The sequence below is a fragment of the Rhinolophus ferrumequinum genome, chromosome 12 (genome assembly GCF_004115265.2).
Source record: "Rhinolophus ferrumequinum isolate MPI-CBG mRhiFer1 chromosome 12, mRhiFer1_v1.p, whole genome shotgun sequence".
In the NCBI taxonomy this organism is placed as follows: Eukaryota; Metazoa; Chordata; class Mammalia; order Chiroptera; family Rhinolophidae; genus Rhinolophus; species Rhinolophus ferrumequinum.
The window spans coordinates 896,551-965,660 of NC_046295.1; the positions used below are offsets into that span (position 1 = coordinate 896,551).

Here is a 69,110-nt window from a genome sequence, read left to right on the forward strand (position 1 = left end):
TGCTGGTTTTCATTCATGCTCCTGGGGAGACACAGCAGAGACTCCAAGTAGGCAACCTCAGACCCCGCCCTGAACCAGAGCAGTGGGGTGTTCACATGGTGGGGTACCCCGCAGACTCTGCTCATCTGGCTTTTCCGGGAGTGGCAAGGGAGGCCCTTCAGCCACCTGCCTGAAGGCTCAGCTGTGGGGGCCAGCAGGGGTGGACAGCCACCCTGCTGTCTTGATCCTGTAGAGGGTGACGGGGGGATGTCACCCTATAGCTCTCGGAAACCATTTGGCTCCTTACAGGGCTCAGCAACTCCACCAAGGAGCAACACTAATGAGAAAAGTCTCTGAGTTCCCCTCATCCTCAGCGCAAGTGAGCCCCACCTGGCCCTCTCCACGCGCTAGCCCTCGTTGGGAGGAGGTGGTGGGAGGCTGGGGGAGAAGAAGCCTGCCATGAGGGTTTGGCGGTGCCTGCGAGGGGAGGCAAGTGTTTTGTCCTCAGGTGCCTGACCCTGGCCTGCTGGACCAGAGCACAGGAGGATTGGAGTGGAGTAGCAAAAGGAGGGTGGCCCCATTCTGCTGTAGCTCCCAAGAGCTGAGAGTTGCAGAGATTGGTGTTCAGATGGCCACGAGGGAGCTGCTGGGGCAGGAGGACAGGAGGGAGAGAAAGGATGTGCCCAACTGGAGAGGGTGCAGCCTGGACGGCAGAGCCATTGCCCTGGAGAGCTTGGGGGCAGGAGGCCTTCACAGTGCTGGACCTCTGTGCCACGGCCTCGGGGTCTCAGCTGGGTTGGGAGACAGCCCCACCAAGGAGTGGGGAGGGAGCTGTGTCCTCCCATGGGCATTTCAGAGCAGAGGGTCTTCACCCATCCACAGATGAGAAGGAGGAGGGGGAGCTGGTCCCAAATTCCCCCTAAAACCAATTCCAGCTTGTGCTGGGAAGACAGAAACACCGTTTCTTGTTTTTTGAAACCCAAACCTCATTCTCACCGAGGGGCCTTAGCACCTGCCGTTCCCCCTGCCTGCAGCATTGCTCTTGCAGGACACATGGCTCACTCCACACTTTCCTTGTCAGCTTGAGAAACATGAACTTCTGTTGCTGTTACAGCATTCAGGATCGATGAGGTTATGCTGCTGAAACAAACAGCCACTGTGTCAGTCAGCTGGGGCTGCCATAACAAATACCACAGCCATTTCTGTCTCTCAGTTCTAGAGGCTGGAAGTCCAAGATCAAGGTGCAGGCCCATTCGGTTTCTGTGAAAGCCATCCGACTGGCTTGCAGATAGCCTCCTTCTCCCTTTGTCCTCATGTGTCCTCATGTGGTTCTTGTGTGTAGGGGGAGAGGACGAGACTAGAGAACTCTGGTGTGTCTTCTTATTAGGACCCTAATCCTATGGGTTCAGGGCCCCACCCTTAGGACCTCATCCCCTAATCCCTTCCTTACAGGCCCATCTCCAAACACAGCCACACAGGAGGTAAAGCTTCAATTATATGGATTTTAGGGCGATGCAAACATTCAATCCATCAATCTCCCCAGCCTCAGAATCTCAAACAACCTCATTATTCCTTGCTCACACTACATGCCCAGTGTTACAGGCATGGGCTCTGCACAGTGGAAGCCGCTGGAGCAGTGTGTTCTGACGACACGTGCCTCCGAGATCTCTGGGAGGGAAGGGATGCCCAGGGGCTAGCGCCAGCAACACCACGGTCTGGTCTCGGGACACACCCCACTCGTGTGTGGGATGCATTGACCACACTGACTTCATGGGTCGTGACCGTCACTCTCCCGGGTGTGGGACAGGAGAGGGAACAGCTAGGCACAAGCGACCACTATAACCATGTCATCCTCATTACCCCACATCCTCTGAGGCATCAGCTCTGTCACGTGCTGGTAAGACCCATGGTTTTCAGTGGCTGTGACAACTACCGTGTTTCCCCGAAAATAACACCTAACTGGAAAATAAGCCCTAGCATGATTTTTCAAGGTGACATCCCCTGAACATAAGCCCTAATGCGTCTTTTGGAGCAAACCTTAATATAAGACTCGGTCTTATTTTCGGGGAAACACCAGTCAGCCTTAAATACTGGAGTGGTGTCATTCTTGTCCCTAAAAGAGGCTGAGCTGAATCAGGCTAAGATGTCACAAAGGAAACCTCATTGCCAGGCAGAGCATCCCCCAGGTGGGGACAGTGGTTGGGAAAGATTGTGCCTCAGGAGTCAATTTCTCAACAGTTGGTCACCTGAGTGTCCCAATTATCCACTGCCAGACAGTGAGTCACCTGACTCAGTAGCTGTTGGTCATTCTCTCCTGGTTCTGCCAGTTCTTGCTGACATGTCTCCCCCATGAGTTCAGTCAGCAGAGACCAGGACTGGAATCTTCCAGAGGTGACTCTATTCACACATCTAGAAACACTGCATGTAGCTTGAGCATCCTTCCGGCATAGCGGCAGGGATTCTGGGGTAAGTGTGCCAAGAAACAGGAAGTGGGATTGTTGGTTTGGGCCTAGACCAGGGCCCTCTCGGCTGAGCAGTCAGACATGTGGATTCCTCAGACTTCTGAGCCCCGTGTGCCAGGAAGACCTCAGCATCCTACCTCCCTTCCCCTAGCAAATTTCCCCACAGCTATCAAAAGGTTGCTTTTTTTTTTTTTTTTTTTTTTTTTTTTTTTTTTTATTATTTTTTTAATTTATTGGGGTGACAATTGTTAGTAGAATTACATAGATTTCAGTTGTGCAATTCTGAATCACATCATCCATAGATCACACTGTGTGTTCACCACCCAGAGACAGCTCCCCTTCCATCACCGTACATTTGATCCCCCTCACCCTCATTGTATTTTTTTGTGGTAGAATATAACATAAAATTTACCATCTTAACCATTTTTTTTTAAAAGATTTTATTGGGGAAGGGGAACAGGACTTTATTGGGGAACAGTGTACTTCCAGGACTTTTTTCCAAGTCAAGTTGTTGTCCTTTCAGTCTTAGTTGTGGAGGGCGCAGCTCAGCTCCAGGTCCCGTTGTTAGTGGAGTTGAACCAGCAACCTTGTGGTTGAGAGGACGCGCTCCAACCAACTGAGCCATCCGGGAGCTCAGCGGCAGCTCAGCTCAAGGTGCCGTGTTCAATCTTAGTTGCAGGGGGCACTGCCCACCATCCCTTGCGGGACTCGAGGAGTTGAACAGGCAACCTTGTGGTTGAGAGCCCACTGGCCCATGTGGGAATCGAACCAGCAGCCTTCGGAGTTAGGAGCATGGAGCTCCAACCGCCTGAGCCACCGGGCCGGCCCCCATCTTAACCATTTTTAAGTGTAACTCTTGGTAGCATTCAGTCCATGTTCAGTGCTGTGTGGGCATCCACATCCCCACCATCCATCTGCAGAACACGTTCACTTTCCCAAGAAGAAACTCTGCCCATTAAGCAGTAAGTCCCCCTCCCTGCCCCCAGCTCCTGCACCATCATTCTGTGCTCTGTCTCTGTGATTTGACTACTCTAGGGAATCTCATACACGTATGAGTGGAACTGTACAGTATTTGTCCTTCTGTGACTGTATTATTTTCCTGAGCATAATGTCCTCAGGTTCATCCTTGTAATGTGTCAGAATTTCCTTCCCTTTTAAGGCTGAATAATGTTCCACTGTGTGGATATATACCACAGTTTAGCCATTCACTGTCAATGGGCACTTGGGTTGCCCCACCTTTTGGCTAATCTGAATAGTGCTGCTGTGACCCTGAGTGTGCAAACCTCTCTTTGAGGCCATGCTTTCAATTCCCTTGTGTAGACAGAGGGTTGTTTTAAAAACAGATCAGACCACCATACCCTCCCCTCAGTTTACAAGGTCTGACAATTAAGTTCGTGAACTTGTTGCAACGATGTTGCTAACCTGTTTTCATATGAGGGATTATTCATTATGAATTTGTACCAACTGGACAAACAGGTAACCAAGTTTACTATTTGGAAGTGCTGAAAAGGCTGCATGAAAAGGTTAGAGAACGTGAACTTTTCACCAACAATTCATGGCTCTTGCATCACTACAATGTACCAGCTCACAGGGCACTGTCTGAAAGGGAGTTTTTAACCAGGAAACAAATGACTGTATTGGAACGCCCTCCCTACTCACCTGATCCCTACTCACCCTACTTACCTCCCTACTCACCTAATGACTTTTCTTTACCCAAAGATAAAGGAAATGTAGAAAGGAAGACATTTTGATGACATTCAGGACATCAAGGGTAATAAGATGACAGCTCTGATGGCCATTCCAGAAAAAGAGTTCCAAAATTGTTTTGGCATTGGTGCATAGCTTCCCAAGGGGACTACTTCGAAGGTGACCGTAGTGATATTCAGCAGTGAGGTATGGAGCACTTTTTCTAGGATGAGTTCGCGAACTTAATTGTCAGACCTCATATATTCCCAGATTGCGGGCTCCTGGCTGCCTGGCTGTGTGACGCTGCATGATCTGCCCATGACCTCCTGACCTCATCCCCCTGCTCATTCCACTCCAGCCACTCCAGGGGCTGTTCCTCAAGCACAGAAAGGTCATCCAGGTCATCCATGCCTAGGGCTCCCGCATGCACTGTTTCCTCTTCAGTACTTTCCCCAATTCTTATGTAGCTTGTTCCTTCACTTCAGCCGGGCCTCTGCTGAGACATCGAGTGCATTAGTTATGTACTGCCATGTAACCAGCTGCCCCAAATGTAGTAGCTCAAGAACAATAATCATCATTTATTGTTTTTCACAATTTGGGGTGAGGCTTGGCAGGGTGGCTGTGGCTCGGGGTATCTCTTGAGGCTGCGGTCAGACATCAGCTGGGTCTCATCTGATGGCCCAACTGGGGCTGGGGTCCACTTCCATGTGACTCACTCCCTCACAGCTGGTGCCGGCTGTGGGCTCAGGGCCTCAGCTGCTCCGCTTCTCTCCTCTGCGCTGCTTGGGCGTCCTCATGACACGGCAGCTGGCTTCCAGGGCCGGTGACCCAGGAGAGAAGGGCAGAAGCCACAATGTGCTATATGACCTGGCCTCAGAAGTGGCACGCCATCACCTCTGCCACATTTCACCAGTCACAGAGCAGCCTGATGAGCCATGCAGAAGCATGTGATCCAGGATGTGAGGATCATGGGTCCATCCTGGAGGTCGATGTGGCCCCTGTCCTGGGAGCTGACATACTAATGGGGAGAGGGGCAGCAGGAAGTGCCCGGGATGGAATTGGGAGCCTGGGGAGGCACCCCGTGGCAGGGTATTCCCCAGGGCCAGGACCACAGAGGGTCTGATTAGGCCTTTGGATTTGTGACAGATTGATCCATGAAACATGAAATTCTTATTATAAATAGAATCGAGCAGCTTGGTATGGCGTGTTTCCTCTTTCTCTGAACACAGGACTGTTGACCTCTTTCTGATCTATAGGAGCTCTAGTCATTAGGGAGATGAGCTGCTGACATTTCCCTGGGTTTCTTGTTTGCTGCCTGACTTTGCTGACCTGTTGGAGGGGAGGCTGAGAAAATATCTGAATAAGTAAGGAGACCCTGAGAAAATCAGGAATAGCAAGTGCAGACACCATACTGCACGAGCTTTCCCTGAGGATTTAAAATTGTATTTACCAGATAAGCATGCCTTGGTTACAAAATTCTAAAGAAGTGAGAGAAGGGGATGGAAGCTGTCAGACTGGGGCTGGGGCTCAGGGCTGGTGCATCAGGGACAGCTGGTGAGCAACCTCAGTTCCCGTGGCACATAGGGTGATCAGGTTCCCACTGCGTGTGAGAACTACAGTACTCAGTACAGCAAGTGCGGGTCCCCAGGATACCTGCCCTGTGAATGGCTGGGCCTCCAGGCCTAAGTGCTCACTTATGTGTTGGCCTGGGAGAGCAGGGACGGGAGGAACTCTGCCCCTTCCCCCCCAGAGAGCGGAGTGCCCGGGAGCTGCTCTCTGATCCTGGGGGTGTTGTGTCTACCTGCCACCTGGGGAAGGGATCCAAGCTGGTAGTCCCCTGCTGGTGCCACAGGCTTCTACTCCCGCTGGCCTACAGTGGATATCCTAGGGGCACTGGGCTCTATCCCAGGCGGGGCCCTGGGAGCAAATCCTGAACCTGGGAAGCTGATCCTGACTGCTAGACCTTGGGCAAAGAATTGTGCTGCTCCAAGCCTTAATTTCCCCTTCCATCCCACGGCAGGAATGGCTGTGAAGTTGGTCACCCAGGAAGTGTTGGGGCTCCCTGGAGGTGAGTGGGCCTGGAAGACCTCACTATCCTATTGTGTCCCCTGTCCATCCAAACTCTGCCTTTACAGCACTGACATTACGTCTAGAGGATGAAATAAACTAACAGGTAAATGCCAGGAGCCATGACACAGGGTGAAAGATGTGGAGTAATGGGGTTCAGGCTGGGTTCTACTAAGCTCAAGAGGCCCTCTCCCAGAGGCCCCTGGGCATGCCTGTGTGGGGCTCCACAAGGAGGGAACCCCAGCCTCCCTCCCCAGGCTGGGGGCAGGCTAAGGCTGGGCCTCATGGGGAAGCACTCCCACTGTTTGGGGAGGGTGTGGCTCCCAGGTAGTGACCACCATGACTCAGCCCAAGGGTTTTGGGGTTTCCAGGAGACAACTGCACCCATTCTCTGGATGCCCCAACTGCATACAATCTTGATGGTCGGTCCTAACCCTGTATTACAGGAGACAGCTGAGGCATAGACTTGGAGGGCACATGGGCTTTGGGAGCAGAGCATCCCTGTGCTAAGAAGAGAATACTGTGCTTGGGCCCCCACTCCAGGTCCAGCCCCTGCAAATTAGAGCATGTAAAGGAGGAACAGCTGGCACAGGCAAAGAAGGACCAGAAAAAACCAAAACCATATCTGCAATGGCTTCTGGGAAGGCCCTGCTTTCCCTTCCCAACACAGCACTCCACTGTGCGGAGGGAGCCTTGCGCATTCACATAGGCACTCGCATATCTAAGGGCTGGGGGCTTCCTGGGTGGGTGCATTATAGAAAGGCCAGGCCTGTAGCAGAAGGGGGAGTGGGCTCCCGGAAAAAAGAGATTTGCCCAAGGTCAGCCATTTTACAGACTAGAAAACTGAGACTCAGGCAAGCTAAACGACCTCCTAGTCAGGGGCACACTAACAGGCTGATGTGCCCTTTTGCAAACGGAGGCCAGAGAGGGGAGTGCCCTACCCAAGTCACACCGTTGAGTCCGACTTCTCCCCTGGATTGGGGAGGGTCACTGTGCAGGTACTGCCCTCTTTAGCTGATCCTTCTACGGTAACTGGAGCCCACCGGCCTTTTGCTCCAGGCCTGGCCCTGTACCCCGCACGACCTGACCTTCTGCGTGACCTTGGGTAACTCTCTTTCTCTCTCAGCGCCTCAGTTTCCTCTTTCAGGGCGTGGGGCAGCGGACTGTGCGCAGTAGCGCAGGCGACCTGGACACCAGCCCTGCCTCAGGGCGGTGTGGGGCCGGGGGCGGGGCCCAAACGCCAGCGGAGCCCGGAAGAGGCGGGGCCATGGAGGCGCGTCGGAGGTAGGGGCGGGCCTCGAGTGAAGAGCGGCGCTAAGGGCTTCTGAGGACATTGTACCCTCTGCTGGCGGGAGCGAGGCTCTGGGGACCTGCAGGCCCCGTAGGAGGCGAGGGCGGGGCTCAGTGAAAGGCGCGGTACAGGCTTGTGGCAACTACGTAGCCCACGTCGGTGAGGGTGGCACTCAATGAGGGTGTGTTTCAGGGCTCGGGTAGTCACGTCGCCGACGCTGGGGGCGGGGGCGGGGCTCAGTGGGAAGGGCGGGGCCAGGGCTGGGCGGGGTTAGGGCTGTGACAGCGACGTTGCCAACGCTGGGGCGGGGCCTTCCGGGAAGGGGCAGACCAAGCCGGACGGGTGGGCTGCGGTCACCCCTCGTCCGCTGGAGGCGGCCGACTGACGGGTGGACGGCGGTAGGGGGATAGGCCGGTGCCGGCCGGGTGCATGCCGTGCCGCCGCCATGACAGGTGAGCGCGGGCCTGGCCCGGGTCGTGCCTCTGCCCCCTGGACGGGTACGCGATCCGGGTGGTCCGCAGGGCCCTGCCCCGATGTCGCCCGCGGGAGAAGCTCCTCACTGCGTTGTTTCAGTGATCTTGTTCGTGACAGCGTGCCCGTGACAACCTCCGCAGTCGGCGGGACTATAGTGGACCGGGGGCGTGGTCACCCCCTGCAGGGTTCTGGTGTGTGTGGGGGGCATGGTCAGGCCCTGGAAGGTTCTTGGGGGCGTACCCAGATCAAGCCCTGGAAAGTTTTGGGGAACGGGACCATGGTCAGGCCCTGTAGGATTCTGGGGGGCAGTGGCCATGGTCAGACCCTGGAAAGTTCTAAGGGACAAAGGCCAATGTGCATCTGTGGGTAGGGAGGTGCTGGGGTGAGGGAGGACGCTGCCTGACAGAGTGGGAGGTGAAAGTGAAAACGGTGCTGGTAATGCTCTGTGGTCCTACTGGTAGGAGATACACTCCAAACTCAGAGCCACCTGACAGAGAGGCCCGACTGGCACTGCATTCTTGGGCAGTGTGTGGTACCCCGGGAACTCTCTGGTCCCTCCACGGCTGTATCTCTGTCAAGGACAGGCCTATGGGAATCGGGGACACAGACTGAGCCCCCCAAGACTTTGTGCTCCACGCTGTGTGGCCACAGCCCCTCCAACTTCTTTTTCCAGGATGGAATCTGCAGCCCAGCCACCCCCAAGGACCTCTCTGAACTGGGGCCCTCAGCTCTCTCCTGACCCCAGCCAAGTGGCATCACACTGCTCTGTGCACCTTCTTACCTTGTTGGCGAAGCCCTTAGGATGATAGGCCTGTTGTGGACCCATGGCAGAGTGGGCAGGGAATGTGGGGGCTCCCAGAGCCATACTTCATCCCTGTGGGGCCCATTCTTCTGCCTCATGGGGCAAAAGTCACCTAGGGTGGCCCAGGGGCCAGGGAGGCCCCAGAAATCCCTGTCCTTTCACCCCAGAACTCACTGGAGTTCCAGCCTGGATCCTGCACACATGGGCTGGAACCTGGTAACTTCTAGGACATGAGTGTCCCAGACTAGGACAGAAAAGACCCCAGCTGCTACCTGTCATCTCTGTGAACCCTTTTTTGTGTGTGGCTGCCATTCCTAAGCACCTAATGTGTACTTGGCCCTGCAGCGAGGACTTCCCACCCAGTAGTACCATATAGGGACATGTGGAATGTCATGTGTGGATGAGGAAACAAAGACTCAGGTGCCAAGCAGCAGGCCCCTCTGGTGGTCAGTGCCAGAGCCGGGACTAGACCTGTGTCCTTCCCAGGCCCCCTGACCCTCCCTGTCCCTGCCATCGCTGTGTGCTGGGCCTCTAGAGACCCAACCCCTCACCTCTCTTTTGGGGATGGGGAACTGAGCAGAGAGCGTAGGACAAGGAGCATCAAATGGGCAGCCCTGCAAGACTGCAGGCCTGCTGTCCATGGTTCACGCTCCCTGTGCATTGATGGGCCTGCCTCAGCCTGGTTCTGGGGCCTCTGACAGTGACAGGCTGTGGAGTAAGTGTCCAGGACCTACTGTGCCTACACAGGCCATGCACTGGCCAAATGTTATTGCAGCTGTTAACTCTTGCTGTAGAACCAGTCCCGGCCTTGTAGTGTGTTGGAGTGAGCAATCTCAGATCCTCCATGCCCAAAGCCAGGTTGGGCTCTGGGACAGGAGAAGATTCTGGGAGAATCAATTCAGGATGGAGCTTGAGGTCCAAGCATGTGGACTGCAGTGGGGTGGGGGCCAGGGCCTTGGGAGGTGGGGAGGACAGTGAGCTAAGCATCAGTTAGCCAGGTGGAAACCACAGGGATGCGTCTTCTTGACTTGGGGCGGGGGTCCTGGGCAGTATGGTGCAGTTGGTGGCTGCCATGTGGGAAGGCTCAGAGACACGGGGGGCTAGGTGAGAGTAGGTGGGGCCAGCTCCCACATGGCTCTGGTGCCAGCTAGGCAAAAAGGTGGAGGACGTGGGGCTTGGCAAAGGGAGCTGGCAAAGCCCTGGTGGGTGTTGTGCCAGAGTGTTCTTTCTTTATCTTTTGAAAACCCGGGACTGTTTATCAGGACCTGGGACCAAAGTGGTTTCCTTTCTGGTGCCTTTTCGTGCCTTGAGTAGCTGCCTGGGTGTGGTTTGCGTGCAGTTTACAGCGACCACAGGAAGCACAGAGTGAGGCAGAGCCTGGAGCCTCGGCCCCCGGCTGTGCCACTGTGCCAGATGACTCACACCTGGTGACCACAGGGCCCCACCTGCTTATGTGCCCACGGGGCTGCAGGAGCCGCTGCAGGGGCAGGGCTGGCCCCCATCCTCCAACAGCGCTCGTCTGTGGCTCTCAGACCTACATCCATTTATTCCAGAACTCCTAGTGAGCGCCTACTATGTGCTGGCTCTGCACAGCTGCACGCACTGGACAGGACAGCCTCGGGCCTGCCCTACTGGGCCCGGCTAGGAGCAGACGTGATGCAGCTAAGTGCACAGTTAAAGGAGTTCTGCAATGAATGGATGTAGGTCTGAGACCCACAGGGGAGCATTGTAGGGGGGCGGAAAGTCTGGGTTTCAGGAAGTGGCCCCGACACTGTGCCTAGGTCCTCACCTTGTCCCATCACTCCCTGGCTGGCTAAGGCCTTGGTTGGGCAGGTACCTTATCTACTTGCTGTGCCGCAGTTTCCCCATCTGAAAATGGGGGTGGTGGTTGTGCTCATACTAATCTAAGGATGAAGATTGTCTGTATGCACAGAGCCCACAGAATGCCTGGCCATGGGGCACACTCTGAACTCTGGCTGGAATTCTTAACTCTTTAATCAGAATGTCCTGAAGCCGGGTGGCCACGAGGGTCCCACCGACGGGGCTGTGGCCGGTCTCTCGCTGTCCCTGTGTTCTGCTTTATCACCGTGATGAGGCTGCTGACGAGTTTGTCTTCCAGGTAGATTTCCAGAGGCTGGGAGAATTTAGAAGTTAGAAATTTGTAATCGGGCAAAAAGACCAGCCAGGAGGAGTGGACAATAGGAGAGAGAGGAGGGAGACAAATGGTCTATTGAGTTGCTCCACATAGAAAATCGGGGAGGAGACCCATTTTTCCAACGTGATGACCCCATGTTTAAATATTCAACTTCACTGAGACATAATTACAAACAAAGGCACTCATTTTTAGTGAATAATTTGATAAGTTTGGACAAGTGTATACGTCCGTGGAACTAGCAACCCAGGCCCGATCAAGTCAGAACATCTCCATCACTCCAGAGAGTTTCTTTGTGCTCCTTCCCAGGTAACCCCATCCGATCAAGCGATTCGGCTGCTTTCTGTGACGCCCATTGTTTCTTTCAGGTTCAACACTGGAATTTCTAAATAGAATTTTTTTTTAATAATAGATTTTATTTTAGGGCAATTTTACGTTATGGAAAGTTGAGCAGACAGTACAGAATGTCCTTCAGCCTGACCCCCACCTCTGTTTCCCCCATTGACGTCTTGTGTCGCGTGGTACATCTGTTACACTCGATAAACCAATATCAACACATTAGCACTAACTGCAGTTCACATCAAGGTTCACTCCTTGTGTTGTTCATTCTGAGTTTTGAAAAAATGCATAATGTCCTGTGTTTACTATCGCACTGTCATATAGTTTCACGGCCCTAAAAATCGTTTGCCCCACCTACTCAGCCCTCCCTTTTCCCTGATCTAAGCACCCTCTGATCTTTTTAGTTTGGCTCCATAGTTTGGCTTTTCTGTTGGAATCATACAGTATGTAACCTTTTCAGATTAGCTTCTTTTACTTTTAGCAGTATGCATTTACGTTTCTTCTATGTCTTTTTATGACTTCATAGGTCTTTTTATCACTTATATTTCATTGTATAGATAAACCAATTATCCATTCACCTTTTTGTTTGTGTGTCACTGTTTTAGCTATTTCAGTGGCGTTAAATACATTCACAATTCTGTGAAACCATCACTACCCTCCATTTCCAGAACTTTTTTTTATCATCCCAAACAGAAACTCTATATCCCCATTAAACACTAACTCCCCTTTATTCCATGACCCCAGCCCCTGGCAACCACCATTCTGCTTTCCATTCTCTAGAATTGCCCGTGCTAGATATGTCATTTAAGTGGAATCACAGTATTTGTCCGTTTGTGTCTGACTTTTTTAAACTCGCATAATGTTTTCAATGTGTCAGAATTTCAATGTGTCAGAATTTCCTTCCTTTCAAAGGCTGAATAATACTCCGTGGTATGCATATGCCATATTTTGTTTATTCAGTCATGCATCAGTTGCTTCCACCTTTTGGCTCTTGTGAATAGTGCTACTCTGAACACTGGTGTGCAAGTATCTGTTTGAGTCCCTGCTTTCAATTCTTTTTGGTGTATGCCTAGAAGTGGAATTGCTCATTCGTGTGACAATTTATGTTTAGCTTTTTGAGGAACTGCCAAACTGTTTTTCCATGATGGCTGCACCATTTTACATGCCCACCAGCAATGCAGGAGAGTTCCAATTTCTTCACATCCTCATTTTACATATATATATATATAGTCACCCTAATGAGTATGAAGTGATATGTCATGGTTTGGTTTACATTTCCCTGATGACTAATGATATTGAGCTTCTTTTTGTGTGCTTAGTAGCCATTTGTATATCTTCTTTGGAGAAATGCCTATTCAAGTTCTTTGCCCATTTTTTAATTGGGCTGTTTATGGATTTTTTGTTGTTGAGTTGTAGGAGTTCTTTATATATTCTGGGTATTAATCCCTTATCAGATATATGCTTTGCAGATATTCTCTCCTATTCTGTGGGTTGTCTTTTCACTCTCTTTTTTTTTCCTATTCAAAATGCTGTTTATTTCTGGACTCTTTATTCCAGTCCGTTGGTCTATATATCTGACCTTATACCACTACCACACTGTTTTGATTCCTGTAGATTTGTATTAAGTTTTGAAATCAAGAAGTATGAGTCCTCCAACTTGGTTTTTTTTCAGGATTATTTTCGCTATGAAGGTTCTTTGATAAATGAATTTTAGAATGGCTTTTTCTGTTTCTGCAAAGTCATCATTGGGGTTTTGAGAGGGATTGTATTGAATTTGCAGATCACTTTGGGTAGTATTATCTCACAATATTAAGCCTTTCAATCCATAAACATGGGATATCTTTCCATTTATTTGTGTCTTCTTTCATTTCTTTCAGCAATTTGTTGTATAGTTTTCAGTGTACAGGTCTTTCATTTCATTACTTAATTTTATTCCTAAGTATTTTTTCTTTTTGATGCTTCTATAAATGGAATTCTGTTCTTATATTTTTTGGATTGTTCATTGTTAGTGTATAGAAATGGAACTGATTTTTGGTGTTGATTTTGTGTCTCACAACTTTGCTGAATATGTTAGTTCTAACAGTTTTGGGTTTTTTTAAACTTTGGGGTTTTCATAAGATCATATCATCTGCAAACAGAAATAATTTTACTTCTTCCTTTCTAATTGGATGCCTTCTATTTCCTTTTCTTGCGTACTTGCTCTGAATAGGACATCTAGTACTACTGTGTTAACCCCAAAAATAAGACCTAACCAGAAAATAAGCCCTAGCATGATACAACATACCCTGAAAATAAGCCCTAATGCATCTTTTAGATCAAACCTTAATAAAAGACCCAGTCTTATTTTTGGGGAAACACGGTATATTGAAAAGAAGTGGTGAGAGTGAGTATCCTTATTCCTGATCTTAGGGGAGAAGCTTCCATTTTTCACCATTGAGTATGGTGTTTGTTGTAGACTTTTCATATATGATCATATAACTTTTATCATGTTGAGGAAGTTTGCTTCTATTTCTAATTTATTGATTTTAAATCAAAAAAGAGTATTAAATTTTGTCAAATGCTTTTTCTGCATCACTTGAGATGATCATATTTTTTTCTTTCATGTTATTAATGTGATCTATTATATTGATAGATTTTCATATGTTGAACCATCCATGCATTCTGGGAATAAATCCTTTTAATGTGCTGCTGAAGTTTACTAGTATTTTATTGAGGGTTTTTGCATCAGTATTTATAAGCAATATTGGTCTGTAGTTTTCTTGTAGTTTCTTTGACTGGTTTTGGTATCAAGTTAATGATGGCTTCAGAGAGAGTTATAAAGTATTCCTTCCTGTCCAGTTTTTTGGAAGAGTTTTACAAGGATTGGTGTTAGTTCTTTAAATGTTGGTAGAATTCACCAGTGAAACCATCTGGTCCTGAGCTTTTATTTGCTGGGACAATTTTGATTACTGACTTCATCTCATTACTAGTTATACATCTATTCAGATTTTCTATTTCTTCATGATTCAGCATTGGTAAATTGTGTGTTTTTAGGAATTTGTACATTTCATCTAGGATGTCCAGTTTGTTGGCATACAAATGTTCATAGTACTGTCTTATAATTTTTATTTCTATAAAATTGGTAGTAATATCCCCACTGTAATTTCTGAGTCTTTTTTTCTTTTTTTTCTTTGTCAGTCTAGATAAAGGTCTGTCAATTTTTTATCTTTTCAGAGAACCAACTTTTGGTTTTGTTGCTTTTTTCCTACTGTTTCTTCTCTTTTTCATTTACCTTCATTCTAATCTTTATTATGTCCTTCCTTCTGTTGCTTTGGGTTTAGTTTGCTCTTTTTCTAGTTCCTTGAGGTGTGACAGGAGATTATGGATTTAAGGACTTTCTTCTGTTTTATTGTATGCATTTAGAGCTATGAATTTCCTGCTAGGCACTGCTTTCACTGCACTCCTTAAATTGTGATATGCTGTATTTTTATTTTCATTTATCTCAAGGTATTTTCTAATTTCCTTTGTGATTTCTTTTTGACCCATTGGTTGTTTAATTTTAACATACTTATGAATTTTTAGTGTTCCTTCTATTACTGATTTCTAGTTTTATTCCATGTGATTAGGAAATATCCTTTGCATAATTTCAGTCTTTTATAATCTATTAAGACTTGTTTTGTGGCCAAATTTGTTTTGAGGTCTATCCTGGAGAATGTCCCATGTGCACTTGAGAAAAATGTACATTCTGCTATTGATGGGTGGAGTATTGTGTGTGTGTCTGTTAGGTATCATTTGTTTGTGGAGTTGTTCATATCCTCTGTTTCCTTATTGATCATGTGTCTGGTTGTTGTGTCTATTATTGAAAGTGGTGTATTACAGCCTCAAACTATTAGTATAAAGCTGTCTATTTCTCCCTTAAATTCTGCCAATCTTTGCTTCGTATATTTTGGGGCTTTGATATTTGGTGCATACAAGGTCTGACAGTTAAGTTCGCGAATTTGCCACCGGGCACTTGCATTGGCAGCACTGTACAAACATCTCGGTGAGGTTTCATAACCTTGGTATATCAGTGTTTCACAACTGCAACTGTATTCGTGTCCACATGTGGCGGTGTCTTGCTGAGTGGCATTCATTATTGTTGTTGCGTGTTTTCTTGTGCCATTGCTAGAATGTCTGAGCTTGAATTAAAGCAACGAACAAATATTAAATTTCTTGTTAAACTTGACAAGAGTGCAAGTGAAATCAGGGACATGTTAGTCCAAGTTTATGGGGATAATGTCATGAAGAAAACGCAGTGTAAAAATGGATTAAACATTTTTCTGAGGGGATAGAACGCGTCACTGATGAAGAGAGGTTAGGGCAGCCAGTAACAAGCAGAACTGATGAAAACATTGCAAAAATCCATCGAATTGTGTGTCAAAATCGTCAGCTGACTGTGAGAAGCATAGCAGACTAAGTAAACATCAATAGAGAAACAGGAAAATCTGAACTGAAAATCTTGGTATGACAAAGGTGTGTGCAAAAATGGTCCTGAAGGAGCTCACCAATGAATAAAAGCAAAGGAGAGTTGAGGTTTGCCAAGACCTTTTGGAGAGGCAAGACGATGTTTTGGGCTGTGTTATCACTGGTGATGAAACATGGGTGTACCAATACAACCCTGAAACAAAGCCTCAAAGTGCACAACAGAAATCAGCCAATTTTCCATGACCAAAAAAGGTCCGTCCAAATCAAGAGTCAAAACGATGTTGCTAACCTTTTTTGATATCAGAGGGACTATTCATTATGAATTTGTGCCAACTAGACAAACAGTTAATCAAGTTTACTATTCAGAAGTGCTGAAAAGGCTGCATGAAAAAGTTAGATGAACACGACCTGATCTTTTCGCCAACAGTTCATGGCTCTTGCATCACGACAATGCACCAGCTCACACAGCACTCTCTGTGAGGGAGTTTTTAGCCAGTAAACAAATAACTGTATTGGAACACCCTCCCTACTCACCTGATCTGGCCTCCAATGACTTCTTTCTTTACCTGAAGATAAAGGAAATATTGAAAGGGAGACATTTTGATGACATTCAGGACATCAAGGGTAACACGGCAACAGCTCAGATGGCCATTCCAGAAACAGTTCCAAAATTGCTTTGAAGGGTGGACTAGGCACTGGCGTCAGTGCATAGCTTCCCAAGGGGAGTACTTCGAAGGCGACCATAGTGATATTCAGCAATGAGGTATATAGCACTTTTTCTAGGATTAGTTTGCCAACTTAATTGTCAGACTGCATATATATTTGTTATGTCTTCTTGGTGAATATCCCTTTTCTTAATATATAATATACTTCTTTGTCTCATGTAACAATTGTGACTTAAAGTCTTTTTTTTCTCATATTAGTATAGCCACCTAAGCTCTCTTGGTTACTCTTTGCATGGAATATCTTTTTCCATCATTTCATTTTCACCCTATTCGTGTCTTTAGATCTAAAGTGAGAGTCTTTTGAAGATAGCATATAATTGAATTATATATATATATATATATATATATATATATATAATCCTGGGAAAAAAGCACAGTTTCTCCTCTACTACACAAAGCCTCAACTTCTCAACACTTCTGATACCTCTGCTCACCGAATGTGTTTGTTTGCCCCCAAGCACTTATCCAGTTCTCTGGTGGATACTAACTGGGTGTCCTACAGTTTAACTCAGTTCTCACACCATCTGGCTGGAGAGAGCGTCAGATCCCACAGGTTAAGGCCTCGGTCCCACAAGACTACTCCTACGTCAGATGCCAATCACAAATCCAGGGTGTCACCTGGGCTTATGACCAACTGGCTATAAATCAGATTTCCCATCACCCCCTCCTTGAGTTCAGTTATTTGGTAGAGTGGCTCACAGAACTCAGGAAAACACTTTACTTATTCCTGCCAATTTATTACAAAGGATATTTCAAAGTATACAAATGAACAGCCAGATGGAAGAGACGAATAGGGCAAGGCTTGTGGGAAGGAGTGCAGAGCTTCCATGCCCCTGGCAGGTGGGCCACCCTGCCAGCTTCTCAGAAGCTCTCCAAGCCCGTCCTTTGGGCTTCTCACGGAGGCTTTGTTACGCAGGCATGAGATTAAATCAGTGGCCACTGGCGATTGATCCAGTCTCTAGCCCCTCTCCCCTCCCCTGAGGGTGGTGCTGAAAGTTCCCGCCCTCTACTCACTTGGTTCTCCGGGCAGCCAGCTCCCACCCTGTGGTTATTCCGGGCCTTTCCAAAAGTCAAGTCATTAACACAAACTCGGGTGGGGTTGAAAGGGGCTTGTTATGAGTAACAAAAGACTCCCACTTTCATGGCTCATCGATTAAGAAATTTCAGGGTTTTAGGAGCTGTGTGCCAGGAAGCATGATGAAGACCAAATATACGTTTCTTATAAATCACAACATCACAGATCCATTCTGCCAATTTCTGCCTTTTGAATGGAGAGTTTAATTCATTTACATTAAAAGTAATTACTGATAGGAATAACTTGTTCTTGTCTTTTGCTATTGCTTTTCTGTATGTCTTATAGCGGTTTTGTCTTTCATCCATTACTGCCTTCTTTTGTGTTTAGTTGATTTTTTTGTAGTAATACTTTTGATTTCATTTTGTGTGTATTGTGTGGAGATATATATATATATATATATGTATATATATATGTATTTTTTTTGTGGTTACCATGAGGATTACACATAACCTCCTAAGGTTATAACAATTTAATTTGAATTGATACCAACTTAACTCCAGTCACTTTCAGAAACTCTCCTCGTATACAGCTCTGCCCGTCCCCTAGCCCGTGTCCTCCAGCAAATGGGACAAACTGCTACAGGTAGGTAGGTAAGGTGGTACACCTGTTCAGGTAGCCAGTGTCACAGGGACTCAGGACCCTCCCTCAAAGACCCTGTGTACCCCACTTGCCAACCTCTATCCCATCACTCATTGTTAAAGGCTTGTCATTCTAAGGAATATTCTTAATGGGAAGGAAGGTGCAACAATGATGCTTTAGCGATGATTCTGAAAGGAAAGACAAGAGAAAAATCCTTCCTCCGCCCCCTGGGCAGGCACACTGGTCTGCTGTTGGCAGCTTTTCCAGGCCTTGCAGACAGGCTGGATGGTGATCCTGTCCACCTTCTACTCACGGACCTGTTGCCGTGCCAGCACGGGCCACCCTGAGCCCTGTGCTTTTGTCCTATGACAGTGGTGGCTGTGGGCGCCCTTGGGCAGCAGATCCCTCGGCCCTCAGTGCATTTTCATAGAAGAGAAGGGGCAGCTCTGTTCTGCTTTTGAGCATTCTGGACTGTTCTCGCCATACCTGCCCACCCCATCTTCTGGCCAGGGGGTTGACAAAACATGGGGGGCTCTGGGCTATGCGTGAGGCCCACACGGGCTGGGATGTCAGCATGTGTCCAGGTGCTCACAGCCTGCATGCCTCCTGTGGCAATGGGGGCCCTGCTGCGCCGTGGTGGGCGGCCTGCCACCCCCTCCTCGGGCCGTGCCACCTCATGCCCTCCGTGCTCTCCCTGTGTTTCAGAGCAGACCTACTGTGACCGCCTGGTCCAGGACACGCCTTTCCTGATGGGCCCCGGGCGCCTGAGCGAGCAGCAGGTGGACAGGATCATCCTCCAGCTGAACCGCTACTACCCCCAGATCCTCAGCAACAAGGACGCCGAGAAGGTGCTGAGGGGCGCGCCTGCCGGACGCACCTGTCCTATTCCTTCCTCTTTGGGCTGGGAGAGTGGGAGGCTGGAGAGCTCAGAGATGAAAACTGCCTCTTTGGGGTATCCTTGGGCCCAGAACATTAACTCTTTCAGTCCCAGTGTCTTCATGTGTCACTATTCCTGTTGACCCCTTCTATGCTGGAAGTGTCACAGGAGACATGTGACAACATGCAGCAAACCTGGGAGGGGGCAGAGGAGGGAGCAAAGGCTCTAGACAGGCCCACCCATGTGCCACCTGGCTCATCTTCTGCCTCTTCCAAAAGTTCAAAATGAGCAAGCATTTTGGGTGTAACACGGCCCATCCTGTTCATGGGCACAGCCTGAGACTGGGTGACCTTGCCTGTTATACCCACTTCTCTGACTCCCCCGTGGGCCTGAAGGTGGGTGCCAGAGACCAGCCAGGGCTTTGGGGTGGAGACCCCCCTCCCAGCTGGGTGACTGAGTGAGCCCTTCTGGAGCTGCAGCTTCCTGCTTTGGTGCAGATTAATGGTGCCACCTGGGGCAGACCAGAGGGTTGGGCCTCTCCTGGAGACAGGTGGGGTTGATCCCTGACAGAACTGGAATACACATGGACCCACTACTGGCTCAGATACCGTATTTTGCCATGTATAATGCATACTTTTTTGCCCAAATTTGTGAGGGAAAAATAATGATGCGCATTATACAAGGGTAGTACTAATTCCATATCTATATATGGAATTAGTAATTTTAAGTCTTTTATTTATGCTTATGAGTTAAAAGTGTAACTCTAGAAATCCATAATGATATCCTTATGCAGAATAATACCTTGGAATACTATAATCGGTTTTGTTGAACTTATGACGAACTTGAAACAACAAAGAGTTCCTGGCCTTCTCTTTTTTTATGATGCGTAAATATCATAAATTTATTACCGGTACATAAAATTTCTTGTACCTCATATCTGTTCTTGTGTTTTGTAATTTGTTACATAAAATTTCTTGTACCATAATATGTTAAAAAATAAATGGTAAAATTCCTTTATAATAAAAAAAACAAGTAGCTAAATGTAAACAAATAAAAATGTGAATTAGAAAATTAAAATGAAAGATTTTTTCCCCCTGAAAGTTTGGGCCAAAAACATGGGTGTGCATTGTACGTGGCAAAATATGGTACTTCTTAAGTTATGAAAGTAATACAAAAAACTAACAAGTAGGAGTTCAAATTTATGTCTTACTATTGTAGTTAGAAGTTTAATACATGTTCATTTTTAAACATTTCAAAAGCTTGTATGAGAAAAAGGAAACGCCTCCACACATGGACACCTGTGGCTCCAGCTGCTCTTGTCTGCAGCTTCTGCACATATGTGGTTCTGTTCTGCTTCCATGTAGAATAGTATGCTGCCACCAGGGGGTAGCACCAGGCCACAGCCACCAGGTCCTGGCTGTCAGTGCCAAGTGCCCTGTCCACTGACCTTCAGAGCCTCACATTTCTCCATCAGACACATCAAGAGAGCCAATTCTTTCCTCCTCAACCCTCGATTTATTTTTTAAATACTTGAGTCACATTCCTGTAGACTGTAAACTATTAGAAGTGATTACGTCATCACCTCATTGATTCCCTGTAATAACCCTACAGTGCGGGTTTATTTTTCCCTTTTTACAAATGAGCAAAGGGAGTCTTAGGGGGTCAAGCGATTACTGAAGTCACACAGCAGCCACTAAGTTCCCACGCTTGGGATAAAGTCGCCCCTGCCTTTCTTGGTGGCCTCTCTGCGCCCTCACAGAGAACGTGAGAATTAGCAGCCGTGCTGTGACCTTGGCACAGTCTCAGGCCAAGCGGCCGTGCTTCACAGTCACTCCCTCCGCGGGGTGTTTGGAGCACCCAGGCAGAGTCACCCCGCCACAAGGAAGCTGGGGGTGGAGGCGGCTGGGGGCCGACCCTGGAGCCCCGCTGCCCCCATCCGACAGCACAGCTCCCTTTGGCCCAGCCTCTTCCAGCCTCAGGTTCCTTTGTGCTCCTTCTGCCCCCAGTTCCGGAACCCCAAGGCATCCTTGCGCGTGAGGCTCTGTGACCTACTGGGCCACCTGCAGCGGAGCACCGAGCGGGATTGCCAGGAATTCTACCGCGCCCTGTACATCCACGCTCAGCCCCTGCATAGCCGCTTGCCCAGCCGGCACACCCTGCGTAAGTGTCTCACTCCCCAGGCTCCAGCGGCTCCTTGCTCAGCCCCTCGCTAGGGACACCTGTGGCTGTGTCTAGTCTCCTCTGGCCCCAGGGAGTAGAGAGAGTGTTTTCCGCAGCACACGTATCTTTGTCTCCCAGTCTCTCTGTGTCTCTCTCTGTCTACGTGTTTCTCTCTGTCTCTGTCTCTTGTGTCCGTCTTGACACAAAAGGTAGCATCTGCCCCTTCCCTCCATGACCTAGTGCACTGTGGGAATCCTGTCCCTTCTGATCCTAAGGCCTCACAGCTCTGGCCTGTACCAGCCTGAAGTGAGCGGGCCCCCATGGTGGGTACTGAGGCCGCGTCCACCCTTTGCCCAAGTGGGTCCCAGTGTGGGGTTTTCTGCAGAACAGTCTCAAGCCTGATAGCCAGTCCATGCACATGTGTTTTGGTTTCGGGGTCCCACCTGTGGGCCTGGGGGGCATGTGAGAGTCGCTCAGCTGCTGGGACCAGGATGCAGAGGGTGTAGGTGGGGATGGCAGCTCAGTCCTGAGGCCTCTGTGACCCGGTCCCCAGGAGTGGCTGCTGTTCCTCGATTCTTAGGACAGAGGCCAGAGGCTCCCAGAGATGAGGTGGCTCACGCAGGCCAACTGGGGCTGGTGTCTGACCCCAAGGACAGGCTGGCAGGACTGGCTCTGAGCTCCAGCATTGGACAGTCCTGTCACGCCAGCCCTGCTGGCAGTCAAACACCTTCCTGGCTCTGGCTCCCGGCTGCCCTCAGGGCCATCTGGCAGGTGGCTGGTTGGGAGTCCTGGGGAGAGAGCACCCTGCTGACATGGACACCTTCAGGCAGGGTTTGTGCTACATCTGGTGCCTCGTGGCTACCAGGGAACAACGGGCCCCCACCCTATGGCCCTTGAGGTCCTAGAAAGTGGACAGAAGACCCCAAACCGTGCAAGGTTCCCTCCCGGGCACTGGCCCCCTCAAGCACAACACGGTCCAGCACAGCTTGGCCCAGGGCTGGGTGGTCCTGGGGCCGAGGGACCTCGACAGCCCCCTTGGTTTCCTGAGGGCGGGTGAGCACTTTCTTCTCTGGCCCACCCACGACTAACTGCGCCCTGTGATTTTGTTTCCAGAGAACTCAGATTGCACAGAGCTAGACTCAGGCACCGCGAGCCGAGGGCTCAGTGACAGGGGTAACCGTCTCCTGCTTCCCCTCTGCCCCGCCACCCAGGGCTCTATCTCTACCTGGGGGCTTCTCCACTCCAAGTTGGGCTCTGTTCCTGGCTTCCTGTGGACATACCCCCCCACAGTGCTCACTGGGGGTATCCCTGCCCGCTAACCCCAGCCTGGGCCACAAGCCTGTCCCTCTGGGTCTCTGGACCCCTCCCCACCCTCTGAGGTGTGGGCATCCCCTGACGCACATTTCTCCCCCAGGACCCGTGGCCTTCCTGGCCTGTCTTGGCCTGGCTGCGGGGCTGGCCCTCCTCATCTATTGCTGCCCTCCAGGTGGGTGCTGCCTGGCCAGGCCTCCGCCCAGCCCCCACGAGGGCCCAGGACGGGGCTCCCATACTGCCCACTCAGCTCTGAGGAGGGCACCCGCCCCAGCCTCTTGGAAACTCGCTGTCCTCACCTGCAGTGGGACAGTGGCCGGGCTCAGAAGAAACAGGGATTGGGGGGCCCAGTGGTGGGTTCTGATCCCCACGCCCAGCACTCGGTGGCCTACCACCCCCCGGGTCAGAGAGTGATGGCCCCTTGTGGGAGAAGGGGCACAGCCGGGGCTCAGGAGTTACAGAAAGCCCTGTCCCAATTGGAGCCTGGAGCAAGGCACTCCCCACGTCCCGGGTCCCCTCCAGTGTCCCAGCTCTGGTGGATGGACGGGAGGCCCATGGCTGAGGCCCCCTCTCGGCACAGCATGGTGGCCCCACCACCCCTTTTTGGCTATGCTAAGATTTTGAGGTCATGTGGGGTTAGTGCCTGGCAGGCCCACTTGACGTCACTTGGGTGTGAAGCTTGCTGTGTCATAAGGTGGGTTCTGAGACACCCTTGTTTTCCAGACCCCAAGGTGCTGCCGGGGGCCCGGCGTGTCCTGGGCTTCTCCCCACTCATCATAGACAGGCACGTCAGCCGCTTCCTGCTGGCCTTTCTGACAGACGACCTGGGGGGCCTCTGACAGACCAGCCGCTGCCGCCCATCTTGCACCAAAGAGCCCCCGCCTGCCCACCCACCCGGGGCCTTCTTCTTTTCCAAATGCTTCTATTTCACTGTTTATAACGACTGTAAGAAGCACTTTACCTTCTTACAAAGGTGCTCAACCATATTAAATGTACCAGTCTCTTCCCTTCTCTCTGGAGTGTTTTTTAGATGATTCCCACTTGACACTTCACATACCTCTCGCAGGAGCTGACCCCGAGGGCTCTCGGGGAGTCCCTCGTCCAGCCTGGGGCCCAGGTCCTGCTCAGGTATGGTCCCATCACTGCAGGAATGGGCCTCGCCCCTCTACCTGGCTCCCTGCTCCAGCCCCGCTGCCACAGTCTTCCGAGTGTCCCCCCCGGAAATCCCCCACCCCACTGCCCCTGCCAGATGTCCCCCTGCTGCATGTCCTCTCCCCTCCATGGCCTCTTCCCACAGCTCTCCAGAGCTCCCACCTCCCCACACACATCCCTACCCATCACCTCTCCCTCCCCGGCCCCAGGCCCCAGATGGGTAGGAGGGCAGCCACCACCAGGCTGCTCTGTCACCCAAGCCCTGGGCCTTGGGGCCCATCAGCCAATGACCTGTGCTGCCCCAGTGCCTGCCCGTTAACTGGATTCCTCTTGGCCACCCCAGCAGGTGGGGGCTGCTGTTCCATTTTCTCGTTAGGAAACAGGCCAAGGGGGGAGGTCACTCAGCCAAGAAAGGGGGACTCTGCACTTGAGGTGTGAGCTCAGCCACATCTCGTTCCAGTCCTATGATGTGTCCTGGGGAGACGCCTCCTCCTCACCCCTCATCCCCTGCCTGGGCCCCTGCCTGGCCCCACAGACCACCCTTGACAGAGTCCCTGCTCCTCCCACCCACACAAAGGCTATGGCAGGTTCTTAGTAGTTCAGAGCCTAGAAATGAACACAAAATCTTGTCTGGGATTCCAGGAGATTCCAGACTGAAAATAAAACAATCCAAGGAACATTCTAGAAAATTTAGAGATGAAATACAACATTGTGCTCCCCCAGGTCCTGACCTCTGGCTCCATCACATCCTCCACAGGCTGCCTGGGATTGGCCCCACCCGTCCTGCCCCTCATCCTCAGTTCTAGCCCCCCTTCAACCGGGGAGTCTGCGCCCCCGTTCTCCTCAGTGCCGGGGGGCCCCCTCCACCAGGGGAGTCTGCGCTCCAGCCCCATGCTCAGCATCCTGCTGTGACAACGTCACTCATGGACAGAAGAGGGTGAGCATACAAGCCCCGGGGCACCTGGTACTGCCCTTGGTGTCCACTGTCAGGCCCGGGGCCCTGGCCCATGGCCACACTCCCATGCTTGCCCGCGGATGCCTCCCGCCCTCCTGGTGGTGGCAGAGCACCCTTCACCTCTTCTGTGCCTGTCACCACCCTCATTACTGGTGAGGGACCTGAGGTTCTGAACCCAGGACCGCACAGCAACTGAGACTGGGGTTTCCCGTGCCCTCCCTACATGTGCACAGGCACTATACACACGTGCACACATGGACAACACACTCCCATATACTCGCCCATGTGTACACACGTGCACAACCTTCCTGTACACACATGCACATACATGAGCATGCTGCTGGGGCCTCAGCCCCGCCCCCAATGGGTCTCTCTTTTGTTTACCTCCCTCTATGAGCTCCTCCCCCAGCCTCTTTTTGGGGAAACAGAAGCATATTTGTCAACCCGAGAGTCATCATGAGTTTGCAGTTTCCTCAGGGGGTTTCCGGAGGCGCCAGGCAGGTTCTCAGAGCATGGGGAGTGGGAAACTAGATGGGGACAGAGGAATCAGCTCAAGGACACGGTGGCCAGCGGCATGCGGCTAGCTCGGTACTATTTCACTGTGTGCCTGTCAGAGAAGTAAGGGTGAGGGCAGGAGAGCTGTGCTCAGGAGCCCTCCCACCTGCCAACACCAACGACCTGCCTGACCCCCCACTCTGCCACCCCAGGCATCCGTGCAATGGGAGCCTCCTCTGGGAACCTCGCGAGCACAGTCTGGAGTAGCACTGCTCAGTTAAACCTCCATCCCTGCAAAGTGCTCCATGCATTTACCACTTTGCTGGCAGGCTTAGCCAAAGCAGGTTTCTGGTAGAGAGAGCAAGGTTGTGGTCCTGAGCTGGGCAGGCTGAATGGAGCCCAAGGTGGCTGTGCCCCACATGGGAGCCATCTTGGCCTTGCTGGGATCCGGGGTGAGAGATACTGTGAACCCGCCGACTCCCCTCCAGCCCTTCTCTGGGGCCTGTCCAGGGCTGGGAAGATGCACTGCTCTCCAATCCTTTGCAGCCATCGAAGCCCCATGTAAACTATCTCTGTCGTTACAAAGGCTGGGCTGGAGGCTGCTTCTTGGTTGCCAGGCAGATGGGACTAGTGCTTGTGCCTCCTCTAGGCTCTGAACTTGGGGGACAGCAGAGGTTCTCAAGGTCAGCAGACCCCTGTGGCTCAGCCTGGCATGTCCTGTCCAGTCTGCAGTCTCTTTACCTGCCACGAGGGGCAAGATCCTGATTCCTGGGTAAATTTCTTCTGGGCAGAAGCCCTGGGGTGTTCTCTATGTTTGTTCTGCTCTCTGAGAGACAAAGCTGGGAAAAGGTGATAGAAATACAGGGAAATGCGACAGAGATGCCGGTGTAAAGGTGACAGTGACACTTGGGTGAAGGTGACAGATTCCAGATCTGTAGATTCCTTGATCTCATACTTGCAGCCTCCAGACTGAGACATAAATGCCCTTTTTGTTGAAGCTGTCCAGGCTATGGACCCTGTTATACGAGTAGCAGCCTGGACAGACTAAAGCAGTGCTTTGAGGAAATGTCCAACAGACAAGCGGGCCCGTCACCTGACACCTGCGAGGCCATGGCTCTGTAGGGCCCTGAGGAGGGTGCCATTCCGAGTGAGGCATGGTCAGTGCCTATCCCAGGGCCTCAGGACCCCTCTGGTGAGCTGTGATGGTCCAGGGTGCTTGTCCCTTGGCTTGGACTAGGCCAATTCCTGTGACTGCTTTTTACTTCCGTCCATGACCCACCAAGACCCTGCCCTCGAGGTCCAAAGCCAGTCTCTGAGCCCAGGCTGTTCTTGGACCCTTCCCCTACTCTCAGCCTCAATGATATCGCCCCTTCCCTGATAATGCCTAGACTCCCGGTCTGGATCTGAGATCTGTAACGGCCCAGCCTCCTGGCACAACCAACGGGCCAGGCCCCTCTCCCATCTGCCCACCTGCCCTCAGCTGCTCAGAGCCCCCAAAGGCCTTTTCTCTTAGGGTGGGATTTAGGGAGGGAAAACAATAGGACAGCGGTGGGTGTCTAGGCTCAGCACCCCCCACCTCCCTCACCCCCCGCCATGAGGTCCCCACTTTGTCAACCACCTGGTTAGTCAGTATTTGTGACCTGGAATGAATTAAATCCATAGGGGCATGAAAGGCACAACAGGTCAGAACGTCTCCTGTTGGCCCTCCTGCTTCACGGCCCTCACTGTCTGCTTGGACTCCCCATCTCCACACCCCAGCAATGATAACTGCTCACGATCCATGTCTCTGCACCTTTGAACATGCTGTTCCCCTGGCTGGAACACTCCTTACTAATCCCCCATCTACTCACTGTTTAGGTCTTGGGTAAAATGCCACCTCCTCCAGGAAGCCCTTCCTAACATTCCAGTAAGAATACTGTCATGCACCGCATAAAGACATTTCGGTCAACGACGGACCACATATATGACAGTTGTCCCATAAGATTATAACGGAGCTGAAAAATTCCTATTATCTAGTGACATAGCTGTTGTAACATCATAGCATTACTCATATGTTCATGGTGATGCTGGTTGGTGTAAACAAATCTACTGCATTGCAAGTCATATAAAAGTATAGCACACACAATGATGTATGTAATAAGGTAGAATGCTTCTGCTTCCCTCCCTGACTCCACCTTAATTCCAGCCCAGAGTTTCTATAGATATGCTAATTGACTGGAGGGGTTCTGCCTGAGACTTGAGTAACTTCTGGTCTGACCTATTGGGAACAAAGAGATTTGGAGATTCTGACCTCTTGCCCCATCCCTCCTTCCTTCCCTAGATATATAGGATGCTGGAACTTGGGGTGCTCTTAAGACGGATTTGAGAAACGTGGAAAGCTCTCATCTTCTTGTTACAGCATTGTCTTGATAAATAAAACCTTTCATTATTCCAAACTCTTATCTATTGAATATTAAATATTTGATGCCCTGAGCACATGGGCCTTGTGACAGCAACATGTACAGTACATAATACATATAATAAATGACTATGTTACTAGTTAATATATTTACTATACTATACTTTTTATCGTTATTTTAGAGTGAACTCTATCTACTTACAATAAGATTTTGCTATAAAACAGTAGCTGTGTTATGCCGGCAGTAGCATCATACATTTTGTGTTTAACTCGTCTCTTGACTGCGCCATTTTCTCTTGTGCTTGATCTAATCTCATGTCGTTCTGTTCTTCATGGACCCTAAGCATACAAATCCACTGTTAATGTTGCCAGTAGGAGGCTACGTCAAGTGATTGAACTAGAAACAAAATTAAAAGTTATTAAGGGCTGTGAAGGTAGAAAATCACCACTCAGGCATATCCCACTGGACCATAGATCCCTTCGATCTTGAAGAACAAGAACAAAGTGATGGAAGATGTTAATAGATCTGCTTCACTAAAGGCAATGAAACTAACAAAACTTCTAGAAGACCCTGTATCAGACATGGAGAAACTTCTAATGACCTGAAGACCAGGCACAGAAGTGGGTCCCTCTCAGGACCATAACTATCATGGCCAAAGCAATAAGTTTGTTTACAGTGTTGAAAGAAAAGGCTGGACCCAACTATGACAATGAATTTACTGCTAGTTCTGGGTGGTTTAAATAACTCAAGTTTCATTATTCATTACGTAATGTGAAAGTGGGTGGTGAGTCTGAGAGTGCTGATGTGAGGAGCTTTTGGAAACGCTAAATAAGCTGATTGTGGAGGGAAATTACTTGCCAGAGCAAATATTTGACATGGATGAAACCTCCCTATTCTGGAAACAGATGCCTGAAAGAACTTTCACCCATAAGAAGGCCAAGTCGATGCCAGGTTTCAATGCTGTTAAGGGCAGGATAACAGTCTTGCCTGGGGGCAGTGCTGCAGGCTACAAACGGGAGCCCCTCGTGACTGGCACAGTGAGAACCCAGGGCCTTCCGTTGTATCAACAGGCACACAGTGTGGGTGTACTGCAGGAGCGATGAGAAGTCATGGATGACCCAGCTCCTCTCCCAAGATGCCCTCCCGATCACTATGTCAGTGAAATGGAGAAGTACTGTTTGGAGAATAACATACCTTTCCAGATTTAGCTTATTATTGATAATGCTCCCAGATAGCCTCTTTTATTGGTGATCTTCATCCCAGTATCAGAGTGCTGTTCCTTCCTCCAAACATCACCTCTTTGACCCACCCAACGGGTCAAGAAGTTATAGCAGCTTTAAAGGTGTATTATCTGGGGGTAATTTTGCCCAGGCTATTGCTGCAACTGAGGAAGACACTGATGCAATAGGACTGCATCTATGACCTTGCTGGGATTTGGGGTGAAGTCACCAAGGAGTGTATGAATGGCATCTGGAAGAAGACACTCAAGAGGTTCATCCATGACTTCAAAGGATTTGCCAAGGATGAGGAGGTTGCAAAAATCACCAAGACTGTGTGAGATGGCAAACCACTGTATCCTGGGTGTGGGTGAACGTGACATTGAGGAGCTCCTAGAGGGGGTTCATGAGGAACTGACTAATGAGCAGTTGTTGGGACTGGAACAGGAGCGTGTAGCTGATGAAGAGGCAGGAGAAAAGGAAACTGCAGGAGAAGAAAAAGAAGAAGGACCTCTAAGACAATGAATGAAAAATTTAGAAGATCCCACAAGGAAATCCAATAAATGCCTAGAAGAAGCTTTTGTAGAACTCAGCAAGATCTTTAAAAAGTTTGAAAACGAGGACCCCAACAATAAAATACAGAGGGTGCCAAAAAAATGTATACACATTTTAAGAAAGGAACTGTATTAAAATTGTAATACTCAATGTATACCGACAACAAAAGATAAATGCAAGTCATGTTTGACTTCTGCAATTATAAGCGGTGCTCAAAGTGGTTACCGTCAGCATCCAGACACTTCTGATTACGTCGAACTACTGCTTGAGCAACGTTGACCAAAGTGTCCACTTGTATACATTTTTCTGGCACCCCCCATATGTTAATTAATAGAGAGGAATGCTCATGGTGTATTATCTACTTATGAGAAAATCTCTGATGAAAAAAGTAATAAACCAAGCAAAGCACCATGGACATATTTCTGGAAAGAGTGACGCCTCCTCAAGAAGAATCTCAGGCAGGTTCTTCAGTAGGTATCCCAGGGGAAGGCATTGTTGTCATAAGAGATGACAGTTCCGTGCCTGTTACTGCCCCCGAGGACCTCCCAGTGGGACAAGGGTGGAGGTGGAGACAGTGATATTGATGAGCCTGACCCTGTGTAGGCCTAGGCTAATAATACGTTTGTGTCTTAGTTTTTAACAAAAAAGTTTAAAGAGTAAAACAAATTAAAAATTTTTAAATAGAAAAAAGCATATAGAAGAAAAAAATATTTGTATAGCTGTACAATGTATTTATGTTTTAAGCTAAGTGTTATTACAAAAGAGTCAAAAAGTTGAAAAATTAAAAAGTTTATAAAGTAAAAAAGTTACAGAAGCTAAGGTTAATTTATTATTAAAAAAAAACATTTTTATAAATTTAGTTAGTGTAGGCTAAGTGTACAGTTTATAAGGTCTACAGTAGTGGACAGTACGTCCGAGGCCTTCACACTCCTTCCCCACTCACTCACTGACTCACCTGGAGCAACTTCCAGTCCTGTGAGCTCTATTCATGTTAAGTGCCATATACAATACAGGTGGACCATTTTTAATCTTTCATACCGTATTTTTACTGTACTTTCTCTATGTTTAGATATGTTGTGACACACAAATACTTACCATTGTTTCACAGTTGCCTACAGTATGCAGTACAGTTGCCTACAACATGCTGAACAGGTTTATAGTGCAGGAGCAATAGGCTAAACCATATAGCCTATGTGTGCAGTAGGCTGTACCATCTAGATTTGTGTAAATGCACCCTGTGATGCATGCACAACAAGGGAATCACCTAACAAGGCATTTATCAGAACACACTCCTGTCCTTAAGGGATCCATGACTGTAGTTTCTCATCATGGCTACCACAGTGTTGGGGTGCCTTTCCTTCCTCCAGAGCTGTGCAGGGGCTGGAAGGGGTTGTCTGGGGTGGGGAAAGAGCTCCCATTACCAAAGGTGTGTGGGGAGGGAGTGTGTGAGGGATGCTGTGTGAGGGAGGGACAGTGTGTGAAGGAAGATGTGAGGGAATATATGTGAGGGAGGGTGTGAGAGAGGGAGTGAGGGAGGGTGTGAGAGAGGGAGTGTGAGGGAGGGAGTGAGGGAGGGAGTGAGGGAGGGAGTGAGGGAAGGTGTGAGGGAGGGAGTAAGGGAGGGTGTGAGAGAGTGAGTGTGAGGGGAGGTGTGAGAGAGTGAGGGAGGGTGTGAGGGAGGGTGTGAGGGAGGGAGTGAGGGAGGGTGTGAGGGAGGGAGTGAGGGAGGGAGGGAGGGAGTGAGGGAAGGTGTGAGGGAGGGAGTAAGGGAGGGTGTGAGAGAGTGAGTGTGAGGGGAGGTGTGAGAGAGAGTGAGGGAGGGTGTGAGGGAGGGTGTGAGGGAGGGAGTGAGGGAGGGTGTGAGGGAGGGAGTGAGGGAGGGAGTGAGGGAAGGTGTGAGGGAGGGAGTAAGGGAGGGTGTGAGAGAGTGAGTGTGAGGGGAGGTGTGAGAGAGAGTGAGGGAGGGTGTGAGGGATGGTGTGAGGGAGGGAGTGAGGGAGGGAGTGAGGGAGGGTGTGAGAGGGAGTGTGAGGGAAGGTGTGAGGGAGGGAGTGTGAGGGAGGGTGTGAGGGAGGGAGTGAGGGAGGGTGTGAGGGAGGGTGTGAGGGAGGGTGTGAGGGAGGGAGTGAGGGAGGGAGTGAGGGAAGGTGTGAGGGAGGGAGTAAGGGAGGGTGTGAGAGAGTGAGTGTGAGGGGAGGTGTGAGAGAGAGTGAGGGAGGGTGTGAGGGAGGGTGTGAGGGAGGGAGTGAGGGAGGGTGTGAGGGAGGGAGTGAGGGAGGGAGTGAGGGAAGGTGTGAGGGAGGGAGTAAGGGAGGGTGTGAGAGAGTGAGTGTGAGGGGAGGTGTGAGAGAGAGTGAGGGAGGGTGTGAGGGAGGGTGTGAGGGAGGGAGTAAGGGAGGGTGTGAGAGAGTGAGTGTGAGGGGAGGTGTGAGAGAGAGTGAGGGAGGGTGTGAGGGAGGGTGTGAGGGAGGGAGTGAGGGAGGGTGTGAGGGAGGGAGTGAGGGAGGGAGTGAGGGAAGGTGTGAGGGAGGGAGTAAGGGAGGGTGTGAGAGAGTGAGTGTGAGGGGAGGTGTGAGAGAGAGTGAGGGAGGGTGTGAGGGAGGGTGTGAGGGAGGGTGTGAGGGAGGGAGTAAGGGAGGCTGTGAGAGAGTGAGTGTGAGGGGAGGTGTGAGAGAGAGTGAGGGAGGGTGTGAGGGAGGGAGTGAGGGAGGGAGTGAGGGAGGGTGTGAGGGAGGGTGTGAGGGAGAGTGTGAGGGAGGGAGTAAGGGAGGGTGTGAGAGAGTGAGTGTGAGGGGAGGTGTGAGGGAGGGAGTAAGGAAAGGTGTGAGGCAGAGAGTGGGCCAGTGTATGTGGGAGGGTGTTAAGGAGGTGTGAGGGGGGGTGTGATGGAGGGTGGGAGGGAGGGTATGAAGTGTTGGTTAGGTAGGGGCCTGGAGTGGGTGTTGGGACGGTGTACTATGAAGGAGGGCCATGTGTCTGATTAGTGGATGTTCCTGTGAGGGAGGGAGTTTGGGTCTCTGGCTCTTGACCGGGAGGGATATGGTTACAAACCGGGTGTGCCACAGGCTCTTGTTTTCGGAGCCCCAAATGCAGCTGCATCTTGCACAATACAGGGTTCCCCTTTGCAAGAGGGTGGTGTTGACTCTGCAGGCAAAGGGCCAGGTTGGGGGGGGGGCGCTGACACTGCTAGAATTGGGGGTGCTATTTATAGTTCCCACCCAGTCAGCTCTGAGGCAAGGCTGAAAGGGAGCCCTGCCCACTCGGGCCCCTTGTGTCCCCACAAACCTCTCCACAAACCCCAGGCCCTGGGTCAGGCCCCTGCCATGGGACCCCCAGTGTCACAGATGAGTATCTGTGAGGGGTCGGGGTCCAAGGGGGCTCCAGAGATGGAGAGCTGGGTGGGCCTGTTCTGTCCCCAGGCCTGCCCGCTGGAGTTTGGTCAGCTTACCTGTAGGATGAGGGCAAGAACGGGACCCCTTTTAGAGAGTGGGGCCCTCACTCAGCACTGGCCAGGTGGCAGCTGATTTTTATCTTACCTGGAGGTGGGGCAGAACCACATCTCCCAGCTGAGAGGTCCTGGAGGGCAGAGGCCAAGAAGGTCTGGAGAAGGGTCGCTGCCCTGGGGCAGCTTCCCCATGCCACACAGATCCAGCGCTAAGTTAGTTTCCCCATGAAATACATACTTGAGAGAAAGAGAAGAAAAACATTAAAACATTTAGCCCCTTGATTTATAAAAATAATGCCATGAGGAAAGAGGAATTAGTCAATTAAAGGTAGGTGGAAGACCCCTGAGGGTGGGAGGAGGAAAATGGAAGGGGGTGGGTGTGGTGGGTATGGGAGCAAATGGCCATCTCCCAGCCCAGCAGCCCCACCCTGTCTGGTTATCACCTCCTGGGGGTGGGCAGGGTGGTGATGATCATGGCTGATCCTGCCTGTCCTTCCTCCTCCCTCCTTGGCTCAGGTCAAGTGTGGACGGTGGGGATGGAGAGGCAAGGGAGGGAAACCTATAGAGTGAACCAGGCCTGGAGGACACACCCAGTGTTTGAGCCAGGCAGCATAAACTGGTGCCCTGGGATGCAGGCAGGGGACCTGAGCCATGAGGACACACCAGCAAGGTCCTGGGATAGACGGAGGGTCCCTGCCTGGGCTTCCACAGGCACAGAGCTGCTTCCTCACCTGAAGACACTGGCAGGGCAGCCTGGAGACAACCCCTGCCTATCTGTCCATCATATGCTATCATTTATCTGTCCATCTGTCACTTATCTATCACCTACCTGTCTATCATCTATCATTTATTTATCCATTAATCTTTTATCTATCGATCAAGTATTCAATTAATCATACATATCCCTATCACCCATCTATCATCTATCATGTACCATGTTTCCCCAGAAATAAGACCGAGTGTTATATCAATTTTTTGCTCCAAAAGACGCATTAGGGCTTATGTTCAGGGGATGTCATCCTGAAAAATCATGCTAGGACTTATTTTCTGGTTAGGTCTTATTTTTGGGGAAACACGGTACCAATGGATAAATGTATCATCGCTTGTCCATTCATTTTACAATCATCTATCGTTTACAGTAAGAAGGGTAAGCATACAGTCCCCCTCCCCCGTCTCACTCAGCACCCCCCACATGCAGGGTTCATAGTGCCTCAAGGTTCGTCCCTCTGCCAAGCCCCCTTCTCTATGTGTGTCCCTCTGTGGCATCACCCCAACTCTGTGTATGCATCTCCTTGCTCTACACCCTTTGCTCACTCTCGGGGTCTCTGATGTCCCCCGGGGGGACAAAGCTGAGCTCCGGAGTGGGGCAGAGAGGGGAGTTATACAGGAGTGGGTGTGTTAGGGTCCAGAAAGAGCCACTGAAAGTTGTCACACCTGGGGGCTGGGTCCACCTGGGCCTTCTCTCTGGGCTTTGGCACACATGTCTGAGTGAGTGGGTATGCTGTATACATTAACTGAGCACCTACTGTGTGCCGGACATAGTGCCAAGGACACAGGCCGTGGATGGTGGTATCTGGTAGGACAGCCGATCCAGACCAAGTAAGTAAAAGCACAGGCATGAATGGGGCCCGCCCCCCTCATCTCAGGCAGCGCCCCTCTGCCCTTGGGGACACTTCCTTTTTGGGGTGCCGCTCTGGTCTTGGGCCAGTGTGGCAAGGGTGGGTGAAGCTCAGACACTGACCAGGAAGAAACAGTGGTCAGTGAGGCCAGCCCACAGCCCCAAAGGCTAAGTAAACATAAATAGCCCACTGTGACAGCGACAAGTGGAGAGGTCAGAGGCCTGTGGGGAGAAACTCAGGGCTGACCCTGGAAAGCGGCAGTACAAACCAAGGCCTGACACAGGGATGTGTCTGGAGTGAGGCTCAGGGGGCTGGAGTTGCTGTTGAGGTTTGAGCCTGGGAGCTGGTGGAGGGAGAGGTGGGGGCCATCATGTGTGCCTGGTGGGGGCACTTGGGGACAGGGACCATTGGGGTCAAGAAGCACAGCCCTACCTGGGATGGGGCGTTTGGGGGTCCGGGATGCACAGACCCACCCACTGTCATGCCCTGTCCCCAATGCCCCCAGAACCCAGGGAGGCCAGACTGACTTGGTGGCCCGGGATTCAGTCCAGCCATCTGGGGCTGTCCCTCTTCAGCTGTGTTCGGGCAGACTTCCGGTCCTGGCCAAAGGTGGAACCAGTCCATCTGTTGGCCATGTCTGAGGTGCTGCCTCATGAGACCAGAACACAGGGCTGGCATCCCTCCCTCATGGTTGTCAGCCAGCCATACTGCAGGCCACAGGCCACTCCAGGCCATCCCAGGGACTGTGTGGGTGGAGCTGGGCCGGTGGGAGGGGGCCTGGACACTGCCCTAGATACACTAGGATGTCTGGGAGCAGGAGGGCAAGGAGGATGGGACGGGACACATCAGACAGGCTGGCAAGAGGGCCTGTGCAAGGAGAGGGCCTGACCGCCTGCTGCTTCCTACCAAAAGTGAGAGGGGAAAGTAGGTGTGTTCACAGTGACCAGCAGGAGAGAAGGTGTGAGTCCAGGAACCTCCTCACTACCCATCCCAGGGCCTGCCTGCTGCACAGCTCTGCGCCTTCCCCCCTACTACCCCCTGCATCCTGGCTACAAAGATGTGTCCACTCACTGTCCACCTGCTCACTTGCTTCTTGGACCTTGTCCCATGTGGCATCACCTTTAAAAACCCTCTTTATGGAACACTCACCGGAGCAGAGCCACCTGGTAGCCCCACGCTGCAGTCACTAGCACTTTTCCAACCCTGTTTCATCATTTCCCTGTGGAGTAATTTGTAAGCAAAGCTCAGGACTGGATGTCTCACCCACCAGCTTTGTGCAGAGCTGATCTTTTAGCCCCACAGACCGGACTGCGGGGTCACCTGACCATATTAAGGGAACAGATGTTGGAGCCACCACAGGCTCAGGTGGGGATGGGGAAGAGATGTGATGGGGAGAGGAGGAGGGGTGAAGGCCTCAGGCGTTCGCAGGTATCCCAGGCACGCGCAGGGTACCAGGTGAGGGCAGGCCTGCCACCTCAAGGAGGTAAGGGGGTGGGACAGGCAGGGTCATGGTGGAGGCGACAAGGGGCAGAGTAAGGGCTCAGGCCCTGTAGGCCTGGGGGTAGATGGAAGCAGCTGGGGGTTCCAGGCAGGACCGTGGGGACAGGCCAGCCCCCCCGAGATAGCAGCTGGTCCTTTTTGGGGTCTCTGCAAGATTGCAGGTGCCTGGGCCAGCCCTGTTCTCCTTGGCACGCTCGCTAGGCCTGCCGGTAGGGCGGTGTTGGGCACCACCTTAGGGTGGGCCACACCACTGGGTAAGGAGGAAAGACACGTGGCATGAGGCTGCAGGAAGCAGTGAGTGCTGGAACTTTCCATGAGGGGCTGATCAGGAGTCACCAGGCCGAGTGCCCTGAGGACAGTAGGGGGCCGTCTGGAGATGCCAATGGAGGATGCTTCCCCCAAGGGCATCCTGCGTGCCACCCTTCCTCCAACCGCTGTGGAGGAGGGTCTTGGCTTCTGACCCCAAACACCCCCAAAGTTGACATGGGGACCAGCCACTGCTCTGCAGCTCTGACACAGGCACCCCAGGCCAGTCACCTTAAAAATTGCTCCACCTGAACCAGATCTGAGGAAACACCTGGGAGCCCCTCAATCAGAGCAGGGGGCGAGACCTTGGGGTTTTGTTCTGTTCTGCTATAAATGAGCTAGTGGAAAGCCTGGCATTGCATTATAGGTCTGCCATGTGGGCAGCAATATTGTGTCAAGGCTGGTTTTCTGACCTGGTTATCATGTGTGGTCATGTCAGTGAACCCATTTCTGGGAGGTTCACACTTAAGTTTTTGGCAGTCAGTGCAGCATGTGTCACTCACTGGAGCCCCAGCCAGATGGGATGGGCGGGGAGCCACAGGCAGGCTCCTAATAAAACAAACGATGACCTGTGATGACACTCACTGACATGCCGTCTCCTGGGCTCAGGCTACCAGGAGCTCTTTGAACCATTCTTCAGTGCTCTGAAGGAAAAAAGACACTAGGGCATTAGACACCCAAGACCCTACTACCTGCCGAAAAACCTGACCCAACGTGTCAGGACCCAAGGGAGCTGCTCAAGCTCGCAGTTCTGGAGAAGGCACCTGTGTTCGAACCTTGACCCCATGACTGCCCTGAGTAGGAGGGGAGGCCAGTATAGGCTGGGTTTGGGGGTACAGGGCAGGGCCCAGGCCCGGGGGTGGGGGTGGAGGACAGCATAGGCTGGGGTCTGGGGGTACAGGGCAGGGCCCAGGCCCGGGAGTAGGGGTGGAGGACAGCATAGGCTGGGGTCTGGGGGTACAGGGCAGGGCCCAGGCCCGGGAGTAGGGGTGGAGGACAGCATAAGCTGGGGTTCTAGGGGTACAGGGCAGGGCCCAGGCCTGGGGGTGGGGAGGACAGCATAGGCTGGGGTTCTGGGGGTTCAGGGCAGGGCCCAGGCCCGGGGGTGGGGTGGAGGACAGCATAAGCTGGGGTCTGGGGGTACAGGGCAGGGCCTAGGCCTGGGGGTGGGGAGGACAGCATAGACTGGGGTCTGGGGGTATGGGACAGGGCCCTGGCCTGGGGGGCGGGGAGGCTAGCACAAGCTGGGTTCTGGGGGTACAGTGCAGGGCCCAGGCCTGGGGGTGGGGGTGGAGGACAGCACTGGCAGCTACACAGAAGGAGTATCAGGTTTATTGATCATTAGTGCTTAGGAAAGTGGGGCCTCAGGCCCCAGGCCCCTGCCCAGTCACTGCTAGTGGAGGACGTCTGCAGGGACCACAGCCACAGTGGAAGGCCAGCGGAGGAGCTGGACGTCCAGTCTCCTGGGTCAGGAAGTATAGAGGCCATGGGTCCCCCAGGGGGTATGTTGGCTGAGGGGGGCTTCTCCTCGTCCCTCTGGAAACATCCTGAGACTGAGGCCGGCCCTGGCCCCTTGCTGCCCATCCTCAGGCCTCCCACGTGTCCGTGTTGACCACGACCCTTCTTGGGGATCTCCAGTTCTGCCTTCTGGGTCTTGCTGTCCCTGCTTTAGGAGGAGCAGCCGAGGATGGAGTAGTCCCCAGAGTGGCCCAAGTGGCCTCCAGTCCAGTCCTAGGCTCTGGCAGTTTCAGGAAATGCCACGCAGGGAGGTGGGCACCAAGGATGAGGCAGCTTCTGAAGTCCTTGTGGCTATGGCTATGCACAATCTGAGCATCTGCAAAGGAGAGGAGAGGCATGAGGGCCACCCAGGCCAGGGGGCCCTGGTCCTGTCCTCGTGACCCTGCCTCAGTGGCGTGTCCAGCGACCAGTCCATGATCACTGAGGCTGCTCCAAATCTGGAAGGGCTCAATTCTGACCTGGGCGAGCCCTCCTGGGTCACTGCAGGATTTAAAGGCCCAGTCCTGGAACGTTCTGATGGGAAACCCGGAGAGCAGGGGCTGACTCACGCCATGGGGCTGATGCGTGGGGAGGGTCAGGGTTGTGTTTGGGGCATACAGTAGGTGATTAATAAATGGTCTGGTACTCATGCTAGGAATGAGGGAACAAGCTGGCATTCAGAGGGTTCTGGGGGGTTCCCACTGTGCCGTGGGCACCCTGTTCGTGGTGCCTACCTTTCCTCTGGGGCCGATCTAAGGAGTGAGCGCTGGGCTCCAGGTCGCATGGACGTGTGGTGTGCAGCCCTGGCTCGGGTCCCAGACACAGGACACTCATGCCCCAGGCCTCGGTCATCAAGCTCAGCAGAATGTTGAACTATGCTGACCTTCTGCATCTGCCCTCGTGACACTCGCAGGTGCCTGTGTCTGAGCGCCCAGACTGCACAGTCGTGCTGCTGTGTTGAGCATGTTACAAGGTCACCGGCCTCCCTTGGCTCCGGCTCCTTAGCGGGACAATCTTGGCCGGTGCTTGGCTTCTGAGCAAGGACAGGGGCTGAGTGTGGTGGGGGTGTATGTGTCCAGGGGTGCCCACCCTAAGGGGCCCAGTCATGGGGCTCCTGGTGAGAGGCTCCAAGCCCCGAGGTCTGCTCCTGGGTCAGCGGCCCGGGACGCACAGGTCGGCCCTCCCAACTCACCTGAGCCCTACTGCCGGGATGCCACGTCCACCACGGGCTTCTGGACGCCGAAGGCCGTGATGAAGATGTTGACCACCACGATGATGAAGACCAGGCCCGTGGCCAGGTTGTTGAGGAAGTCCAGCTTGGCGTGCTTGGCCGGGTTGTTGAGGTCATACCTGACTGTGGGCAAGAGAGCATGGCTGCATCCCAGGCTGCCTGCACTGGGCCCAGCACTGCGGCCAAGCGGTGCTGTAGGACCCACTTGTCTCCCAGAGAAACATGCCTACTTTAACACACGACCGACCATGGGTCTTAACTGGGAAGCTGGCTGGCTGGAAGCCCAGAAGGGGCCTGGTGCCTATGGTCATAGAATAGGGGAGTGGGAGGCACCACCCCAAGGGCCACCTCACACATACCCAGCACCCTGTCTTTAATGCCCAGGAGGCCAAGTAACCACCTGAGGCCACAGAGCCAGGAGGAGAGGCAGCCCTGGAGCCCTGGTGTACCTGGCCCTGACCCTCACCTTGGGGCACAGGGCTGCTGGGGGGATAGGACCACCATCTAGTCCTGTAGACCACCATTAGGACTAGAGGGCACATGGCAGGTACCCAATAAATGTCAGCTCTAGTATGTTTATAACATTTTCCTGCATCCTCAACTTGGGTGGGTGAAAGGACAGAGCCATGGGGGTCTCTCTGGGGGCCACATCCTGGACTTCATGGCCAGGTGAGGGCCAGCAACCTCCACGCTCAGAGGGTGTCAGGTGGTGAGCATCCCATCCCTGGAAGTATGTAAGGAGAACCAGCTGCCCACGGGGTGGGGCTGCCCCAAGGCCGTCTCACCACCTGGCCCTGCCCAGGCACCTACCCAGGAAGATGAGCAGCACGCCCACACCAATCTGTAGCACAAGGGAAATGGAGATGAGGACCACCAGGGGGACGAAGAAGCCGAAGCCGGGGCCCTGTTCGATGACAGCCTTCAGCTGGGAGGCATTGGCCATCAGCAGCGCGATGTCCAGCATGCTCTCCGCTGCGCTCTTCTTGTTGGCGTAATGGTTCACGTTGATGGGCCGGCTCCTGCCCCAGCGGCGTGGCTGCGGGGAGGGGGCAGTCGTGAGTCTCCCACCCGCAGGGAGCAGGCAGGGGTGCAGGCCTGGGCCCACCCCAGGCCCCACCCAGGTCTCCTCCGGGACTGGTGGGGAAGTGGGGGCTGACTGGCTTGCAGGAGTGGGCCCAGGTGAGGGCTCAAGAGGGAAGGGCATATTAACAGAACAAGAGGCCCAGAGAAGGCAGTGCAGCCCTGCTGCACCCTCCCGAGGGATCGAATCCTGGAAGAGAAAGGAAACACAAACACAAGCGCAGCACACACTCTGGTTTCAGATTGGAAACTGCTCCCAGTGCCTGCCTACCAGGGTGCAGCATCTGGCAGCCTTCCCCGGATGCCCTTTCCTTCAGGGCCGTGCCTCCCCTCCTCCCCAATCTGGGAGGGTGGCTGGTGCCAGGGCGGAAGTGACGTGTGTGCAGGACCGGAGCTGGGTCCCAGCTGTGAAACAAGACTTCCCTGGACCAGTGACCTTGCCCAGGCCACCTCCCAGATGCAGAGGGCACACAGGTGCTCAAGGGTGCCTCGGCTTGCTATGCTGAAGTCGCGCTTAGCTTCTTCCTTCATTTTTATTAAAACAATTTTAAACCACTTTATTGAAGTATGATTGACACAAAACACTGTACATATGTAATGTAAACAACTTGAAGAGTTTGGAGACAAGCATCCATGTGTGACATCACCCCCTCCAGGCCGTCACATATCCATCCCCTCCAAACATCTCCTTCTGCCCCCTTTATTCACCAGGATTTGTGATGAGAAGTCTTGACTGAGGCCACCCTCACAGTGCCAGGCACCGTGGGGCTCCTGCACTTACTCTGCCTTCCTGTTCCTGTTGATAAAACAGGAGTAGAGTTCGGACCCCTCCTCCTTCATCTCTGCCTGAGAACACCCTGGCCTCAGGGCAGGTTCCCTGCCACTCCTGGGCCCCCTCCCCACAATGACTTTGGTCAGCCCACGTCAAGGTGACCTCCAACGGCCCCTGGCCAGGCCCCTCCCCAGCCCCCAAGGACAAGTCTGAGCCCCTGAGCCCTGGCCCATTGTCCACTGGTGCCTGAGCCGCCAAGCTGGGCCTGAGGCCTCCCAGGGGACTGGTCAGCAGGCAGGCCTCCTGGGGCCCAGGATATCCTGTTTCTAGACTCATGAAAGATGCAGGGCTGGGAGGCGGGTGCCAGAGGGGCCACATAGCACCAGGAAAAGCGACATGGTGTTCAGTCCGCCTCCACTTTCTGCAGCTGGAAATTTTACCGGGAAAATATAGACCTACACAGAAGGGTGGGCCTTGCTTTTACAGTGTGTCTTTAGGTTTAAATTTAGTCCAGAATAACAAGCCCAGGAGGAAGGGAGGCTGGGCATGCTGAACACAGGTATCTCTGCTACCTGCCCCACCTTTCCTCAGTAAGTGGCTGTGAAGCAGCAAATCCTCCTGGTTTAAAATGCTAAACCCAAGTACATACAGGAAGGCCTCCTCCACAGACCCAGGCCCCAGCCCTGCTCTCTGGGGTGCTCCACGCACAGTCAAGCCCCGGGTCTCCCCTATAACTCTCCATGTGGGCTTTCTCTTTGCCTCCTCATGCCAGGTCTACAGTTGCACCACAGTTGTGTGGACTGTCCCCAGGCCCCTGCACCCCTGGGCATGGCTGCTCCTCCCCAGGGTTTGGAGCAGACTGCCCACTGCCTGAGAGCCTGTGTCCCCCACAGCATAAGGATGTGCCCTAGCTCCACACCCTGTCACATGTGTGCTCCTCTGGGGGTGCGATGTGGGAGGTGCTGGCCTGAGTTGGTGGTGTGCTCCTATGTTTCACTTTGAACAAAAGTGCAAAGTGCTGTTACTTGAAGCTACCAATGCCCAGTCTCCAAACCCAGAGAAAAAGTCAGGTGCAGACCTTACAGGGGCTCCCCGCTTCTGGGCCTCATCTGTATACACGAGCGTATACACACACACATCTACACACCCCTACATACACACATACATGCACATACCATAAACAAACATACACATACACCATGCATAAGCCACGTATATATACACATGTGAACACACATATACACATACACATACATAAACATACACATGGGCCTGCATACACATGTAACTAGATGTGCACACACACATACACATTATACATACACATATATGCACAACACATACACAAGTATACATGCATACACACACACACACACACACACACACACACACACACGGGTACACGCCCAGGCTAAGTGTGGCGGCCTCTGAGCAGAAGGAAGACTTCCTTTTTATTCTGAGCTCTCCTGAACCATTTCAGTATTTTATGCCATTCAGCCACAGACACATTCAAACACAGAATGACGCTGGCAGTGGCAGCACTCCAACCACAGGGAGCCTGTGCCCCTGCTGTCCTCTGTCCTGGGGGCCCTTATTCACCTTTCAGCTGGGTGCCCTCTTCCTGGGCCTTCACCTGGGGAGGCCCTCTGACCTCATACCCGCTTACTGTGGGTAAACTGAAGCCCCTTGTTTAAAGCCAATAGCAAGTGAGGGCTGCACTGGGATTTGAACCCAGTCCCCGGGGCTCAGAAGCCTTGGTGGCTGACAGACACTGGTCCCATCAGGCCCCATGGAGGGGGCTGGGGTCCAGGGCCAGCCCGTGAGGGCAGAGCACTCAAAGGCTTCCTGCCCAGGCCCAGCTGCATGATCTCAGCACAGCCAGCCCTTTCTGGGCCTCAGTCTCCAGTGGGTATAACAGGGCCACAGAGCAGGCACTGTGGACCTTCGGGGGGTCTGGCCACTGCCTCAGAGCCCTGTCCATACACCTCTCCTGGTGCACGGCGCTTCCTGCCCATGCGGCCATCTGCTTCCTGTTCAACCTGTACAGTTATAGTGGGCTGGGGGTGGAGGGGCGTCAAGCCCTGGCTCACCATAGCCTGGCTATGTGGCCTTGACAATGTGCTCCCCCGCTGCCGGCCTTGGTCTCCCCCTCTGTAATCCCCAGGCTGCACTCTGGGAAGCTCTGCCATCCACTGAGTTCTCCCACTAACCAGGAGAGAAAGTGTGATTCTCCCATTCTATAGAGCTGGAGACTGAGGCTTGGGGGCTGCCAGAGCCACTGTGAGGGAGGGGCAGATCAGCATTCAAACCAAGCCTGTTTGCCCCAAAGTTTAGGGCTGCCCAGGATATGGTGTGACTTCTCGTCCAACTTAGGAAGGGGCCCAGGGCTGATACACTTCCCCCATGCCTGTCCTGATCGCCCCAGGCCTCCTGGGGAGGGGTGAAGGGGGCTCTTAACTCTGGGGGGGATCTCTGGGCCCTGGAGGTGACCACTGTACAGGTGAGCCTCAAGGAGGCCACTGCCCTGGAAGCCACCTCCTGCAGGTCTGGAGCCCTGTGGGTGTGGACCCGCCACCTGCCCACTCAGCTGCCAGGAGCCACCCTGGGTGGAACTCTCCCATGGAGACCTCTGCCATGATCTGGGCACTGCAGAGAACCCTGGTTAACATGTGCCCAGGGCCAACAGGACTTCCCAAACTCTCAACTGCGGTCCCAGGAGCTGGGTGACCTTCCCTAAGCCAGGAGGAGCCTTCTGGGGAGATAGCTGACTCTCTGCAGGGCCACCCACCTTCCGTAGACAGAAGGTTTTGTGGCAGCTCTTCACAGGCAGCTCACAGGGACCCAGGCCACTGACCCCAGGTCACACTGCTGGGCGTGCTCAGCTCATGGGGGGGAGTTAGAACTGGACTTGAGCCCAGCTTTGAGACACCCTGGGCGCCCAGTTCTGGTCCCAGCATAAGGGATGCTCTGGCCCACCCCCGTCTCCTAACCCCTGCCTCCCTGGGAGGCTGGGCCAGGCCAGGGCTGAGGCCCACTGACCCCCTGCAAGACCTGACGGGATTGTTTACTGACTCCCTCCAATCCTGCCTGACCCCCACTCTGCCACCGACCCCAAATCCTGAGTATAGTATGGAACAAGGAGCCCACATGGGAACTCCCTGCCTGTTCTTCCACCCCCCATGGTCACAGCTTCAGAGCAAAAGACCAGGGACCCCACCGAATCTCTGTGGTTCATTGACCAGCCTGTTGGGAGCTGAATGGGGCTGCCACCGGCCCCTACCCTCTCTCATCCCTATACCCCGCCACACCACGGACATAATGCGGGCCTGCCCTGTGCCTCGGTTTCCTCACATCTATAAACCAGGCAGTCAGGGGCTCAGAGGCCTGGGGGCTGGTCAGAACACAGCCGGCTGGGGCAGGGCGGATGGTCCTCCCCGCATAGCCCTCAGGGCTTTGAAAGACTGCCTCCCAAACAAACTGTGCAAGCTAATTAATGAACTCCATCAAACCACTCTGCAACTAGGAAGAAAACGGACAAGCCTGGGAAATAGGGCTGTCCGTGTAAGCCGAGCGGCACTGGCGGGTCCTAGGTGTCCATCTCCAGCTGTTGGCCCGCTGCAGTCCCTCCTGTGCAGGAACCCAACCTCGGGCTCAGTCAGCACCAGAGGAAGTGTGGGATCTGAGAACCAAGTTGGCTCTGGCAGGGCCTGGGTGTCCCTTGTCTGACCCACCAGTGCGTGAGCTGCCATTGTGCCCACCACACAGGCTGTGTGAAGGCACCCGCCTGGGCCACATCAGCCCACACCGTCCCCAAACTGTTGCCACCTAGCCAGCCAAAATGTCTCCAGCTCCATGCAGGAAGTTTGGTTGGGGGGTGGGGGGAGAAGGAGGGAGAAGGGAAGAGAAGGGGGGAGAAGAATTTCCTGTGGCAGCGGGGCCATGGGCTGGGCACACCCACTTCCTGCAGGGTCAGCACTGGTTGTCAGTGACCCTGTGTCCACATCAGGACTTGGGGTGTCCACATTTAGAACTTGGCCAGGACCCTGTCAGCCTCGGGATCTGTCAGGAAAGCAGAAATGAAAGAGCAAAGTTTCCCCAGTAGCTGAGGTTGTGCATGGCCCAGATGCGGCCCCAGGAGCCTTGCCCCACCCTGTCCTACCACCTCCCTGCTCTGTTGTCAGCTTGCCAGGACCCGCATCTGCTGTAGGGTCCAGGATAGCTGCCCCCAAGCCAAGCCACTCTGGGCATGACATAGCCGTGGGCCACTTTCACAATAAAATCGATGTTTACCATTCCTCCTGCTGGCAGCCAAAAGCAAGTTGACTTAACAAAAACATCAGATCACTCCTGCGGGGCCACGGGCTGATGGGCCTATCTGAGGGTTGTGGGGGCTTGGGCACACGGAGGGGTGCATCTGTGGAGCTCCCGACTGCCCTGGCCCTGGTCTGCTCACGGGGTACACACGAACTCCTTCCTAGGCCCGGCCACCCAGGGAGGTGAGCCATTCCGCACCATCACAGAAGAGGAAACTGAGGCTGCAGCAGGTCTGCACTTGCCCAAGGTCACATGGCGAGGCCAGGCCTCCCAGTTTGTCCTCCCACAGGCAGGGGCATGCCGGGGACACAGCAGTCACCTAGCCCACCCACCCTGCCATCTAGGGTTCCCAACCTAGTGGGGATGTGTCTTCAGACCCCCGGGTTTATCCCTCCTTTAGGCAAGATTTTCTTCCTGCCCTCACACAGGTACCTGAGGCTCAGATTCTGGCAGGGCCGCTGGAAGGGCCGGCTGCAGGAGTGCCAGGAGAGGCGCAGGGGGAAGTCCACAAGTGCCTCCTGGGGAAGGTGCCTGCCTGGGCGTCACCCCCGGTCTCATGTGGCAGGCGGAGATGTCAATGACATGGTGTGCCTGGCTGGCTGCGGCACTCCACACACAGCTCATTTAGTCCTCAGGTCGACCTCTGAGAGATGCACTGCTACCACCCATTTCACATATGAGAAGCTGAGGCACAGAGGGACGTGCCCAAGAACACAATGAAGCAAGTCCTGAGGGAGGGAAGGGGAAGGTGGAGTCTGAGGCACCGTGTTGGGTGGCCTTGAGGCTGGCCACCCCTCCCAAGGTCTCCCTGCCTGTGACTGAGGACAGCCAGGCGAAAGCATTCACTCTCACAGGCGCTCCCAGCAAGGCTGACCTCGCATCACTGAACCTCCTCTCTAACTAGCCCCAAAGTGCTCCGTGGCCAGCCTACGGGCCCCTCCCTGTTCCCTCTGCCTGGGATGCCCCTCACACCGTGGGGAACACACCCACAGCCCACGCATCTTCCAGGGCCTAGGACCAATGTCACATTCCTACCGCCACCTCCCTCAGCACTTTGGCCGGGGGCGGGGGGCGCTTCTCTGTCTGCTCTGCTTATGGGGCATAGTGTCACCACCCTTCCTTCCCTCACTCTGGTCCCAGAGACACTGCAGTGCTCCAGAGATGAGGCAAGCAAGGCAGGCGTGGAGTAAAGGGCCCAGCCAAGGCTGGGAGGTGACCAGGATCCCCCCGCTTTTAAACCGACTTCCAACCCATCTGACGTTTGTTACCTGCCATGCTCTCCCTACTTCGCCGAAGGCAGGCAGGGGTCATCTGTTCCCTTTCATACCATGGACAGAAGGCCCAGGGAGGTGAAGCAGCCTCCTCAAGCACACACTGCCCACTGCTCCAAAGTGCTCACATGCCAGGGCAGGGCCAAGTGTGGGCTCCTCTCAGTCTTCAGTTTCCTCATCACTAACCCGTGGACAAACATCCTGTGCCACCCCAGGGCTGTCGGGATTTACTGAAGGGCCAGCAAGGTGGCTGCGTCCTCAGAAACACTTGCCACAGAGAAGGATGGGGAGGATGACCCTGTGGAGCCTCACTTGCCCCACTTGGTCCTACCCCTTCCCTACCCCAACATAGGCTGCCACCAGGGCATCTCCAGGACTGGTCACCCACACCTGGGCATTGTCAGCTGTCTGTCCCAGTCAGGTTCACACAGCTGAGAGGCTGCTGGCCCTGCCCCCATCCCCAGAGGGTAAGAAACAGAAAGAATGTCCAAAGTCAACCAATCCCGGAGTGCTGTGCCCAGGACTGCTTCACAAACAAGCGCTGCGGAAGTGCTCGGCCAGAAGTGGCACGGACCACCGCTTGGGCCTTGCCGACCAAAGGGCAGGAGGGCACTGGCCTTAATGTGGGGGTGGGACAATTGCCAGGGCCTGCCCCGTGCCCACCGCCCTGCCCTCCCAGGTCGGCAGAGCAGACTGCACAGGCTGCCAGAGGGCCTGGGGGTAGAGAGAGGAGCGGGGCCACAGCGGCCCCAAGTTCCCCATCAGGGCACGCACCAGATGGTGCGGTCGCCGCGGACACCGTGGGTGACGTAGCTGTCTGCCTGCTGCTGGCCTAGGGCCCAGAGGCTGGGATCCTCCCCGCCCACCCCGCGCGCGCAGCGAGCGGGAGGAGAAGCGGCAGCAGTAAGTTAGAGTGCGGTGCAGGAGGGGGAAGGCCGGGCCGCTGGGAGGCGTGGGCAGCCTGCCAGCCCTCCCTGCGCCCCTGTTCACCTGCCGGGATAGCGGGAGCCCAGGGACCACCGCTCAGGCCCCCGACGGCGCGGGCGAGGCGCTGGGCGGCGACTCCAGCCAACCCGCAGTACCGACCCAGCGCGCAGCTGGCCGGCGCCGATAGGTACCCTGGCTTCGCGGACGCGGAGTCCAGAGAGGGCGGGCGCCAGCCAATGTCGCACAGCGGTGCGGGGGAAGGGAGCTTACTGAGGAGTCCGGGGAGCCGGGGGAGCCCGGACTCAGGTCGCCGTTGAGCTCGTAGTTCTCGGGACCCGAATCCATGATGCGGCCGCTGGGGCCGCCTCACTCCGGGCCTGAAGGCCTCCCGCGTCTCCGCCGTGGGTCCCAGGCTGCGAGCCCGCCCCGGGAACGCCCCGGCCCGCCCCGCCGCGCGCCTTCGTCCCGGGCTCCGCCCCCAGCCGGGGCGGGCCGGGCCCCAGAGGGCCGGCTCGCGGGACATCAACGACCCCTCCCTCTCCCGGCGAGGACACCGCGCTGCGTCCTGGCTTCCCAGGCCCGGGCCTCGCGTGGTCGTGGGCTAGGCACGTCCACCAATGCGCGCCCGTCGTGGACACTTTGAATTCATAAAATGAAGCCAAGAACCTGGCCACTTCGCAAACTGCCGGGCGCGCCATGAAGGAAGGCCAGTGGGCACTACTGCCGCGGCTGTGTGTGTTGTTGGGTTTCGGGGGCGGTAAACCCTGGGGGCCCACCCCGCACACAGTAACTGCGTCAACGAGTCTGTTTGTGCCCCCTGACACTGGGCCTCCAGCCTCTGAGGCTCGGCTTTCCCGCCTGGGAAATGCGGGCGCGAAGGCCTCCCGCGCTCTAGGGAGGGGGGACGGGTGGGAGGGCAGAGAGCGAGTTACTGCGGGTCGGGCACTGCGGTGCCAGGCAGGAGGCAGGGCCCCGTTGCCCGGGTGGCACCCTGTGCTCTTGTCAGCCGGTCGGGGCCCCTGCAGCCCCTGGCTCAGTTGGCCCTTGTTTCCCAGGACTTGTGTCTGTTCCCAGCGTGTGGGGTGGAAGGGGCCGGGACGTTATCGGGGCTGGTACTCTAAGGCTAGCAGCCACCGCGTTCTCCTGTCCTGACCCGGCCCAGGGCACAGCTGCTTTTGACTCCTCCCCAGTTGGACCTTCGACTTATGCCTTCTCCCACGGTGTCTGCTGATGTCTCCATTGAAGCCCCCTTCCCCCAGGGTGCGGTAAGCAGGGAGGGATGGCCCTTTGATCCTCCCAGCTGCCCAAGGGAGGCACCATAGTGCCTCTCAGGGCCTGGTTGGGCCAGGCTGCCAGATTCTATGACCCTGAACCACTGCCAGTAGCTGTGTGGGCTCAGGCAGGTGGCTTGACCTCTCTGTGCATCAGCTTCCCCATATGTGAGAGGGGAATGTGCTGCTGTTAGCACACGGCCAGGCCGGCATGATCTTTTCCCCTCCCCATAAACTGAAGATCAGAGAGGGTAAGCAGCAGTGCCAAGGTCAGGAAGCAGCAAGTTAGGGCCCCTGAGCACCAGCCCCGCTGCTGCTGGAGGCACATTCCTTCACCCTCTATTCACGGAGCACCTGCTGCGTGCCAGGCCCTGTTCTAGACACTGGGGCTGCAACAAGGCAGCCAGAGCGGGGCTTATGGGAGGTGGCATGGGCACCCCTGCATGGGCCCAGGTGCATTGCTTCTCTTGCAGCTCTGGGAAGCAGGCATTCCCCCCTCGCCTGACAGGGGTAGAAACTGAGGCACAGCTGGGGAGAGGCCCAAGAGGCATAGCTCACAACTCCTGGGGAGGTTGTGCGGCTGTTTAAGTGGTGGACACTTCCCGCTGCAGTCGGCCCAGCCAGCAGGTGGGCACCTGTGGACGCTGGAACCCAGTGTTGGCCTTGCCGGTGATTGCCCTCCACACTCTGGGCTGGGACTTCCTCCTCTCCCCTGGCCCTGTGCCTCACTCACCGCTGCTACGGAGAAGGGGGCAGGGTGTTTTGTAAGTGAAACTGAAGGTCTGGAAAATGCAAGTCACCCCGGGGATTTACCAGGAAAGGGATTTCCCACTAAACCCTGACCCACAGGCACAGTCATGTCACCCGTGGTGGGGCCGAACCCCAGCTGGGCCGCTACCTCTGTACGGCTGATTTCCCCATCTGCTTATGGAGGCTTTTGGATCTGATTCCTCAGCGCTATGCCCATCTGGAGGACCCGGGGTTCAGAGAGTGTGGGGAGCTTGGCCTGACTACAGCCTTGAAGTCCCCCAGCCCACAGCTCAGATGCAGGCCTTAGTTGTGTGCGGGAGTGGGCAGGGCCACCAGCGCCCTCAGGACTTCCCGTGGGGCGTTGATTCTGCCCACGCACGCCCGTCCCATGCTGTTGGCACACTTCACAGCCAAGGAAACGGAGGCTCAGAGAGTTGGTCGCTTCCTTGGTCCTGCCTCAGCAGCTGCCGTGAGCAGGGCCACGTTGGTTCCTGGGGGTCTGGGCACAGCAGCCCCTTGTAACAGTGGTTACTGTTAATTCTCACGTAACCCACACCTGACCACAAGCAGCTGGAAATCCAGATTTTCAGATGTTGGCACCATTCATACAAATGCACTCACTGCTCTCCCAGCCATATGGGACTAATTCCCACCCCGAGGACAGACTGCCTCCTGGAGGGGCCAGACAGAGGGTGACCAGGAGAGAGAGCCCTGATGGTGGAGAGTGGAGGCCCCAGGTGGGGGGAGTGGGGAAGGGGCCTGGGGGAGGAGAGGGACTGTGGACCTCTGTGTCCCTGCCTCTCCGGCGCTGACGGTCTCAGTGGGAAAGCTCCGGGTGCCTGGTCTCCCATCCTGAGCACATCTGTCCTGTGGGCCTCAGAACACCTCTGAGTTGAGGTTCATTATTCCTTCCAGAAGGAGGAAGCCAGGAAAGATCGTGGTGGAACAACTGGGCATTTAGATCTGGGTATGTCACCCTACTCTGTACTGACTGTGGAGGGCTGGCAGGCACTCCACCTTCCTGGGGTCAGCTCTGGGCAGGGTCTTATCCTCCAGGCCTGCCAACCCCGACATGTGTCCTCGAGGGACTTCCTGTCTGCTGTGTCATCCTCATTTGCCTAAGAAGTATCTGTTTCCCAGACTGTTCGAGGGACAAGCTGAAAGGGCCAGTGTCCCATGTCTACCTCATTTCAGATTCTCCTGGAGAGACCTGCATGAGTGTCCAAGGCTGGTTTCCAGTTCCCAGACCCTGAACTGAGCAAGGGATCGTGGGGAAGTGACCACTGGGGAGTGTCCCAGGAGGGAGGTGGGCTGGGGAGGGAAGGGGCAGCCAGCTGTGCTCCAGCAGAGACACGGGGACATGGAGGGGACATGTGTGCAACCAGCACACACATGCAGACACACACACAGCGTGCACACACAGCATTGTGTTGAGTTCACCTGCCCCTTCTGAGCCATGTGACTGGGGACATGCTTCTTGTCTATAAAATGGGGGTGTCATGAAGATAAAGTGACCCAGCCTATGTGAGGGTGATGGAGGCCTTGACCCAGCCCCCTCCTCATGCCGCCAACTTGAGCAGGTGGCTTGATCCCACCAGGACCCAGAATTGTAGCATTACTCCTGGTCAGGAGGGACAAGGGCCCCACTGGACCTCCAACCCTCTCCGTGGCCCCAGGAGCTGGGCATAAGCATCACCACCAGGAGAATACAGATGTGGCACCTCAGGCCTGGGTGGATGTGTGTTCAGACAGACCACATTTGTGAACAGGGGCCTTTGAAAATAGCCGGGTGCCTGTCCCTCTCCATCTCTGAGAGGCGGGCATGGAGCAAGGATGAGACCAAGGCTGGAAGGTGGTGAGGCCTGCCCCTGGGGCCCCAGGCCGAGTGATGCACAGTCCTGGCCCAGGAGGCCGGCTCTGCAGCTGCAACTCTGCCTCTCCTGGGCTCAGGCAGGCCTGAACACACTGCCAGCCAGGGAGGGTACCAACATGGGACAATGGGCACTCCCGCCGGGCGCCCACCCTGGGGGGGCCATTACATGGCAGTGGGGTGGGCCCAGGGCTCTGCACTTCTGTCAGGTACTTTCAGCGACCACAGCTCCCAGCAGGTGGGTGCACAGAGCAGGAGGTGGGGGAGGGTTTCCATCCTATTTCCAGAAGGACCGAGGAAAGAGGCTAGGCACGCAAGGATGAATTGTGCCACCACCCCCACTTTAGAGACAGGAGGGGAGGCACTGCCAACGTCGTGCAGGCACGCCCAGGTCGAGCATGGAAATGGACTAGGTAATGTGAGGTGGGCACCCATGCAGGTGTGTGCACCACCTCACTTGACATGTCCAAGGCCACACGGTAAGGCACAGCTGGTCCCCGAAGGCCCTGAACCCTGGAATCAAAGTGGGTGCCCCCCATGAGGGAGTCGCGCAATTATGCCCATTGCATTCTGGCATGTCACACAGCAATCAGCAGAGTGGGTGAAACAGCCAGCTGATAGGAGGGACCCCCTGGTACTGTGGAGAGAGACAGTGAGGAGCCCTGATCCACCTGTCTGTCCTGCTTGTTTGTGCATCCATGTCTCCCTGGGGCAGGTGGAGCTGATCCCACTTGTCATCTGTGGGCATCTATGCCCAGGAAAGCTCTTGTCTCCACCAGCCAGGGCAAAGGTGGTCACCCGCATTATTGGTTCTCCCCTTCTTCCTCAGTCACAGACTCCTAATATTAGCTTAACAAATGGCTTCCCAAGATAGGAGCTGCATTTGCCAGCCTTTCCTGCAGCTGAGTGTGCCTGTGTGGCTACATCCTCACGATGGAAGGGGGTGTGCCAGTCTTCATTATTTCCTCCTTTCTGCTGGCTGGAATATGGATGTAATGGCCAGAGCTCCAGCGGCTATATTGCACCAGGAGGAGAACTTGGGCATGGGAGTCTCGCACAGCAGAGCCTGTTGCCCCAGTACTTGGAGCACTGAGCCCAGGTCCTCCCTGGGTTGCCCACCTCAAAACTTCTTAGTGTGAGTAAGAAAAAAAAAATCTATTTTGAGGATGCTGTAATTTTTTTTCCTGATACAGCTGATCTCAATCCTGTTTTTCATATGTGTTATATTTCTCATTAATAAATAGGTTTTCTTTAAACACAGAAAATACAACAGATTGAAACACTTCCTCCTCCCCCGCAATCCTATTTGGAAAAGGTAAATCAGATCATGTCACTGGCCAGTTTAAATCCCTCTAAAGTCTTCTCTGGAAAATCCTCGCTTCTGGAGGCTACATCCTCTGCTCCTTTTGCCCTTCTGTTTGTTCCATGGACTCTTCCCTTCCCCAGGGCCTTTGCATCCCCCACCTGGAGAGCCTGCCCCCAGGCTTCTATGTGGCAGGCTGTGTCCTATCAGCTGGTCACGGACCACTGCCCCACTAACCCCTGCCCTGGGGCAGTGTCTGGAAGCACTTGTTTGTGTGCATGTTGACTGCCCCCGCCCCCCTCCCACCCTCTAGACATAAATCCCCAGGCACTGCTGATTCTCGGCCCACTCCCTCTGGCTGCCCGGGTCATGCCCTGGCCATGTCTGCTTTATCCAGCCTCCAGGTGTCCCTCGCTCAGCCAGCTGGGCCCAGCCTCTACTCCACAAACCACTAATGACAGGGCTGCCGGCTCTGTGTTCTTGACCCTGACTGAGGCCATGAAACCACGGGGTTGCAGGTGAGAATGGGAACGAGGACGGACGTCTGAAGTCAGGTGGGCAAGTGGCCTGTGGTTTGGCCAAGAGCCATCACTGGCAGGTCAGGTCTAGTCTGGGTAGCCCCTTCCTCTCTGCAGGTCGGCAGCTGGCTGTGGCCTGTCCGGGGAGCTGGCTGGCTGGGTTGAGGGCCCGACCCTGGGTGGTGAGGAGGCCCTGTGGGCTGGCCATGGCTCCTTAGTAAACTGGGTCTCAAAGCTTCGCACCTGGCCAGGTGCTCAGCAAACAGTTGCTAAGGCACCGGTGGGGCCTGTGCACACCCAGCCCTCAGAGCCCCCTGCCTGCCTCCCCTGCTCAGGACCAGAACTTCCTCATTCTCCTCCTCCAGGAAGCCCCCAGATGCCCCTGAGGGCGTCTTCTCTGTACCCCCAGGTCTCTCCATGCCCCCTCCTTGGACCCCTCCTCCCACTGAGGTTCACTGAGGCTCAGGGGCTATCTGCTTTAGCACTCACAGCTCCCAGGATGCTTTCCACCCCTGTTGTCGGGGCCTGTTCACAGGCCGTGAGTTACGACCATGATTCCAAGTGGAGACACTGCCACCCAGATGCCCAGGCTGGGGCTTTGGTGGGCACTATCTCACTGTGGGGTGCTGTGCCCATTATACATTTGGGGAAACTGAGGCTCCCATTTAAACTCAGGTCTCCTGAACCCACTTGCCCTCCCCAGACGGGTGCTGGGAGTCACCTCAAGGTCATGGTGAGACCCTCAGGAGCTCTGGGCCACCTGAGGACTTTCCTCCCTTCCCTGGAAACGCATGGCCCACCTAAGAGCCCAGGCAAACACCCCAGGGACTTGTGGTGGGCCAGAGGCTTCAGGCCCAGGTGTGGACGCTGTGCCGGGGAGAGGACAGCGATAGGCCCTCACACCTGCGGGACCCATCCAGAGGGGCGTCCTGTGTCGCTTCTGGCTGCACCAGTATCAGAACCGCTGAGGGACACGGCCAGCACCCTCTTTCCTTTCTGCCCAGGTCCCACTCTGAGCCCTGAGGTGGGAATTTGGGTCAAGTCATGGATTTGACTGAGGGGCCCCACTTCTGAGCACATGCTGTAGGTGTTCCTTCACACAGCTGCCCTCACGAGTTGCCCGTTAGTGCGGGCATGCGTCTCTCTGCTGTGGGAAAGTCGAGACTTATCAGTGTGGCACTTTAGAAAGGGCTGTACTGCGAAGGCACCATTTTTAGTTTCTTTACTTGCTCGAGCCCCTGAAGGGAAGAGGCCTGAAGCTATCATGGCCACGTCGGCTGACATGGCTTTCGTGCTGGTGGGGTTCCTGACCACCAGGCCATGTCCTGTCACCTGTCACATCTCACAGCTGAGGAGCAAACCCAGTCTAGCAGATAGGCAAGCGCTGTCCTCACCTCTGTAAAGTGTGCTGTGGAAAAGCAGGGGCCTGGAGGACCTTGATTGCTGGGAACAATTGCCAGTGGCCAGGTGAGGGACTCGGGCAGTAACACTTCGTCTGACCACAGGCTCTAATGCCTGGTCTGTGCTTCTCAGTCTAAAAACGTTGGTTTCAACAACCTCTTCTTCCAAGTTCCCTTGAATCCCACATGGTGGGCCAGCCTCTGGTTTCTTTCCTTGCTTTCAGCCAAGGCTGACCATAAGACTTTGGGAGCTGAGATATTCCATTTCTATTCCACAGCTGTGACCTCCAGTCTAAGGGAAGGGGTGCTACGGAAAGGACCCTCATGCTGTCAGTCAGGAACTGGTAGGATGCAGTGTGTCCTTGTGGCCGGGCAGGAGTAGGGCCTGGGTGAACCCTGGGGCTCGTCCAGGGGCCACCACTGCTCAGGGGCCCACCCACTTGGCTCCCAGCCATCTATTCAAGGCAAGTCCAGGAGCCAGGCCCTGGGGACACACTGGCCTCTCATGGGGCTGGCTGCCTGTGCAGTGTGTGGATGTTGTCTGCACTATGCAGAGGCTGCAGTCTCTGGGACAGCTCCTCAAAATGCCATGTCTGCTGTCCCTGGCTCCAGTGGCATCCGGCCTGCAGGGTTCGTGCTGGGCTGAGCCCAGGGCAGTGTACAGCCGGCTCTCATTAAAGGCGTCTCACAAGTTGATGGAAACTCATCCAGCACAAAGGGGGCATTTATCAGCTGGATGGTGTGTCTCCATCTGAACACAGGGAGCACAGAAATAGTTTTTCACAGAGCGCCAGCAGGGCTAGGCTCTCCTTCTCTGGAGGGTGTCGGTTTTCCGGCTCCTTCTCCAAGCTGTGCAACCTGTCCATATTCATGGTGAGTTAGTCACTCTGTCCTGGCAGGGGACTCACTGATCCCTCTCCTGCTGAAACTGTTAGAGAGAGAGGGAGAAAGGGAGGAGGGGAAGATAGAGATGGGGGGGGGACAGCGGAGGGACAAAGGAGAGGAGGAGCGAGACAGAGGTGGGAAGAGAGAGAGGGAGAGGGAGGAATTGCAGGGGAGAGGGGTGATGGAAATATCAAAATACTGAAATACAGTCTCTGTTGGGATGTTGTGTCTCAACCGTTTCCCATGATGTGAATGATGTGAATTTATGTCTCACCTGATACCCTGTCAGTAAGATGAGAGCAGATGGCCTCCACTCCAGGAAGTGACTTCTGTGTCCCTGAAAATGCCTGTCCTTTCCAGCTGGTATAGCTTTGTCTGTGCTACACCTTCTGCCTGTAATGTCCCTCCAAAAATGCAAAATTAAGCAACGATTAAGTCCTACTAGACACCTATTAATAATTTAAATTTTTTAATGTGCTAAAACCAATGACGGTAATATTTTGGAGAGGTTAAGAAGTAGCTCTGTTGCTACTAGTAATAGAGTTCTAAAATTCAAAGACTTAACTAATACAGGATTTATTTTTCTCTCACCTGAAAGAAGGCTGGGGATAGGAAATCTAAGACTGAGATGACACCTCCACAATATTTTTAAGGATCTTTCTTCTCTGCTTTGCATAGTGTGGAACTTCTAGCCTCAAAATGGCCTCATGGTCCAACATGGCTGCTGGAGATCCAACCATCACAGCAAGGAGCAGGTATAGGAGGCAAAACGGGGCTCCTTTCTAGTTTTCTGTCCACTTTTAAGGAGCCTTCCAGATGGCTCACTCAATAAACTCTGCTTACATCTCATTAGCTGCCCCTGGCTACTCAGTGAACTGGCCAAATTGCCCACCAGAATAAAATCAGAGCTCATTTCCTAAGAAATATAGGGTGAGTGATTTGTGGTGTCTGCCATAGGCACCTGTGAGTATCGCTGGTGGAGAGGTGCAGCGGCTGATTTCTTCCGAAAGGCAAACATTTAAATATGTATCAAGAAGGAGTAAAATATTCATTCCCTTCCATATAGTTCCAAGTCTGTGATTTTATCTTTGGGAAACAACTCAAAGGGAGAAAAGAATATATGAATGAATGAATATATTCATTGTCCTGTGATAACTAAGCATGACAATTTGGAAATAACTTAAATTTCCAACAGGGGAGAAACACAGGAACATACTATGTTAGATCACATGGCAGGGTATTCGGTCAGTGCTATAAATGTTACCCACGGAAGACACAGAGGAGGATTACAATGTAACTTCAGAGCAAAGACAGGAATCAAAAGGCACCACTGTGATTAGTGCTAGTTCCCCTAAATCTGTAGGAAGCTGGGAACAGAGGCAAGTAGTCTTAGAGCAAGAGTTTCTTTTTAAATTCCCAAAAGCTTGTTTCACACACACACACACACACACACACACACACACACACACTTTATATAAAATAATAAAAACGTTAATGTAAATAACAAAATATATAAACAATAACAATTTGTATAATACAATAATATAATAAATAATAAAATAATATATAAATAATAAATTATATCTAATAAACATGTAAATAATTGTATAATAAATAATGTATAAATAAAATAAAATAAAAATACAATAATATAAAACATTTAGGTATACATTTATAATGTTTTATTATAATAAAATATGTTCATTGTAGAAAATCTAGAAAATGAAAATAAGAGAAGAAAAAGAAAAAACAGCCTCTCCTAGTCTGAGGAACCCGCAGTCCCAGCCACCGTGTCGCCTCGAAGGTGTCTGGGGTGAGGGTACACGTCTTGTTCTTGGGCCAGCGGGTTGCAGGGACTTGGCCCGAGTCTGCTCCACAAGTGTCCCATGCTCCTGGGTCCCCTGCTCCTCAGACACTTTCCTCTCACACTGGGGTCTGGAGCTCCCAAATGTGATCAGAGCATGCACGATGTCTGAAGGTCTGAGCTCAGAACCACCACTGAAGCTGCTGTCATGTTCCCTTGACCAAAGCAAGCCATTGGGCCAAGTCTGTTTGACATGGTGGGAGTCTCCTCCACCCATAGTGGGAAGGGATGGGTGTCAACAAGCACTTATCTATGGTTCAGACGACCCCAGATGTATAGCATTTCATACCTTTTCTATGCTTTTCTATAAAGACATGTTCTTTACACAACAGAGTCATTCTACTTATACTATTTTGTCTCTTAATTTTGTGTGATGAACTCCCCTTTCCATGTCGTAAAAAATCTTCTGCAATATATGAGTGCACACTATTTTATTTTATGGTCATATCACGACTTACTCAACCTGATGGACATATATGTCTCCCTCCCGTCCTCCCTCCCTTTCTTTTCCTTCTAAAAGCAATACTGCAATGTCCATCCTCTCCTGGTCAATCTTTACATGCATCAGTGGTGTTTAAAGAATAAATTTCTACAAGTGGATTGGCCCCCAGCGATGCTCACTTTCACACTCACACCCTTGTAAGTCTCCCTCACAGTACATCAGGCTGCTCTGTGTTTGGCGAAATGCAGCAGAGGTGATGGCGTGCCACTTCTGAGGCCAGTTCATGCAGCACATTGTGGCTTCTGCCCTTCTCTCCTGGCTCAGATAAACTCCAGCATTTTTGTGGCTAATGCAGTAAGGTTTATTTCTCACGCATGCACTTCAGGTAGGGGGCTCCCTGCTTGTCACCCAAGTGGCACCCAGAGACCCAGTGTATTTCAATCTAGTATCAGGTCACTTCCTCTCACATTCAGGTGGTGAGAATTGGTCATACGTATGATCATACCCAGACATATGGAGTCAAGATAATAAATTGAGTAAACTGAGCATTGTCTCTGCCACAGAAATCACAGAAATCAAAAGAACTATAAATGGCTACTATCTATTTTTTAAAAAATAACCACAAAACTAAAGACATACATATTGAAACCATGATTCACAATTTTTCACTTCCTATGGAATAAACAAAAACCATTTTTTTTTTTGTTTAAAACCTGAGAGTATCCAAACTTCCACAGTTGCTATAAGACAAACACTTGCAAACACAGCAACTCTTCTTCACAAAAATTTAACAATGTATATAAAAAGCCTGAATTACCTATTTCCTCTGACCCAAGTAATTTTGCTTCTGGGAATCTATCTTAGACAGCATTCTTTAATATGATAAAGCTTTACCTATAATTTACCACAGTGTTCTATGAAGTAATGAAAAATTGCAGGCAATTTAAATGTATGCCAATGAGAGGGTAGACTGCAGCACCTCCATGGTAGAATATTGGGAGACCAGTGCCAGCAATTCTTCAGTGAAGGCATCACAGCTGGCACATAGCTACAGTGTTACAGGGAAAACGTTACAAAATTCAATAAGTGCAATGATGTAAACACACTTATAGAAAAGAAACACTGAAATGTTAACTATGGTTTCCTCTGGATGGTGGGATGATGTCTTCCTCCTTCACACCTTTGCTGACTTTCCAGCTTTCTCCAGGGGGCACGAGGCACCTTTGTAAGCCTCCTGGCCTCTTTCTCCATCCATCTGTTTATTGGTTAGATAATAAAATGCCTTTTTTTTTTAAGAAGATTTGCCTGAGTCAGGTATAGCTCTGTATATAACTTTATACATTATGTTATACCCAGACAAAAAAAAGAAAAAAAGTGACTTTAAAAAAGATGCTGGTGTTTTTGATCCCTAATCAGAGGCAGGTCTACTGGCTTCACTGTCCCCTCTCAGGTGACAGCTCACCAGTATTCCCTGAAGCTTCCCCAGGAGTGGAGGAGGTGGGGGTGCAGGCTGGGCAGGAAAGAGGACTTTTCAGAGAGCACCAGGGTCCTGGTCTTGCACCCCAAGGAACTGGGTGGCGACCCCCATGGGCTCCTGGATGCTGCCACTCAAGACCAAATGAGAGCCTAGTCTGAGGCTGGGGATGTCTCCCACCTCACTGCCCCAGATGCGGCTGGCCCCCCAGCCCCCACACATGATGCCCACGGCCCCCATGATGACACCAAGTGGGTTCCCAGGGGTAGCCTCTGCTCTCAGCCCACCTCCTGGGGAGTGCCCCCCTCAGGGTTAGTCAGCAGGCCTCAGGACAGATAAAGGCTGACTGGAACTTGAAAGCAGACATAATCAGTCGGGAGGTCTACGCAGGGGCTGGGGCTTCAACTTCTTTTTTCCTCCTGTAAATAACCCTCCATCTTGCCACACTGGCCAACGTCTGCTGGTGGCTGGTCATGTCTTCATGCGATGGGTTGCAACCCTTTCTTTCTCTTTGAATAAATCCTTTTTGGTGACAAAACACCTAGTCGGTATTATTTTTCTGCTGACAGGAGCCTCCTGGATCCAGAAGTTAGTCACCACAGCGGGGCTGGAACTGGGCAGAGGGAGCGGGGACCTGCTCACATCAATGCTGGTCTCCACCCTGTGGCCACATGGCCTCAGCTGTGGTCTCACTTTCGGAACCCCATGGGAAGGGCTAGTGTTGGAGCTGCCTTGTCAGCCTGGCTGCTGAGGAGAGCACACTTAGTCCTGGAGTGGGGGAACCAGCCTGCCTGTATCCCTCACAGCAAGCCAAGCCAAAGGTGCTATTATCCCATTTATACCATGTTTCCCCGAAAATAAGATCTAGCTGGACAATCAGTTCTAATGCGTCTTTTGGAGTAAAAATTAATATAAGATCCAGTCATATATATATTATTTTATGTTATATTATATTATATTATACCCGGTCTTTATTATATTATATTATATTATATTATATTATATTATATTATATTATATTATATTATGACTGGGTCTTATAGTAAAATAAGACCGGGTCTTATATTAATTTTTGCTCCAAAAAGATGCATTAGAGCAGATTGTCCGGCGAGGTCTTATTTTCGGGAAAACAGGGTAGAGGAGGAAACTGAGGCTCAGGGGTTGGTAGAGCCACTGTGTTGAGGGCAGGGCTCAAGAGCTCTACCATGGAGGCTGTGAGGGGGTGGCCCCTGAAGGGGTGGGTGGTCCCCAGCCCCATGGTGGTGCAGGCCAGGCTCTGAGGGACTGGGGCACAGGACTGGGCCCAGGCCATAGTCGTGACCAGCGGCAGCATCAGAGCTCAGGCTGCACAGAGACTTGGTGTGGGCCAGGGGTGGCCAGAGCCACTGTGCCAGGCTGGGGGCTGTGGCTGGCGCCTCCCAGGGAGCAGGTAGTGGTGGCAGCTGACCTGCCAGAAGGAAGAGTGAGGGCCTCCGGGGCCACTGTGGACATCAGCAGTGGTAGCTGCGGAGGTCTGAGTGGGAGGAAAGGATGGTGGCAGCCATAGTGTGCCCCATGTCCCCCGGGGCACTTGGTTTCCTTTGGGGAAACCAGGGGCCAGAAGACTAAGAGAGACAGGTGACCAGTGTGAGCCCATGGCTGTGATGTAACGTGAGTACCGAGAGCCGAGGAGCCCCAGCCCTGTGGGCACCATGCGCTTGTCCAATTGGTTCCGTTTAACAGATGGGACCTGAAGCTGAGGGGACACTTCCCTGCTCACACGGCCAGGAAGGGGCCCTCCTGACACAGAGCCGAGCCTTCAATCTGTCACTGCCTCACCCCACTGATGGAAGAGGGAAAGAGAGAGCGCTAGGAAGACAGAGAGGCCGAGGGAGGAAGGAGGAAGAGAGAAAGGGACGGAGCGAGGAAGGGAGGGAAGGAAGGAAGGATGGAGGCAGGGAGGCACACTCAGAGAGCAGGGGAGAGTGAGACTCCCCCATTGCGTCCTCTGTTCATGTGCATGGTCTGCCTGCCCCTTGAAGCCACTGCCCCCTCCCGACTTTGCTGAGGTGCACGGAGGCCCTGAGCTCCTCTGGAGAACAGAGCCATACAGTGATTGGGAATGCATGAGCAGTATGGTTCTGGTCTGAGTGACACGAGGGACTCCTGCAGGTGGTCCTGTGGCATGAAGGGTTTCTTTGGCCTGGGATCCACCCTCTACCCCTGGCAGTTGGACCCTAGTGCCCAACTCCCTGCTGGAATGGGTGCGGGATGCCCCTGGATGAGGCCCCACCTCCCGAGGTCAGGAGTGGGTCCTACTAGCTGCCGTCACTCACTTGGGCTCCCTGCTGTCTTAGCTGTGGCGAGGGACAGGAAGCAATTACACACAGTAGGTCTGCCCTTGGCCCGAGGGATCCAAAACACCAGGACTTGGGACTCACACGTTCTTTTCTCTTTGAAAAACTCCAGCTATATTTGAAAATGACAGCATTTATTTTTCTGCCTTATTTTTCTTATGTTTTCCAGAATTGCTTAAAAAACACATGCCCATTGGATGACCTCTTTTCCTCTTTCCCTCCACACTGGGCTCATGGCCCAGCCCAGCCAGGGAAGGAGGGACTCATCCAGAGATGGCTTCCAGGAGTGACAGAGGCCTGTGGTTATGGAAACATCAAGGTAGATGAGATGCTTACTCTTCACCCTGAGGTTAGGGCATAAAGAAAAACAATTAAGGCAGCAGGAGTGAGTTTTTAAGGCAGCGTGGTAAGTTGTGGCACCAAATGTGTATCCTCCTCTCTGGTCTCCAGACCCACCTGGGAGACGGTAGCCAGAACACTGGCAGTACTCACCAAATCCTCAGAATTTATCCTAGGGGGGCAGCTGTCGGAGCGCACTGCAGTGAACTCACAGCTGTCAGAGTTCATTGCTTCCACCCATTAGGAATGAATGAGGCTTCACATAATAGAAGTAGACTTTTACCCCTTCCATCACTAGATAAGACCTGGGAAGCTGCTGCCTCGCTTAGAAGCTTGATGCTATCTGAGCAGTAGATCAGGGATATTCTTATCTCCTCGGGGTTGCTGCCTCATGGTCACAAAATGGCTGCCACAGCTCCAGACATCATGTCTGTGCAGGCCAGGAGATACAGGGAGGAGCCCACTAGCCATATCAGCTCCCTTTTATCCTGAAAGCAAAGCCCAGAATTTCCCCAGCAGACTGCCCCTTAGGTCTCAGGGCCACCCCTAGCTGCAAGGAAGGCTGGGAACATGGAACAGAAGTGGGCCAATCTTGACCTGTTACCTGGTCTGACTGTGCTGTCCCCTGGGGCAGAGACTGCCACCAATATCCATTCTTTCCTTCTTGCTTTTTAGTAACTGAACCCCCAAGTTTTATCTGGATTAGCCCAAATAAAGACCACATCTTCCTGTCCCCTGTACTGCCAGGTATGCCCACGTGACACGATTCTGTCCAGTGAGATAGACACGAAATGATGTGCACACCTCCTGGGTTACATGGTGAAGGGGAGGGGCGTGCCCTCTCTTGCTCCCGATGGCTGGCGTGGAGGTGCTGTGGCAGTGTGGGGCAGCCTCCTGGACCACACAGACTGGAAGCAGAGCCACAAAGGGAAGGAACTTAGGCTCTGAGGATCTCACGGAGGCGAGCCCCACACTTGTGCAGAATGACTTCTCTGTTGTTTAAGTTCTGTTATTTGGGGAACTTCAGACTGACATTTGTTAATTTAAAAATAAAAAGGTCTTTCAAAGTGAGAGGCAAATAATCATTTATTTGAGATTGAAAAGAATAGCTATTTGGGAGGCACTGATTCAGGCAGAAGCCCAACTAGTGTTCAGGTGAGGAGACGAAGGCGATGGGTTTTCCCAGAAAGGGAAGGGGAAGAATTACATCAGCAGGAGTAAGGCGTTTCTGTTGGTGCAGCTGACATAACATAGTGACGCTAATTCTAAACAATGTTGTAAATTTTCAGTCCAGTAGTTATAATATCTGCTTTCTTGTTACCCGTGCAAACAGTTCTTTGGAACACAAAACTATTTAGGCCCAGTCCAAAGGTTATTTTGCCCAGTTTTAACATTCCAAAGGTTTGAGGGGTAAGCCACAGGAGGCCGTTCCCCGGGGATGGGGGCTCCAGCTCCATTTTAAAGCGGCTCCGTTTGTTACTGGTTTTCGACACATTCCAATCTGCCACCTCCACACACTGGAGGTTTGTTTTCCAGAAAGGAGGGAGCAGTGGCTTTTAGGGAGGCATTGATTCCGGAACACCACTGCTTGGCTTTCTGCTCCTCTGCTGAGTGAAACACTTACTGTACTTACTATTCCTTAGCTTGATCCTGGCCCTGTTGTCAGATGGGCTCTTTCTCTTCTCCAGATAAAACCTTCTGGGCCTCTTCCCTTTCTGTGGTGTGAGTCCTTCTCCACTGTAGATCCCCTGTCTGCTCTCCCTCTGATGGGTCCAGGGGTCCCTCAGAAAAGGGGCTCCTGGGTGTGGTGTCCTGTGGGCCGGGTGGGGCTGGACAGCGTGAGACGTGATTTAGGTGTTGGTGTTGGATTACAGCTGACACACACCAAGAAGTCACCCGTCTTGGAGGTCCAGGTCGAGCGTCCTGACAACTGTATACAGGGACCATCATGAATATCGAGACTTAGAGCACTGCCAACCCCTGGAAAGTTCCCTCAGGCATCTTTGTGGTCACGACCTCCCCCCCTACACAGGCCACTGCTGTTACAGTTTTTTCCACCATAGATTCACTTTGCCTGTTCTGGAACCACAGATAAACAGAATCATTTATTATGTCTGGCTTCTTTCCTGACCAAATGTTTTTCAGATTCACCGCTGTTGTTACTTGTGTCCGCAGCATCCCCTGGCCCCTGGGCTGTACCCCACCACGTGGGCACCTGGCATATTTATGCATTCACCTGCTGAGGGACAGTGAGGTGGTTCCTGTGCGGGACTGTTGTAAATGAAAGTACTCCTAGCACTTGTGTGTAAGGACCATGTAAGCATGTGTTCTCACATCTCCTGGGCAAATAGAGTGGAATTCAAAGTGTGTATTTAGTTGTATAAGAAACCACCAGACCATTTTCAAAGACACTGTACACACATTTTTTTACCAGCAAAACATAAGTACCATTTGCTCCAGCTCCTCACTAACCCTGGGTATTTCCAGTCTTAAATTTTAGCCATTAAATGGTGTTGGTTGGTAAACTGGCCCCCGTACACAGAAGGCAAGGAGAGATGGAAAAAAGAGGCAGACCACTCCAGGTTGGTAGGTGGCAGGTTTAGCAAGTGGGAGAACTTACATACAAGGATTGTCTCGGGTGCCTCAAGACAAGTAGACCTCCACACTCGCCCACAAGAACCTTAGAGATTGATTCTACAGAGGCCTGCGCGGGATTCAGTCACATGTATCGTCCAGACGGTCTCAGCAACACTGTGCTCCCCCAAAGTGCGGCCTTGAAAAGGGCCCCACTGTGGGAACGGTGGGAAGAGTGCACATTCCAAGGCCAGGGGAGGAGGCGAGGCACCTCTGGATGCCGAGGACAGGGCGCGGGTCAACCAGCAGCCACGTCCCCTTGATGGCTTCCTCCAACATCTCACCCAGGTGACCAGCTCTTACTATCTGTGCGTCCCCCTGCTCTGCAGTGTGCCCCAAGCGGTCAGCAAGGGGTTTCATTAGCACGGAGGAGGCACATTTGGCAGCTATCCGGTTGCACTGGAAGCAGAGACCATAGAACAGTATAGGCACGTGCCAAATTAAGATGATGATTCTCAAAACCTTACTTTTCCACTGAGAGCCCCAGGATCTGAACCACTGACTCGTTAAGTGCCCTGGGCTGTGGGTTGGATCACTCCCTTGTGTCCTCACGTGATGTGATAATGATGATATATTCGACTCATCGGGTCTGAACGTGTAATTCTGTTTGGATAACGGCGCAGGTGGCCCTGCGAGGTAGTGAGCACGTCCAAGGCCATTCTACTGTCGAGAACAGCTTTTCTCACCGGAGACATTGCAGAGTTCAGTCAGGACAGATATCATCAGCTGTCATTTAAGGCCTATTGTGTGAATTTAGTCAGGGCTTCTTTGTGTGATATTATGTCCTTCAGGCCAATGGAGGGGACAAAGATACCAGTGAGAAACAGAATGTGCTCGGTGGCCTTGAGGAGAGGGAGGCTGGCAGCTGAGGACTTGACCTGGTTGTACAAACCATCCATGGTGGCCGGGAGGCAGCACTGTCAGGCGTGAGGGCAGGGGCTGGGCGCGGGACAAGCCAGACCAGGACCCGCACCTTCTCCCCTCTCTCAATGGTGCACGTTCCATTCCAGGTATAACGTGTTCCTGCAGGTCTGGCTTTGCCACAGGACAATGGGAGCCCAGTGGAGACCGAGTAATTCCCCCTCCCCCAGGGATGTGAAGTAAGTCACCTATACAGTGGGACATTTCACTGTAAATTCCAGTAGATAACACCTTTCCCAGACGTGAGAGGGTTTAGTGTTCTCAGGAGCATAGCTCATTGATTCACGGTGAGAATTGGGGCGATAGCGACAGGTCTCCTGTGACTTCCATATCTTTTAGTATTGGGTGTCTCAGCAGGGGTCCCCAGTCTGGCATGTGCATGGGGTGACAGGCCCTACTGGCTGATCATTCAAATGTATTAAAGCCTGGGACATACTTTAGTCCACCTGGCCGAGGTGATTTTACCTGTTAGTAACATAATCTGCTGCTTTAATATTCCATTCTTCCTTCCTATCAAGCCTGCTGCTTGTGGGTGATAGAGGAGATGAAGCCTCCACTCGGGGTGTGCTCTTTTGTCCAGTCTTGCATATCATGACCTCTGAAATGGGACCCCCAACCACTGTCTATTTGACAAGGTACTCAGCTCCTCTAATCCCCTAATGGTGGCAGCCTGGATTGCAGGGTGACAGGGGAAAGCTTAAGTTAAGCCAGACACTGTGTCACATAAACAAGGGCATGTTTAAAACACTTACTCAAAGTAAGGGGCCAATATAATCAATTTGCCAATCTCACTGGTGGGGCACTCTGGTGGGTGGCCCTGGACTCCCTTGGCAGTTTCCTTGGGCACTGTTTAGAACACACAGGACATGTCTGTGTGGTCACTGCATTAACCAAATCACTGTATTTCAAGGGCAATCTGGCATCTTGGCAATATGCCCTCCCACCTGGGCACTGTAGTGTCTGTTCTTTCTACTCAATCTGTTGTATCTACTGAAGAGTCAGCTGCTAAGGATCAAACCCAACGTAGGACATTAGCTTCCTAATCGCCAGGACTGTCTGCCTCAGGAGCCAGGATGTGGAGAACGGAGGATTGCCTCAGGCTCTCGCTGGCAAACCCAAATGTCCCCCCACAGCTTCTGAACCTGCGAGTCACACTCATGATCGTCCACCCCTTGGCTTCCCATTGTCCAAGCCACAGTTAGGCCCTTTAGAACAGCCTAACTGACAGTGCAAAGGGTTAATAGCCAAGTCACCAGCCAATTCAGCAGCCGTGGCTCATTCCTTCCTGACAGGCTCCACCTACAGGAGCGCTGGGGACACGGCTGGGAGCTGCTGCTGGACTGGGCACATGTCAGTTTCCAGCCCCTTCCACAGCTGCACCCAAATCCTGGAGGCATTCTCCCCCTCTGTTGCTTTTGCCACAGTGCCTGGCTCATACCTGCCGAAGTCACAGACACATCCAACTTGAATGGTAGCCCTGCTGTATGGGTAGTTTTGCTTTTTCAAAGGTGGCTTGCTGTTCTGATCCCCAGTCCCACATGTGCCCTTTCTTCACCAGGTGGCGTAAGGGATGGAGGCACTGTACCAGGTGGGGAGTAAAAGTCCTCCAAACCCTCACATCGCCACAAAGGTGTGCACCTCCTTCTTTTTTCTCAAGGGTTGGACAGGCTTGCACCTTATAGATCACAGCTTCTAGGACAATATGCGTCCTACCCACCCACACGACTCCCAAAAGCCTTACGGCTGTTTCTGGGCCACCAATTTTCTGCTGGTTCACCACCTACCCTGTCCCTGGCAGAAGTTCCAGCAAAGCTTGTAGAGTGTCCTGAAGCAGAGGCTAGTCTAAATAGATGAACACTATATTATCAATGTAATGCAACCATTTTACTGATGTGGGGAAGCAGAACAGGGACAGGTCTTGGGCTACTGTCCCATGACACACTGTGGGGCTGTGTAGGTAGCCTTGGGGAAACACCTGAAAGGTCCATGGTTGCTCCTCCCACCTGAAGGTCAATTGATCTTAGTTACTAGGAACCTGTACTTGTCAGAGTCTTTCCATGAATCTCCTTGAAGTTGGGGCACTTTTACAGGAACACTTTTACAACACCATCTGACTGAAACAATAACTGTCTACAAATGACAAAAGACTTAGAAATGGCCACAGTTAAAGATCTGATGACAGTTCATTATAGAACTGGTTATTTCTGTGACATAAATTTTAAACTAATACCTAGAATTATGACTGATAAAATTATATCAGGACATAACAAATTTTAAAGAATTTCATACTCATAGAAATATACCATAAAGAAAGTTTGGCATCATTTTTTATTTGATAATGCTTTCCATGTCATTTAACATATCAAATAAGCCTAATTCATTTAATATCTCTCTTTTATAAGGAGAGAGAACACATCTTTTGAGATGTTCCAGGGGCCCTCTGAAAAATCTCAAATTTACTTCTAGGTCAACAAGACTACATTTAGAATTTGAATTTTGGGAAGTTTGTCAAAAAATATCAAAAAGTTTAAAACACTTCATAGGTCATTGTGAAACAATACTTAGTTATCCAATTAACCAAAATAACTATTAAAGATTTCAAAGGCAAAAACAGAAAGTTACATAGTTGTAAAAAAAACTTAGTTCTATTAATATTGAGAAAACTCAGTTTTTTTAAGTAACAAAACACCTGTTAAAGAAAACAGGAAGCATAGAAAATTATTTTGCTAAAACATTGAATCTTTGTTTTCTAGGTAAATTACTTAAAACGTAAAGAAAAACCTTTCAGAGAAGGTCTAATATGGCAGATTAGTTAAACGCTATGCCTATTGCCTGCCAGAATCACACCAAAATTACAACTAAATTATAGAACAATCAACCTCAAGAATCATCTGAAGACCAGCTGAACAGAACTACTATAATTAAGGATATAAAGAAGAGGCCACATCGAGACTGGTAGAAGGGGCAGAGACATGAAATGAGCTGACCCCAAACCCACAGGTAGTGGTTGAACATTAGGAGGGACACCTTGGTGGCGGAGGTCGCCCCTGAAGAGCGAGGGGTCCCAGTCCCATACCAGTCTCCCCAGTGGAAGGGTCCTATCCTGGTTAGATGGAAGGAGGCTGGAAACCCAGACATCCTCTTAAAGGGTCTGCACACAGACTCACTCACTTCCAAAAACTCACCTGGTGGAGTGGCAGTATGCCAGAGACATACGGGGAAAGAATGAGTTGTGTGGCTTCAGCTTGAGGGCTGCAGGGACAGCCACCATTGTCCCTCTGTGAAACCTGCCTCATGTGGAGCCTACAGGAGGGTGCCGTCTTTTCTATGTTGAACCCTCTCCCAAATGGCCAAATCTGAGACTACATTGGTCTGGTGAAACCCGCATATGTGCACCACTTTGGTGATACCCTGGGTCTCAGCCCCACCCAGCTAGTGCTGCATCGCCCAAGGTACTCTCCACTCTTGGGCACCAGCTCCACCCCACAAGCTGCAGAAGCTTTTTATAGCAGCAAACAGCCCATGGTGGCCAGGAGAACTTTTGGTGGTGGACAGTGAGCCATAACTTGCACTATGGTCTCTTTTGGGTGGTTCTTGGGGATCTGTGGGCCCGATGTGAGCAGTGGCCAGCCATGGAGTTCTTAGGGAATTTTGAGAAGTGGTCACAGTCCCGACACTGGTGCAAGAACTGAATCTGTATTAACTTTAGAAAAATCACCGGTCTCATGAGTCCCTGGTATCCTGCCCTGCCCAGTTAGTGTTGCATCACCAGGGATGCTTTCAACACTGGGTCAACCAGCCTGATGCACCTAAGAAGACTCTTTCAACAGCTGAGCCTTTATGGCAGCCACCAGGTGGCAACAGGCCTAGGGGGCCCTGGGCCTTTCCCTAAGCTGCCCCAGGCCCAATACAGCTGGTAGCCAGTCTTGGTTCACAGCGAGACCAC

General features: G+C 52.6%; 2 protein-coding genes across 5 annotated transcripts; one reads left to right on the top strand and one right to left on the bottom strand.

Moving 5' to 3' along the window:
- Positions 1-7,778: 7,778 nt before the first annotated feature.
- On the top strand, positions 7,779-23,428 carry CARD19 (caspase recruitment domain family member 19). Of its 2 annotated transcripts, XM_033123587.1 has the most exons (6): positions 7,781-7,937; positions 18,780-18,922; positions 20,958-21,111; positions 22,225-22,284; positions 22,526-22,597; positions 23,146-23,428. In XM_033123587.1, exons 1-6 carry the CDS (start codon positions 7,931-7,933, stop codon positions 23,259-23,261), a joined length of 552 nt encoding a protein of 183 aa, XP_032979478.1. In that variant the 5' UTR covers positions 7,781-7,930; the 3' UTR covers positions 23,262-23,428. The 2 variants fall into 2 exon arrangements, with proteins under 2 accessions (XP_032979479.1, XP_032979478.1); XM_033123588.1 differs by lacking the exon at positions 22,225-22,284 and having other exon boundaries at positions 7,779-7,937.
- Positions 23,429-37,375: 13,947 nt separating this feature from the next.
- On the bottom strand, positions 37,376-47,596 carry NINJ1 (ninjurin 1). Of its 3 annotated transcripts, XR_004424726.1 has the most exons (6): positions 47,428-47,562; positions 45,392-45,687; positions 39,604-39,829; positions 38,755-38,916; positions 38,297-38,595; positions 37,376-37,899 (listed from the first exon to the last, which is right to left on the bottom strand). XR_004424726.1 is itself a non-coding variant. In XM_033123923.1 (5 exons), the coding sequence occupies exons 2-4, from the start codon at positions 45,581-45,583 to the stop codon at positions 38,762-38,764; spliced, it is 573 nt and encodes a 190-aa protein (XP_032979814.1). In that variant the 5' UTR covers positions 45,584-45,687; positions 47,428-47,562; the 3' UTR covers positions 37,376-37,899; positions 38,755-38,761. The 3 variants fall into 3 exon arrangements, 2 of the variants coding, with proteins under 2 accessions (XP_032979814.1, XP_032979815.1); XM_033123923.1 differs by lacking the exon at positions 38,297-38,595; XM_033123924.1 differs by lacking the exons at positions 38,297-38,595; positions 45,392-45,687 and having other exon boundaries at positions 47,428-47,596.
- Between the last annotated feature and the right edge of the window lie 21,514 nt (positions 47,597-69,110).

Coding starts and splice junctions, on each gene's coding strand:
- CARD19 (XM_033123587.1), top strand. Junction 22,285..22,525: donor CCGAGGGCTCAGTGACAGGG/GTAACCGTCTCC, acceptor TTTCTCCCCCAG/GACCCGTGGCCTTCCTGGCC. Junction 22,598..23,145: donor CATCTATTGCTGCCCTCCAG/GTGGGTGCTGCC, acceptor CTTGTTTTCCAG/ACCCCAAGGTGCTGCCGGGG.
- NINJ1 (XM_033123923.1), bottom strand. CDS start 45,583: ATGAGCTGTGTGTGGAGTGCCGCAGCCAGCCAGGCACACCATGTCATT. Junction 39,830..45,391: donor TGCCAGAATCTGAGCCTCAG/GTACCTGTGTGA, acceptor CCCTCCCCGCAG/CCACGCCGCTGGGGCAGGAG. Junction 38,917..39,603: donor CGTGCTGCTCATCTTCCTGG/GTAGGTGCCTGG, acceptor TCTTGCCCACAG/TCAGGTATGACCTCAACAAC.